We start from the raw sequence: 72,089 nt of genomic DNA, 5'->3' as shown, positions 1-72,089 counted from the left end.
GGAGTAGGTTTAATCTTGGTCATTAAATTCAATCCAATAATAATAATAATAATAATAATAATTACATCCTCACCTTTTTATTTAAAAAATTTATTCTCAATATATACAATGAAACAATTTATTTGGTCCAATATATATTAATAATGTAAATTAAATATTATTATCCTTAATTTTTAGTTGCTTTTTGTGATATTTACCCTCAATTTACCCCCAAATTCTTTTATATTAACTCTTTATCATCTACCATTACCTACCATCCAAAAAATCTCATTGTTTGTTCGACAGAAAAATTTCCCTTTTTCTACCGCCCCGCCGTGTGCGCAGCAACCTACATCTTACCACTTTGTTTCTGCGCGACATGTAGCCTCCGTTCCTGCCGACCGGAACTGTCGCGCTCCACCTCCTCGCGCCAACGCCCTCGCTGGAAGAACCTCCGTCACTCCTCACGCGGCCGAACATCCGTGATCTGCAACTGTCAGCATCGCCGACGTGAGTTGCAGCCCTGAACACCGCGCTCGCATCATCCGAGCGCTGTTGCCTGTGTCTTGTTGAATTACTCGAAGAATAAACATTCACAAAAACTGAGAAAGTGAACATCCAAAACCATACAAAAACGAACATCCAATGTGAACGTGTATAAATTATAACCAGCAATCATCGTTTACAACTAAGCACCTAAGAATAACCATACACGTTCACAGAGAAAGTGAACATCCGACGACAGGAAGCAGGCACAAACCAACTGTGTTGGAGGCACTAGACGTCCGGGTTGCTGCGGTGTTGCGAGCTCGGCTCACACAATATGCGCGTCCTCTCTACGTACGGTGGCCTGTACAGACGACGGCGCCAGTCGGAAGAGTGTCGGCGCGATGTCCGACGGCGACTGGTAACCGTGGCGGCACTGTACCGACTTTTGTTTCGAGGAGAGAGTGAGAGAAGAGTTTACACCGTATTGAGAGAGGGAGATAATCCTAATTTGATTCTGACAGAAATTATGATTTTATTCAAATTTTAAATAGAAAACTACTCAAAATTAATTAATTGCCATAACCACTCAAAATTAATTAATTGTCATAACTAACAGAAATCATAATTTAATTCAAATTTTAAATTAAAAACTACTCAAAATTAATTAATTGTCTCTAATTTAATTCCAATTTCAATTTAACTCTATTGTATATATTATATAAAACATACGTTAACTCCTCATACTTTTCGTTAATCTTTTTCTCTCCTATTCACTTTTAATTATGAATTTGAAAAGAAATAATGAATTGTATTAATTAAAGTTTTAAAAGTAACTTCATTTATTTACATAATTTCTTAGGAATGCCAATATTATTATTCAGCAAGTTTGTAAAGTGTAAACGTTGGATATTTAAATAATAAAAAAAATTATGAATTTTATGGTGTTTATAATTTAATATTTAATTTTTATTTAACTTATTTTTTATGATAAATTTTAAATATTTAATAATTATTTATTTTTATATTTTTAAAATTAAATATTAATTAGAGAAAAATACACAACGGAATATATATATATTTTACGACAAAAAAATTACAATAAAAGACTATGAAAGAAATCTACCAGAAAAAGCAAATTCATCAAAATTTAGTAAAAACAAAGTCGACTTTATATAGATCGTGCGACATTAAAAAAAAAAAAAATCATTGGTAAGATCATGTGAAAAAATCTAATAAAGAAGCAAGATCAGAGTACTCTATCCAAACAATTTAAGGACACTTGGAGAAAAAACTAATTAAATTGTGAAAAAGATCAATTGTATGTTAATGTAGTATTTCTTTTTAAACGAATACACGAGGTCAGATTAGAGGGTGCATACCTTCATAAAAAACGAAGTCTTGAAAGCAATTATGGGACAAATCGAGGCTAGTGAGTTCCTTAAAGCTCAGGAACAAGGACCAGTTTATGTGTGGAGATAAACAATCTCCATTTATATCATGCTTTCCTAGATTCTGTAGAGAGAGATTGAAGACACGGCCGGAGGAAGAATCACATGTAACTCGCTCCCAGTGACAGCAATCACTGTTTGGGTGATCCACCCAAGAAGGCAGCAAAGTTTCGTTATAATAAGCAGCCTTGAATTCAAGAAGCGACTTCTTCTCTTCTGGAAAGCAGCCATTAACGTTGCCAAACACTTCAACCAACACTATAGTAGTTACCACTAATACCAGCAATGGCATCTTCTTAGGCCAGTCCATCTCAAATAGCAATTAGAAGATAAACTATTTCAGTGCTTAATTCTCTATTTCTTGTGTTATGCGAAATTTAATGGCTACATATCTATGATTAGCCCGCTACACACGTCTATGCTGAGTCTAAGTCAATTCGATAAAGACGACAAAACGTAATGTCTTTGTTGTCCTTTCTTTCTTCGTAATTTAAACTGGCCTACTCGTGGAAATTGAATACTATTACTACGTACTTGCCGAATTTGTTTGTGGTTATAATTGTCATTGTGCCAAAAGCTAAAAAATGGCGTTTAATTTGTAAAAAAAAAAAAAATTAAGAATTAATATTTAATTCAAAAAGTATAATAATAAAATTGACCTTTGTTTAATAGTAATAATATTAGCTAGGTAATTAATTTTTTCGCTAATATCAATTATTTTTTTAAAATTATTTTATTTATTTTAAAATTTAGATCTTAAATCATAAATTTTTAACCTTAAATCTTAAATTATAAATTTAAATACTAAAATTGAATAATATTTACTAACTAAAAGTTAGTTCTTTATATTTATTTTTGAGTAATTGACATCTATATTATTTATGGTAAATTCTATTCAATCCTCTCTAAAACAAATGATAAGTTATTCCTTACGATATGTCTAATTATTATTACATAAAATTGATTAGCTTATCATGATTAATTTTAACTCTAAATTCAATTTAAATTTTAATAACATAACTAATTAACTATGATATAATTTTTTGTAAATTATAAAACTCCCTAGATAGTTTGATTAAATGTTAATATTTATCATTTTGGTTAATATTCATGAAATTATGCATTTAACTTTTTCTTTTCCCTTTAGATAATTGAGTTTAATGTCTGATGTTGTCTGATATATGAAAAAATTTATTATGACAGTTGTTACAGACAAAAAGAAAACGTAATTGACCCAACGATTAAGGCCATAACCGACTTCATGGGATAATGGCCAGGTGCCACAACGGATATGTTATCATATTCTGCAAGCGCTGAATCCTGGCAAACAATGCGCCATAATGAGCACTTAATACAGGAAAAACGGCAACCCTAAAGGGCTAGGAATAAAAGGACGAGAAACCATCAGATAAACACTAAAAACTTACTTACAACCTCACACTCTAGTGACTTTGGTATTGGAGTATCTTGCAGGTTGTCCCCCGGCCTGGTTCAACAGTTGACGAAGTTGGGATCTCCTACCTTCACCTCTTCAGATTGTAACCTCACTCCGAGCACAAACATTTGGCGCCGTCTGTGGAGATCCTGCTTTATCAACAATCATGGCCGAACAACGGATTCAATCTACTGTCAATCTAAAAACTCCACTGAAAAGCCAACACTAGGAAGATGGACATGAAACAGCACTCACGCCAAGTTGTGAAGAAGCCCCTTCGGGCTATGAAAATTGTGAACCCGTCAATCAGGAAGGTCGTCATTTCGCTGGCTTAGGTGATGACTATCACCATGCCATGCAAAAAACGCGACAAAGAGTTGGAACGATATCAACTTGAGCTTCAATGGCAATTGCCTGAACGCTCGTTATCTAGGCAGTCCCATTCTCAAAGTCGCCCTATTAGGGAACGGGATGAACCTCGCAATGGGAACCATGAACGCAATAGGGAGCATCGGCAAGATTCGCCTTCTCCCCCATATCATAAAGACGAGAGAGGGTCACCTTGTCGACACAGCGATTCTTGAGCGAGAGAGGAATCAAGATCCTCTCAGTCTAAAATGAGGAGGACTCCGCAAAGAAGTCCAACTCCTAAAAGGCCTAGAAAATTCCGAGAACACGTCATTATGGGTCAGACTCCATTTGCCTCCCACGTCTTACAAGTTCGATTGCCGAAACATTTCGATAAGCTTACTGAGTTGAAGTATGACAACAAAATGGATCCTAAGGAGCATATTGATGCCTTTAAAACGAGGATGAACCTAGAAGGAGTTGATGATGCCATCCGGTGTAAGGCTTTTTCGATAACCCGATCGAGACCCGCCATGGTATGGTTTAACACCTTACCCACCGGATCAATATCCTCCTTTGTGGACATTAAAGTTAAGTTTTTGGCTCACTTCATCACCAGGAGAACTCAAGCAAAACACATGATTTCACTTTTGGGAGTAGAACAATGGGTAGGGGAAAGCATTTGAGACTATCTAGATCGGTTCAACAAAGCACTTTTAGAGGTGAACACTTGAACCTCTGAAGTCGGGTGTCTATGCTTGATTGTTGGACAATTCGAAGGAGATTTTTGTAGACACTTGACCTCCAAGGATGTAAAATCCATGGAAGAAATCCATCAAATCGTGTTAGAATACATGTGAGATGAGGATGTGTCAAAGGTAGTCTCCACTAAAAGGAAAAACCCGGCACCATCTCCTCAAAAAGGAGGAAACTCGGGACATACTTTGAACTCAAAATATTCATTTTTCAAAATTGGAAAATCCACCTCATACACTCTCTTGGTAGCCTCCCTTGCTGAAGTTTATCAACAAGTTTCTCATAGAGGCATCTTGCCAAAAGCAAGGCAGATCCAATCAAGAGTCTCATTAAACAAATTCCAATATTGTGATTACCACAAATCCCATGATCACAAGACTGAAGATTGTAATGATCTGAAGGATGCCTTGGAACAAGCAATTCAAGATGAAAAGCTTCCTGAGTTCATCCAACACGTACGGCCGCCAAGACGGCATAATGAGAAAGAAGATCAGAAAACCAGAAACCCAAGGAGCTCCAGACCTCCAGAGAATATGGAAGAGACAGCACAGGTTGTGGTCAACGTAGTGGTTGGAAGTAATAAGTTGCTAAGATCTAACAATGCTGTGAAAAAGAGACGTCAAAGGTGCAACCTCGAAAGTTTTCAAGGTAACAAGCATCTTGGCAGTCTAGTTCACATAGGATGATTTTCAGGCCGTCACATCGAAAGAAGACAAGCCCCTCATTATAACGGCCAGATTAGGTAATGGTATTATGAAGAGGATCCTCATTAATACCGGCGCAGACTCAAATCTCCTTTTTTGGAACGCATTTGATGCTCTGGGGTTAAAGGATCAGCACCTAAAACCCCACCTCCCGGGAGTCGTTGGCCTGGGGGATCACCATATAAAGACGGATGGAGCTGTGAATCTTCTCGTTACCTTAGGGGAAGGCACGAACGTAAGGGCGGTGCAAGTTGAATTCGTTGTTCTCCAAGATTCTACAGCCTAGTGTTTGTCTCTGGAAAAAGGTGGTAGGGCACACTTCCCGGATTATATGCCTCCTGGAGATGCACAGCAAAGAGACAATATCCGGGTTAGCTACTGGATGAGTCAGGTTTGACTGTATAATCGACAGATGAGCTCATTGGCCATAGGGTAAGCATGCATCATTTGCATTTGTGTGTATTGTTTGGGTGTGTATCTTGTATTTGGCTTGTCTATTTGAATAATTGTATATATATGCTAAATGAACTAATTGTTGTAGCTGTTCTCTCTGTAACAACCCAGTTTTCGAGTATGCGAGATCTTTTCTGAAGACACGGAGTTCTCTGGAAGATCAGTGAAGGGAACACCTCTACTATATCATCAAGCATCTCAATCCACATCATAATTATGTCATCTTTAAGCCAGAACCTCTTTTGAGGCAAGCTCGACAACGCGGCCGCGGAGAACCTAGTTTTTGAACCGTATCGGTTAGGAGTTTTGATTCTGGTTTCCATAAATAGTCTCAATTTGACGAACCGGACCCGATTCATGAGAGAAAAGAAATAGTAATATGATATTATTATTATATTAATATTAGATATGCTTGAATAATATTATAATATTATTTGATCTGCTTTAGCTAAAAATAGGAGATCGGTTTAACTGGGTTCACAGTTTACTGGTGCAGCTTAGCACCAACACTCTTTGATGACCTTAGTAATGCTAATGCCTCATAATACATGTTCTATTCTCATATTAAAAATGTTACTAGTGTCATTTATGCTAGTAGCTCATAAAAGAATTTTTAGAGATGTTTTTACAAGTGTTCCGATACATCTAGTTTTAGTAGTTATACACCTGAGATATTTTAATATTATTTTAATCCACCTCCAAGCCAACCAATTACAACTCACCTTACACCCCCAAGACCTCCAAGGCTGTCTCATTTCTTCATTTTGGCTGAAAATTACAAGAGAGAAAAGAGATAAACTTTCATGACACTTAAATCTTCAAAGCTTGATTTCTTCTGAACTAAAACTCAAATCAAAACTCCGATTTCACCAAAATGATCCTCTATTCTTCCTCTACATAACCATGTAACTTATCAAGGTTGGAATCAAGGTTGAATTCGGTTTTCAAGGAAGCATGCTTAAAACATGTGTTTTCTTGATGTTCTTCCTTAGGAATCATACTTAACTTGACTTGTCGGCCAAGAAATGTTAATTTCAAGCAAGTTTAAGGTGAGAAATATCTTCCTAACATGCTGAATGAGATTCGTTCAGTTGAGGGTTGGTGGATTTAAAGTTGTTCTTGATGTGTTTTAGGAGGAAAAAGTGCAAAAAGAACATCTAAAAGCATAACCGGATTTGAGGCAGCAAATCAAGGTAGAGTTTGGTAAAATTAATCTTGATAAGTTGTGTTTGAGTTGTGTGATTATGATATGGTTTGGTTATGCTTGGAATTAATTGTTTATACGAGTGATTTTTGTTCAAATTTTGGTGAAAATTTGATGAAATTTTATGATATTCAACTTTAAATTTGTATTCTTCATGGCTGCTGGAAACCAAAACCCAAATCCTTAACTTAGGATTCAATTTTTGTTAAAATCAAGTATAAAAGATGGGGTTTTGGTGGCTGCTAATTTATTTTGAATTATGGTAAAAATCAGTTGTTGAAAAGATTGAAAAACGGGTGAAAACAAAGAAAGAATATAAAAATTTTACGAAGAATACTTTGAGTGTGGTGAACAACAATGAAGAACATATTTTTGATCCATAAAAGGGCAAGGAAGTAATTATTTTGGTGTTTGGAGGGTTATTTTGTAATTTTCAAAAGTTAGGGTGGTTAAAGTAGAAATATTAAAAGTTACAGGTGGTAAAAAGTGAATTTTAAAGGTTAAATTTAAAAAGGGATCATTTTCGAAAATTTAATAATAAAATAATAAATGATAATAAAATATTAAATAATAATATTTAATTATAAATAATAAAATAATGCAGAAAAGGCATTTTTTCGTAAAAGTTTTAGAAAGACAACTTTAAGTGCAGAATCTCATAATTACCTTCATAAAATACTTAGCGAGTGGTAATAACATATTAGTGAGGCAAAGACAAAGGAAAGATATAAGTTTGAAGAAAAAGTCTGTAAAGTTTTAATGACAGAAACTAACAAATACTAGTGAACGAACGAGGAGCAACATAGTTAGTTCTTGAGTTGCGCCTAGAGTCAGGTATTATATGAAAAGTTAAATTGTTTCAGTATAGACTTAATGAACCTATACTTGGGACAGGCTAACTATTCATACCAAAATTTACATAAGCTATAAAACACATACTTTAAAAAGAGAAACCAAAGCAGAGTAAAGAGACGAAGAGGAAATAGTTATATGATAAAGAGAATAGAGAACAAGCAGAGAGCCTGTTGAAAGGTCATTTGTTGCATTAAGGCAACTCCAGAGATATTTGTGGGTACATCTGCTGCATTGAGGCAGTCAGATAGATGGTGGTACGACGACTGAGAGGGCTTTCTTGGGATACTTAGCTATAATGCTATTCTGTAGGTCAGAGGACTCTTAATGAGGTATCAAGAAAAACACAACTAGTATATACTCCTGTAAGTCAAGGGACTCTTACAGTGAGTGTGTATGTGTGCTCCTGTAAGTCAAAGGACTCATATAGTGAGTGTGTTGGACAGACTAGCTCCGCCCTGCAAGTCAAATGACTCTTGCAGTAGGTTGCTAGTGCCGCCCTGCAAGTCAAAGGACTCTTGCGATGGGTATTGCCAACAGGGAAGCCTTACCTGGTCAGAAGACTTCGGGTAATGTCGGGAGCAGGTATGAAACCGACAAATGAGCTCATTACCAGCATTAGGGCTAGACATGCATCATATTTGGTTATGCATTTCCTCTTTTATGACTATTGTATGGATGTATGTTTTCTCTGTTTGTATTTGTGTTTTATTTTCTTGTATTCTTTTGTTTGTGTTCTGCTTTCTCTTTTCTCTATTTTCTTTATTTATCTGTATCTTCTATTTACTGCTTCTTTGTATTTTGCTATTTGTCTGCTAAACAACACAGAATTAATGAACGTAACTAATAACCCCGGCCCTACTAAGAACTCCCCAGTTCTTACCCCTTCTCTCTCCTTTTCCTCTTTAGATGGAAGAGTACTCTTCTATTCCGAGGGTTACCTGAAACTGTAGGTCGATCTCAGACGAGATCTTCTGTACTGGTCGGCGCGGTTGAGTCTGACTTGATGATGGTGGCCGGAGCTGCCGTGTCCGACTTGTTGGACTTGGTGGTGGTACTGATCCTTTGTCACCGGAGGGTGGTGGTACCTGCAAGGGACTCCGATGCTTAAGTTAGCAAGGGTATTAAGCAGGTTTTTTGTAGAATCAAAGTATGAGTTATACCTGGGTGCTCCAGTGTATTTATAATGGTGTAGAATGATCTGTCTCTGGGATAAGATAGTTATCTTATCTTATCTTTGAGTGAAGTTATCTTATCTTTAAGGGAACCGCCTTCATCTTTCTAGGCTTCGAGCTGCCTTTAGATTTGGGTCGTGTTCATCTTTTTTGGGCCTTATTGGGCCTCCGTAGCAGTTTGGCCAACCTCTTTCGTAAAGAAGTCGGGTAGTCCTGGTCTGAACAGATCGGTCGATTTGTCGTCGATCAGCCCGGGTCGTACAGCTTGACCTAGGGTATGACACCTTCCGTAGTCCATTGATGATCATTCTGCAAAAGGGTTCTGTTAGGATAGTCTACTGAGTCTAGAGCAAGATTCGTTTTCTGTTTATACGTATATACCGTCAGACCAGCCGACATCTACACCTCGTTTATCTATGAACTTTAGCGTAAGTCCTTCGTACGATGTTGCTGTTTTGTGGCCACTCAATGAATTACCAGAGAGATGCTCTTTGATGACATATGATCGTGCAGAGGAGTAGTAGACGATCTTTCACCTTTTGACAACTATCTACCTGATTTGAGTTTTGAAGACCTAGAACATACCTTTCCTCTTTTCAGTAGTTTAGAGGGACTAGGTGAGTATAGAGTCTAGGCTAGCCTAGGCGCTAGCTTAGGGACCTTTTGAACAGGTCAGGACTTGGGATGTTGTATATATATATATATATATATATATATATATATAGTTATTAATGAACCTATACTTGTGACATGTTAACTATTCATATCGAAATTTACATATGCTATAAAACACATACGTTAAAAAGAGAAACCAAAGCAGAGTAAAGAGACAAAGAGAAAAGAGTAATATGATAAAGAGAATAGAGAACAAGCAGAGAGGGCCTGTTGAAAGGTCATTTGTTGCATTAAGGCAATTCCAGAGATATTTGTAGGTATATCTACTGCATTGAGGCAGTCAGATAGATGGTAATACGACCACTGAGAGTGCTTTTTTGGGATATTAGCAATAATGCTATTCTCACCTCCTACAGATTTTCCTTTTCAGGACAAACGAAGATTGATGGTACCTTTATTGCTAGTACCACAAAATTATCCTTTAAAAGAAGTAATGGTAACTTGTAGTTTTTTTTTTTTCAAAAATTTTTCATGTCCTGGAAGCGGAATAAAAATGCATGGTTAAGAAAATTTGATATAAAAAAATAGACAAAAATTAGACACCAAGTAATAAACTGTGATTTAGATGTGATTTTTTTTCATTTCTAGCTGAAAAAGTTTTTGTTTTTTTTTACTTTGTTTGAAGATTTATTTATGTTTAGGCAAAAATTATACTTTTGTTTTGAGATTGAATTAAGAGAACAAAATTTCATCGTCAAAAAAGTTGGAAAGTAGGTCTTCTGGAGCGACAAACAAGAAAGCATAATCTTGCATGACAAAAATCTATGTACTGAGAATTATATATTAAGACCTATTATTGAAAAACTATGTTATCTCTGATATTTTGTTTTTGAATTATGACTTTTGATTTTTAGTGACCGTGTGTGAATTAAAAATTATGTTATGATGTTTGATTTATGATTATCATTTTTTATTATTACGAGATTTTAAAGTTTGAGTTCCAAAAATGGCATTTTAAATAGAAAAAAATTATCTTAATTCAGTTAAAATAGCGGCTTCACCAACCATTTTAAAAGAGTAAAAGAATGACATTTTAAGTGGTAAAAAATGGCAGTTTCAATCCTATTTTAAAAAGTTAAAAATTGTCATCATAATTAAGTAAAAATAGTGGTTAAATATGTCATTTTATTCAAGAAAAAAAAGGTCATTTCAACTGCCATTTTAAAAAGAGAAAGCGTCATTATATCTTTGTAAAAATGACAGTTAAAAACTATCATTTTAAGCAACAAAAAACTGCCGTTATTCAAATAAAAAATGACGGTTTTGAACCATTATTTTATAAAAAAACGTCATTATATTATAGTAAAAACAGCGATTCTAATTACCATTTTATGTGATTAAAGTGATAGTTAAAATCGTCATTTTAAATATAATAAAAATTGTCGTATTATTTTTGTTAATTGTGGCCGTTTTTATAAAAACGCCATAATAACTAAAATGGTGTTTAGGATAACGACGTTATTTTTAATAATAATAAAAGTTGAAACTGTTGTAATTACTTTAAAAAAAAGCCATTTTAACTAACTTTTTTTTTGTAATGCTAGTCCTTGAGGCAGACATGCATCGGGTGAAGACTCCCCGTTTTGTTTCTTTCTAATTTCTTTTTTTGTTTGTGTTTCTGGGCTGCTAAGCCTTGTTTACAATTAAAAAATGATGGAAAGTTTAAAATTAATCCCATCAAGTAATTTAGATTTTTTAAATAATAAAATTAAAAAATTTATATTTTTTCAAACATAATTTTTGAACTTTAATTTTTAAAATATGATTTCTGAACTATAAAAATTATCAAGTTCGCCTAACCCTCCACTTAAGTTTTTTAAAAGACGATATATCATTGTCTAGAAAATAGTATATAGATCTACAAACAATATATAGGAATACACAAAAATACACAAACAACAAACATGGTTTCTTTAAGGATTTTTTTAATTATAAATTAAAAAAATAAGCCATATTTAACAATGACAACCATTGTTATCGTCTCTAAAAATACATAAGTACATCGGAATAAGACATATTTAACAAAAAAATTAATTATAAATTAAAAAATAACTATTTCTCAAAAGTAATCCACTTCAAATATATCAGATTGAAAAGTTAACAATAGTAACCATTATTATCGTTTCCAGAATACATATGAGTACATAAAAGTACATAGGATAACAATCCACTTTAAATATGGCTTATTCCGGTGCACCTATATATTTTTAGAGACGATAACAAAGTTATCATTGTTAAAAATGACATAATTTTTTTAATTTATAATTAAAAAAAATCTTTGAAGAAGTCATGCTTATTGTCTGTGTATTTTTGTATATTCCTGTATACTGTTTGTAGATCTATATACTATTTTCTAGACAATGATATGAATTAAAAATGTGTTTTTCAAAAAACTTGAGTGGAGTTCGCCCAGGGATTAGGCGAACTCTATAAAATTTATAGAATTCGCCGGGGTCTGGCCAACTTGCTTAAATGCAAAAAAAAAAAAAATCGTATTTTGGACATTAAAGTCCAAAAATCATCTTTGGGAAATTATGAATTTTTTTATTTTATTATTGAAAAAATCCTCAAGAGATTTTTTCATTTATAAAATAAAATAATTAATTACTTCCCCAGAAAAAAATTTTCTAGCTTTATTTGACAAAGAAAATATGGATAGAGATAATGTGTCCACAGACACTGAATTAGTGTAATTTGTGTCCATCCTAACAGGAAGAAGATAGAGACATTAACAAAAGACACAACTTATTTTTTATTTTTTCTTTCATTATTCTTGTTAATTTTTCATAATTATATTTTTTGTCTCAAATTTTTTGAATTAAAAAAATAAAAATAAATTAAATTTTCATAATTTATTTTAGTTTATCACCAAACAGAATATAAAAATACAAAATGTTGTATTTCTATTTTTTATATTTTGTTCCCAATGTCTTATCTTATCATATTCTCAAAAACAAATAAGCCTTAAATACACATGTATAACATGTCTTTCATAACATCTTAATCGAGGATTTTTTTCATTTATAAAATAAAATAATTAATTATTTTTTCAGAAAAGATTTTCCAGCTTTATTTTCAAGAATACGATTTGTCCTACCTGTCGGTTGCTGGACTGTTCGGGTAAGGATGAGGGGGAGGCGTTTTGATCGTTGTGGCCGTGCGAGCGTTGGTGAACCGAGCTGTCAAGGTACCGATGTGTGAAGGAGGAGAAGGGGGGTGTCACCTGCAAAGACACTCCGACGCCCTAGTCAGTGAGTGTACGGGTGAGTATAAGGTCTAGTATGTGGCGTACCTTGGGGGAGGATAGGACCCTTCCCTTATATACCATGTCAGGTGTGGGTCCCAGGAGGGCAGAGCCCACCTTCCTCGAAGCTTCCTTGTACAGCTGTGGTGGCCAGCTGTCCCGGAAGGATGTGCGGGTCGGATATGGGTGTGCGATCCAACTGTTAAAGTCGGGTGGTGACCGGGTCGGGTAGGCCCAAGTTCTTTCTTGGGCCAGGCCGTAACAGTGCCCCCGACGCGTGAGCAACAGTCGTGTGGGCTGTTGGTGACGCGACATTTCTGACCTCATTCGTTGTCGCCAATTCGGCCGTCCGTGGAGGGGACGTGCCTCCTGCGCGCATGCCTGTTTGTTGCTGGGGCGATCCGTTACCACCTCATTTCTCGTGCAGAGCATTAAATGCTCATAATGGGTTTAAAACCCTTTGTGCAAAGACCAATATGCCCCTCGACTTTCGCGCTCCTTTTGGTGGTGGTTTTAAAACTGTTCTGCAACGCCTTTGGTGGTCATTTGGCGTTTGTCCATCCATTGTTGATTCTGCCACCTCCATCTTTCTCTGCTCTCAAGTTCCAGGGCGTCTTTACAGTCTTCCTTTTGGTTCTTTGCTACTAGTGTAGGTAATTGTGCTTTTTTATGTCCTCTTTCTCTGTTTTTGTGCATGCCGTTTATTTAGCCTTGCATGATGGTCGATTTTAGGCCCTAGGTAGGGGGGTTTGCCTCCTAGTGTAGCTTTTGTTTGGGTCTTGTCTTTTTTATCCAAATTTAGCGTTAGTTACCGAATAGAGCTTCTGCATTCACTCCGAGTAGCCGACACTGACTGGATGGTCCCCCCGTGTAGGTATGGCACGCATCGCCTCCCGGGCTTCCCTTTCTCCTGCGGCGTACGACCCCTACGCCTGGGTTGTATCCAATTTAAAGGACTCCCCTAATCAAATGGGCGAGGAAGAGCTCACCGAGTTCCGTCAACACGAGTACCTCTGCGGCGGAACCGACGAGGAGGCCAACTACGACGTTTTTGTGCCGGCTCCTAACGGCGTTTATACGAGATCAACTTTCGGTCTCCTCGGGTTGCCGACTGGATTTGGTTCTATAAATCCATGTTTACTCAGGTGGGGGTTCGTATTCCTTTCTCCGCCTTCCAGATGGCGCTTCTGGGCCGGGTTTCCGTGGCACCATCACAGTTGCATCCGAACAGTTAGGCTTCGATCCGCTGTTTCGAGATGGTATGTGAATATCTCGAGCTGCCGGTGCCTATGGATGTTTTCCTTTTCTTTTTCAACCTTACAAACCCTTCAAAGGAAGGGAAACATAAAAAGGGGTTCATGTCCTTCCGGTCTGCCCAAGGTCGGAGGATTTTCGGCTTATTCGAGGACTCCTACCACGGGTTTAAGGATAAGTATTTCAAGGTCCGCCCCGTCAAAGGCCGTCATCCTTTTTGGTTGTCGTTAGAAGGGGCACGCCTCATCCCGACTTATTGGAGCTTCGGGGCGGGGTCCAATGCCTTCATCAAAGTATCTTACAAGGGTATGTCTGCGGTGGATAGGAAGATTGCCGATGTGTTACTAGCTGTTTTTGGGAAGAATCACGTGAATCCTCACCTCCTCATGGGAGACTGGGAAGTCGGTCAGAACTATATTTGTGAGAAGTTTTAACTTGCTTTGCCTTTAGTTTCTTGCTTTTCCCTATATTTCATCGCGACTAAACAATTTTCTTTTCCTGTTGCAGTGGGAATGTCTGCCGAGATAATGGTCTCCCTAACTTGTTCCAAACCTTTCTATGTGCGAGTGATGATGAGGCGGCTAACCAGAAGTCGACCGCTCCTCCAGAGGAAAAGAGCAAAGCTACTTCCGAGCAAGGGGCTGTGGCCGATGAAGTAGGTACCTCGGCCCAGGCTGCCATAGCTCAAAGTGAGAAAGAAGTGCGTGTTTCCCCCTTCCGCGAAGTGGTCGGTACTGGGGGTTCGACGTCTGACCCGGTGGCCGATGATGAGGTGGAGGAGGTGCGCAGCCTCAAGAGGAAGAGGAGGATGTCCAGTAGTCCCGAGGGGGTTCTTACTGTGATGGAGAAAAATTTTGACGCCGGGAATTTTATAGATTCTCAGCTGATTCCTGGCACTGAAGAGCACTTTCATGAGTCATCTCTTGCTAGGCAAGCGAGGTGGATGTATCGTACCCTCTTGCGCAGCGCAGTGATAGCTCGGAAAGCCGAGTTCGAGGTGTCTGGGATGGAATCTCTTCGCAAGAGGTTGGAGTCTGCTGGAAAGGCCAATAATGAGCTCAAACGCGAAGTTGAAACTCTCCGGGAGCAGCTGACCCAATCTAATGAGAAGCTTGACGCTGCCAAGAAGAAAGCATCTGCTGCCGAGAAGAAGGCCTCTACTGCTGAGAAGAAATTGGAAGAGTCGGACGCCACGGTTTCCCGTCTTGTTGAGTGGGAGATGACTTTAGAGAGTTAGGTTGGTGTGGCCCAAGGGCGGGTGGCCGCGTTGGAGAAGGAAAAGCAAGCTGTCGAAGCTGAGCTCGCAGCGTTGAAGACAAAGTATAAAGACGTCGTCAAGCAGGGGAAGGGCGCGATCCTGGCAACCGAGGAGGCCCTTAAAGCTCAGGTCAAAATTGTTGCTCCTGATTTCGACATGTCGGCAATTGGAGTCTTCAAGGTGATCAAGGACGGCAAGATTGTTGACGTTCCTAAAAAATGAATCCTCTTGTTCTGTATGAAACTTTTGGTTGGCCGTTTTGTTTTGGCTTTGGTGAACAGTTATTTTATTGGGTTGTTTGCCCGTTTTATCATAATTAATACTTTTTTATTCGTCTGGTTGTGTTGTCATTCATATTCACCATTATTGGTTTGTAGTTGCCATTCGTTTTACCGTATTGGTGTATTCTGGCTAAGCCGGTTGAGCCAGGTCGTGGCTTTTTAGTGTAGCCGTTTGCTATTGTGGTAATTGATGGGCTTCCGGGGTGATCAGTCCCGGAGCCGCACATCGTTGTCGAGTTGTGAGGAATTCGCTTGCGTAGTGGGTTGTCTAGAAAAAGCAAACAAAACAAAAGAAACAAAATTTTGCACAAGTATATCTTATTCAGTAATTGCATAAGAGGCCCATAGACCATAACGAAAAGTACAATTCCATGAATTAAATACTTAGCTCGATTGGTCGGCATGTCGCCTCATGTGCTAGGAGTAGAATCTTCTCAAGTTGTTCGCGTTCCACGTTCTTGGGACTTCTTTGCCATCGAGCCTTTCTAACTTGAAAGCGCCTTTACCCATTTGACTCTATAGGGACCTTCCCAGTTTGCCGCCAGCTTGCCCACTCCCGGGGTCGATAAGCCGATGTCGTTACGCCTTAGGACGAGATCGTTTGGTTCAAACTCTCTTTTGAGCACTTTGGTGTTATAGCGTAGGGCCATTCTTTGCTTCAGCGCTGTTCGCGGACTCCACCTGTCCGTTTGTTTGGGGGTGCTCTACTGAGGAGAACTTCTGTCTTATACCCAGGCCGGTGAGGAACTCCGTGAACTTCTTGTCGGTAAACTGTGTGCCGTTGTCCGAGATAACGGTCTCCGGGATCCCGAACCGCGTTATCATCTGTCTCCACATGAATTTTCTGCAATTGGATGAGGATATGCTGGCCAACGGCTCGTCCTCTATCCATTTGGTGTAGTAGTCAATGGCGACTATGAGGTACTTGACTTGTCCAGGACCAACTGGGAAGGGCCCCAAGAGATCGACTCCCCATTGTGAGAATGGTCGGAAAGACGTTAACAGGCTTAGCTCGGAGGCCGGTGCCCTGTGGAAATTGGTGTTCTCTTGACACTTGGCGCATTTTCTGACGAATTCTTTAGAGTCTGCCATCATTGATGGCCAATAGTACCCAGCTCGGATTAACTTTCTTGCTAAGGCTTTGCCCCCTATGTGATGTCCATAGCAACCTTCATGGACTTCCCTGAGGACGTAGTTCGTCTAGTCGGGGTGCAGGCATTTCAGTAGGGGCTGGTTGAGTCCTTTCTTGAATAGCTGTCCCTGGATGATCACGTACTTGGCCGCTTCCCTTCTCAGTTTCGTGGCATCCTTTTTGTCGTCGGGAAGTTTGCCGTTTTCTAAGAAGCTGGTGATGGGGTCCAGCCATGAGAGGCCTAGCCTTGATAGGTGCAGAGTGACCGTCGGCTCCCTCATCATACCTTGGATGAGAGATCGGTTACCTTCTCCCAGTTTGGTGCTGGCCAGTTTCGATAGGAGATCTGCCCGTGTGTTCCTTTCTCTGGGCACGTGGTGGATCGTGACCTCTTCAAACTTTTGGCTCAAATCCTTGACTTTTTCCAAGTACTTATGTAATAATGAGTCTCTGGCTTGGTAGCTCCCGTTTACTTGGGAGGTGACGACTTGTGAATCGCTGCATATTTCCAACCTCGTTGCTCCGACTTCCATTGCTAGGGCTAAGCCCCCTATGAGGGCTTCATATTCTGCTTGGTTGTTCGAGACGGGAAATTCAAACCTGATCGACTGCTCGTATACGACCCCAGCTGGGCTTTCCAGAATGATCCCGGCGCCCCCGGACGTCTGGTTGGAGGCTCCGTCCACGTGGAGCTTCCACCGTGCGCTCGTTTCTTCGGTTGGATCTCCCGTTACCTCTACTAGAAAATCTGCCATCGCTTGTGCCTTGATTGCTTGCCGGGGTTCGTATCGTATGTCATATTGGGAAAGTTCAATGGACCAAGTCATCATCCTTCCCGCCAAATCGGGTTTTTGAAGTACTTGTCGGATTCCTTGGTCCGTTCTTATGACAACCTGGTAACCTTGGAAGTATTGTTTTAACCTTCGTGAAGAGGTCAAGAGTGCCAGAGCTAGCTTTTCCAGTTTGCTGTACCTTAGTTCTGCCCCTTGCAGGGCTCTGCTCACAAAATAGACTGGTTGTTGAGCCCTCCCATCTTCTCGTACTAGAACCGTGGCCAGGGCTTCTTCTGTTATGGCGAGGTATAGATATAATGGCTCCCCGGCCTTTGGCTTTCCGAGCACAGGGGGTGCCGCCAGGATTTCCTTGAAGTGTCTAAAGGTTTCCTTGCATGCGGGCGTCCATTCGAATGCTATCCCTTTCTTCATGAGGTTAAAGAAGGGCAGGGCCTTTGTTGCCGAAGCTTCGAGAAAATGGGATAACGAGGTCAGTCGTCCTGCCAATCTCTGGACGTCCTTGATACAACCCGGGCTCTTCATTTGGAGTATCGCTTGGCATTTCTCCGGGTTAGCTTCTACCCCTCTTTGGGTTATCATGAATCCTAGGAACTTTCCAGCTTCCATGGCGAAGGCACATTTGAGGGGATTGAGCCTCATGCCGTGTTGTCGGAGAGACACGAATACATTTGCCAGGTCATTCAGGAGGTCGTCGGGTCGCGTTGTTTTCGCGAGGATGTCGTCTACATAGACTTCCACTGTCTTGCCTATGAGGTCGTGGAATATCTTGTTCATCAGCCTTTGGTATGTTGCCCCTGCGTTTTTTAGGCCGAATGGCATCACCTTATAACAGAAGGTTCCCCCCGGCGTTATAAACGCTGTTTTGTCCTCGTCGGGACGGTGCATCGGTATCTGATTGTAGCCGGAGTAGGCGTCCATGAAGCTCAGATAACGGTAGCCCGCCGCAGCGTCGACGAGTGCGTCTATGTTAGGGAGGGGAAACAATCTTTAGGGCATGCCTTGTTAAGGTCGGAGTAGTCTACGCACATTCTCCATTTGCCGCTGTGCTTCTTTACTAAAACTACATTTGAGAGCCATGTCGAGTAGTCTAGTTCTCGTATGAAACCTGCTTCTAGGAGGCTGGCCGTCTGCCTGGCCACCTCCTCTGCCCTCTCCCACGACATCTTTCTCCTCCGTTGGGCTACTGGGCGCGCTTCCGACTTGACGGTCAGGTGGTGTGACATAATTTCGGGGTCTATGCCCGGCATGTCGGCCGGTGTCCAGGCAAACAAATCCCCATTGGCCCTGATCATTTCTACCAAGGGCTCCTTCAATTCATGTAGGAGATTCCTGTTGACGAACGTGAATTTTTCCTCCGTGACGCCGACCATGAACTTTTCCAGGTCCCCCTCTGGTTCCGGTCTGGGTTTGTCATCTACCCTGGTGTCTAGGTCAGCTAGGAACACCCCTGACGCCTCTTTGGATTTCTTCCTTAGGGAGAGGCTGGCGTTGTCGCAAGCGACTGTCGTCTCAAGTTCTCCTCTTATGGACCCTATAGATCCGTCATCGGTAACAAACTTCATGACTAGTAGCTTTGTGTTGATTATCGCTTCAACATCGTTAATCGTCTTCCTTCCCAAGATGTTGTTGTAGGCGGTGGAATCTCGGAGGACCACGAACTCGGCCATCGCCGATCTTCGGCCTTGAGCCTATCCCACTGAGACCGGCAGGGATATTACTCCATCAGGTTTGATGAAGTGGTCGCCCAACCCAATGACCCCGTGCTGGTGAGTCGACAGGTCGGCGTCCCTTAGCCCCAGTGCGTCAAACACGTTGCGGAACATAATGTTCGAGTCTACCCCCGTGTCGACAAGGATTCGTTTGACAAGACCGGTTCCGACTCTGGCCGTGATGACCATGGGTGGGTTTTCAGGGGCCTCGTCGAACCATTGGTCTTTGGGGCCGAAAGGGATGGAAGGGGCTTCTTAGAGCTTCGCACCAGCGAGGAGGAGACCGTCAAGACCTTAGCATCTTTCTTGTGCGCCGATCGCGACCTTGGCGCGGTGTTTTTGGCTGTCACTACGTTTATCACGGTGAGGCCGTGATCTCTGTCTTCTGGCTCTTGTCGCTGCTTTGCCGACCGGGTTTTGCCTTCTTCATCTTGGTCGCGATGACGCCTCCTTGGCTCCCTTATAAGATGGGAGAATTCTGTTAGTTTACCCTCCCTTATCGCTTGTTCTAGTGCATCTTTCATGTCAAAACAGTCCTGTGTTTGGTGACCATAGCCCTTGTGATAGTCACAATAGAAGTTCTTGTTTCCCCCCGTACGGTCCTTGAGTGGTCGGGGCTTCGACATGATTTCTTTCTCGGCAATTTGCTGATAAACTTCCATGATGGGAAGAGTGAGCGGAGTGTAGTTGGTGAATTTTCCAACCCGGGGGAATGGCCTGGGTGCCTTGCTCAACGCTCCTTCCCTGGCTTGTTCTTTTTGTCTTTCTCCATTACCTTGTTGCCTAGGTTGGTTGTAGCCGGAGTGCTGTTTATTGGCAGCCACGACTTGGCTGACCTCCTCGTCATTTATGTACTCCTTGGCTACCGTTTGGATCTCGTGCTTCGTCCAAACTGGTTTCGTGGTAAGGTGCTTTCGAAAGTCCTCGTTGAGGAGGCCGTTCGTCAGACAAAGGCTGGCCACCGAATCGGTTAGGCCGTCAATTTCCAAGCATTCGTTGTTGAACCGGTCCAGGTATTTTCTGGTCGGCTCTCCTGGTCTCTGGGTTATCCTCAGAAGGTTGATCGGGTGCTTTGCCTTTGCTATTCGTGTTGTGAATTGGACCCCTGCGGGAGGCCGTTAAACCATCTGATCGCGGATTCTGCCAGGGTCACCGGGAAGGCTCAGGATCTCACCTCGTCCCCTACTCCCTCCAGATTCATCCTAGCTTCGAAGGCTGTGAGGTGTTCCAGAGGGTCTTGGGTTCCATCGTACCTCATGTCCGTTGGTTTGTCGAAGTGCTTCGGCAACCAAACTTCGAGGATGGATCGATGGAATGGGGTGGCGCCCATTATCACGAGTCGCCGTGTCCTCTCGGACCCCTCTTCCCCATCTTCGCGATCTCGTCCCGTGTAGCACGTTTCCTTGCCTCGGGAGTAGATGATTGTGTCATTTCGTCTTCTCGGGATAGGTGACTCTTCTCGAGTGCTCTCTGCTTCCGTTCGGATGCAGAGGCGTGTCGTAGACGACTTCGGTGGAAATCTCTCTCTCGGCTTTCAGGAGATGGAGAGTAGCTAGGATCGGTGGTTCGTCGGTCATGCTCCTGGTCGGCCAGCTGCCGTTCCAGGTTCTGGACCCTGTGGCATAGCTCCTGCATTATTCTGGCGCTGTCGCCGCCAGTTCCTCCGAAGGGTCGCGTCCTTGTATGTGGTTCAGTGTGTTGTCGGGGGTACCTTCGCCGTCCTCTTGGCGAGGCGACGGAGGCTGCCCCCTCTGCACCGGCTCCTCGGCCTTGGTCTCTGGCACCCGGCATGACGTCTATTTAGGCATCCCCACAGACGGCGCCAATGTCCTACTTGTCGGTTGCTGGACTGTTCGGGTAAGGATGAGTGGGAGGCGCCTTGATCGTTGTGGCCGTGTGAGCGTTGGTGAACCAAGCTGTCGAGGTACCGATGTGTGAAGGAGCAGAAGGGGGGTGTCACCAGCAAAGACACTCCGACGCCCTAGTCAGTGAGTGTACGGGTGAGTATAAGGTGTAGTATGTGACGTACCTTGGGGGAGGGTAGGACCCTTCCCTTATATACCATGTCAGGTGTGGGTCCCAGGAGGGTAGAGCCTACCTTCCTCGAAGCTTCCTTGTACAGCTGTGGTTGCCAGCTGTCCCGAAAGGATGTGCGGGTCGGATATGGGTGCGCGATCCGACCGTTAAGGTCGGGTGGTGACCGGGTCGGGTAGGCCCAAGTTCTTTCTTGGGCCAGGCCATAACATGATTTTTTTGGGAATTAGAGCAAGTTCGCTGAACCCCCCGCCGAACTCTATGATGAGTTCAGAAATAAAAGCAGGCCTATTGGAGAGAAACATCAAGTAGTAACAATTTCTCTGTTTACTTTTTTCCTCACTATTAATATTGTCGCTACGATGTCAGGAAATCCGTTGTTATCTATTCATTACGATATTGAAATAGTGTATGATGAAGAAGGTTCAATTGTCTTTAGATCGGGCCAACCGATAATTACCTATATGACACCGGAAGTCAACAGTTTAACAGCTTTGAAGAATGTGATATTACATTCCGTCGGACAGCAAGAATCTAAAAGGGTGAAAAAAATTTACTACAGATATCCGACCGAGTTAGATGGCAGTTTGTTTTATAAAAGGTATATTACAGTTGTGTTGTCTTTGTCTCTGTTACTAGTATATTTATCAGACCATCATTGTGAGGGATATTTCTATTGTTTTGAATTAGGTACCGCTTACGCGACGACGAGGACGTACGGCTTATAAGGTCGTGACACAACCGATGGACCAATATTCATCGGTTGGAACTATACTTTTTTCTTGTTGACTTTGGTGACCGAGGATCATCTGCAGATACTATTGATGATAGTCCAACGAGTGGAGTTGTTAGACAAACTATCAAAAGGACAATGGTGGATCTAAATATGCCACCCGAGGGTAGTCAGGAGGGGTCTAATGTTGAAGTTCGTAACGTTGACTTAATAGATGAAGGGATTGAAAGTCATGATGGTTCTGCTATCAGAGATCCGATGATGGAGTAGTATGAAGTGAACCCCGATGATGGAGACGATGCTGACGAAAAACCACTTGAAATCCCTGATGATGTTGAGGAGGAAGAGGAGATGAACTACTATGGTGACATAAAGATTGCTCTAACACAGACTGTCATTTCTTGACCATATGACCAGCCAGATCATTTCACAAGGTTGAATCTCGATGCAATGACTTCGGATTGGTCGTTTACCCAAGGAGGTCCTAAAGACGACCCAAGCAACGAGTTTGAGGTTGGACAACAATTTGGGAACAAAGAAGAAGTCATGTTGGCAGTTAAGCAGTAAAGCATAAGGAGGGCTGCAGAGTACAAAATAGTAGAGAGTGACCATTGGAGGTACAATGCACGATGTATCCAGTTCGGACCAGGTTGTAATTGGTGCATACTCATATCATATCGCTGAAAGCAAGAAAGGTGGGAGGTTAGGAGATACACTGGTTCTCATACTTGCATGCAAACTTCGATGGGGTAAAGTCATCGTAGGTTGGATTCGAAAGTGATTGCACAACACATTTTCATGATGGTGAAGGCCGATCCAACAATCAGCATCAGGGTTCTACAAGGAGGCGTGGAGAATTACTTTGGTTACAAGGCGTCGTACAGAAAAGTTTGGCTTGCAAAACAGAGAGTCATTGCTAGAATATATGGTGATTGGGAGGAGTCATACAACGAGCTTCCTCAGTGGTTATTCGTTATGCAGATGTACTTGCCAGGTAAGATTTATTTCTGGTTTAGTTATTCGCTATTAAATAATTCATCCGTGTACAAAAAGCCGACTAATGTATGTCCATTTAGGTACTTAGGTGCAATTAATGACACAGTCCTGGCCTGCCTTCACCGACATTGTGATGTTTCATCGGGTCTTTTGGACGTTTTCACCGTATGTTGAGGCCTTCAAGCATTGCAAGCCACTTATCTCCATTGATGGCACCCACCTATATGGTAAATATGGTGGAACTTTGTTGATGGCCATAGCGTAAGACAACAATGCAAACATTTTGCCATTGCATTTGCAATTGTGGAGGGTGAGACAAAGGAGGCGTGGTCGTTCTTTCTTTCGTACTTACGGGCGTATATTACACCACAACCAGGGCTGTTATTGATTTCAGACAGACACAAGTCCATTGATGGAGCACTGAATGCCGAAGGGAGTTTATGGAAACCGCCTCATGCCTTCCAAGCGTTTTGTACAAGACACATTGCAGCCAACTTCATGACCCACTTTAGGAACAAATACTTGAAGAAGGTTCTTATTAATGCAGTGTACTCGAAGTCGCATCGTGAGTTTGCCCATTATTATGGCCGTCTGAGGGGCGAAAACGTAGCTATTACAAACTGGCTTGAAGAAATGCCACTGTCACAGTAGGTACAGTATGCTGATGAGGATCGTCAATTTAATTATATGACGACCAATATCTCTGAGTGCATTAATGCTATCATGAAGGGTTCCCACAATTTACCAATCATGGCTCTTGTTAAGTCAAGTTATTTTCGTTTGGGTGAACTTTTTGCAAGGAAGGGTTCAGAGGCACTGGCCCAACTTCAGGTCGGTGCCGAATTCTCACAGACATTGATGAAGGCCATAGAATTCAACTCGAAGCACGTGAACACTATGAATGTTTACCAGTTTGATTGATCGAGGACGAACTTCACGGTTGAAGAGTTAGCGGCAGTTCCGGGATCCAGGCAACAGAATTATCAGGTGTTGCTTGATGAGCACAAGTGTGATTGAGGGTATTTTCAGGCTCTTCGTATTCTTTGTCGTCACGTGCCTGCAGCTTGCTTTCATGCAAGACTTGATTGGAAGCTGTTTGTTCATTTTGTGTACCGCATGGAGTCGGTCTTCAATGTTTACAAATCAGAGTTTCGACCGATAGGACACGAGGATGACTAGCCATAGTATGAAGGTCTATATGATGATATATCAGCAGACGATGGTAGGCCCGAGCATCCTACATCTCATGCCAGCCACAAAACAGCTGCGGGAACCACTCGCCGCGATCGAATTTCCCATCCAACTTGTGCATGTCGTCAATGTTCAATGGCCTAGTGGGAATGTGCTGCAGGCCACCGAACTGACGTACTACACGGTCCACCTGATGCCACTCGACGATAGCGAAGCAAAGCAGTGGACATACAACCACCGCCGAGGCATCCGCCTCTGCTATCGCCGGTGGAACATGCCCAACCAGTTGCGGGTCAGCATATAGGGTCCACTCAACCTGTTCACGAAACACAGATGCACGACGAAATTCAGATAATTATATGCAACAGGCTGAAAAGTAACCTAAACATTAATTTCTTAAAATTAAACATTATTCACTTACATTCAGCATCCCAATCCCGTTCAGCGTATGCCTGTACTGCCTCAGCCTGCTCTCGCATGTGGCATTGTCTGGCCGGTACTAAACCCACCTACACAACCAACAACAATAATATTTTATCCTTTATTATTAATAAACAACTTAATAATGATATGAATAACATTGGTATGTTTTTGTAATACCTCTCGACCAGCGGAAAGCGACGAGCATCAAAGCCATTGGGCCGCACTAACGGAATATGGTGGTAGGCCCAAGAAAGCATCAAGCTGACGTATCCTCCCAAGTTACGCTGACCATGCTCCATGACCCGACACATCTGGCGGTACAGCCATGCCAGCACAGTCGAACCCCACGACAACCGGCCACACGCATCAAGGTCCTCCAGCAGGGAAAGCCACCTGATATGCACCCGAGAGTCAGATGCATCTGGGAAGAGGATACCCCTATCAACTGCATGATGTATCCTCTCGTGTACCTCATCAGGCGCTCCTTTGTGGCATCTTGCTCCAGCTCTCCACAAACCGTGTTGTGGAACCAAGTGAGCTTCATAGTCCACTTTGTCTGTGACTGTCTGTCCTCTCGGCCTGGAACAACACCCAGAATCTGCTCACATAGCTCCACAATGGTCCGTCCTTGATGATGCTGTTCCCACCCACCTATGTACCCACTCACAGGATCACCGTCAATCCTGAGTCCTAACTGATAAGCCACGTCCTGCAGGGTGATGGTTATCTCCCTGCACGATAGATGAAATGTATGGGACTCAGGCCTCCACCTCTCTATCAACGCCGAGGCAAGCGACCAGTCGTGCTCGAACTCGACCATATAGGCGACGTACTCAAACCCGGCACGTCTCAGATATGGCCTAATCTGCTCCAGCGGCCGTGTCATCAAATTCTGTTTGGTGTGCAAGATCCAAGGCGCTTACCAAACGAAAAAAATTAATTTCATAAGAAAAGGTACCGTGAAGAATTATAATAGCAAGTTTACTTTTAATTCAATACAATAAAATAAAAAGAAAAATTTAAAAAATCATACCACTCGATCAAGCCTCCTAGCAATGTGCTCAGCATGATCCAATCTATACATCTCATGCTCATAATCCAATAACTGCTGCTCCATCGAAATACAATCTAGTAAAACAAAATCACCCTAGATTACTAAAAAAATAAACTAACTGAAAAATAACTTATAATCGTACTAGTTTTAAGTTTACCTTATTTAACTGACGTCGTCATGTAACTAATTAATTTATAACTAACTGAACTCTAAATTTTATTGCTCAAGTATCATTCTTATTTAAGTTAACCTAATTATTATTCCACTGATTACCGTCTAATCCACAACGTAAGCTAATAACTCTGACTAAATTAACTAATAAGATACTTTCTTATATTCATTAACATGTTTATAGCCAATAAACAGTAGTTATACTAAAAAACGGTAACATAAAATAATCTACCTAACATAACAACACTTAAAAGTACGTCTAACTAACTAACTAACATACATGTAAACAGTAAATCTATTATTCTAACCAACAAATAATCTATACCTAACAATTTCATCTAACATGTAAACAGTAAATCAAATAATTCTAATTAAATAAAAAAAAGATTTTTAGTTACTAACCTGGAATTGAGAAAATCGCCCACGCTAAATTTTACGGATATTAAAGAGACAGAAAGGAGTAATAGAGAAAAAATTTAAAAGGAAGAATAGAACAGAAAAGGGACAAACCAAAATAGTCCCACCAATTTATATAATATGCCGAACTCATCATAGAGTTCGCCGGGAGTGCAGTGAACTTGCTCTAATTAAAAAAAAAAACTGTATTCTTGAAAATAAAGTTAAAAAATCTTTTCTAAAAAAATAATTAATTATTTTATTTTATAAATAAAAAAAATCCTCTTGACGAGATAGGTAATTATAATAACTAATGTAATTAAATATCTCCTTTCATTTGTTTTTAGGTAATTATAATAACTAATGTAATTAACTAAATATCTCCTTTCATTTGTTTTCACTTTTCAAAGAGAATAAGTATGTATGTATAATTATCCAATTTAAATCGGTCTCTAAAAATTTTAAAAGCGGTTATTTTAATTTTAAAAAAAAAATTAATACATAGATCAATTTCTAATATTTATCCTTATCAGACATATCAGTTTTCTTTTTATTTTATTTTTATTATATACCAACCTCTATTATTATTATTATCTTAGTTTTGTGTATGCAGAGGATGACACTAATATATTAATATATTTTTTTGTTAAAACGAGTAAGGTGATTAATGATACTTTAAAATTTAAATTAAAATATTTTTTTTAATACAAACATATTTTTTAAAATAGAACATCTTTAATTATATTAAATACAAAAATATCAAATAGTTTTAATTTTAAATTTTTTGTAGAATAATCTCTAATAATTTTATTGAATATTATTATTATTATTATTATTATTATTATTAAATATAAAAATATCAAATAATTTCTTTTGGCACTAATATGAGTAATTACTCTGCCGAAAAATGAAATGAAAATATCAAAAATATTTTTGTATATTAATTTTTTTTAGACTAAAATGTCCGGTTTTTAAAATTTTTTGAGACTCATTATTTGAGTAATTACTCTAATATATATATATATATATATATATATATATATATATATATATATATATATATATATATATATATATATATAAAGTATCGTTAATTTATTTACAGTTTAAAAATAATGATTGTAAGATAACAGTGAACATAAGATTAATTAAGAGTCTAAAATTTAGACAGCAAAAAATTAAGAGGGTACATTCTTCAACCAAATCAAGTACCTCAATTCTATTTATATACACTGATAAATTAATATGTACTGTTAATCTTTTCTTAATTTATATTATTATTAATATATAAAATAATAATTAAGAATAAATATTGTTTTAGTATCTGTGGTTTGGGATGAAAATGGAATTCGTTTTTAATGGTTTTTTTTAAATTGTCTTTAATATTAAAATTATTTTTAAAATCATCTTTTTATTCCCAAACCATTATTTTCAGACAAATTGCTCCCTATTAGCAATGTTATTTGACGGTGAACTGGGTGCACTAGTGACGTTTGGATGAGATTTGGGGAGTGAGAGTCGAGGGAGAGTGTTTTTTTAAGTTTTATTTTGTAGGGACAATTTGAGTCGAATATTTGAAAAGGATAATTTTAATATTAAATTTAACGTTAAACACAATTTTAAAAATAAAAACGTTAAAGAAGATTTTAATTTTCATCTTAAATTATAAAGACCAAAATAGTACTTATTACTAACAATTAATGTGAGATGAACCAAGATAATAAAATTTTAGACAAAATACGAAAGAGAGATAAAAAAGACAAATCCTAAGTATGAATTTCTTTTATATATACACTTCTTTGAATAAAAATAACTAAAAAGTCGAAATTTAGATTTTTTACACACTCAAATAAATTAAAATAAAAATAATACAGGATATATATTAGAATAAATCATTACATAAACATTTTTTATTATTTTACTTGACTGACGTGATTACAAAAATAGAAGCCAAACAAGGTCTGTTCCTCCTAAATGAAGTTACAACCAGAAAGGTTTCTTATTACTAACTGGCATATATATACCAAACATACTAGAGCAATTTTTTTCAAAAGTTTCTAGTAGAATAAATCATGAAGAAATGCACCAAAAACATTTAAGGTAACACTTTGGCAAATCAAGCAATGCTTACTCCTGTAAGGGATTAATCCAACGGATTGCCATAAATACTAAGATCACTGTGACATAGGATGCAGCAGTTGCATCTTTCTTTCCATCATCTATTGGAGTTATTGGAATGTGTTTATTATCATTATCCCAATAGAGATATGGATTTCCTTGGTAGCTGCTATTATCAAAGGTTTCAAATTGATTCTCATTAGGTACTCTACCTGATAGATTGTTGTATGACACATTGAAATGCGATAAACTGGTCAACTCTGACAACTGAATAGGGATTTGTCCACTCAAGTGGTTATTTGAAAGATCCAAACTCTCCATGCTTTGCATCTTGTGAAAGCTCTCTGGAATTAGCCCACTCAAACGGTTGTGAGATAAATTGAGTGCAATAAGGCCACTTAGATCTCCTAATTGATGAGGAATCTCCCCTGTCAATCGATTAGATGATAAATCTAATAATGAGATTAATTCGACTATATTACCATGAAATAAAAGGGGACGACCTTTAAATGTCACTTGTACATATGTATACCCCGCATACATGGCAAAGCCAAACATATCGTATTCTGAATTCAATGGAATTAGGCTTATGAAATCAATATTTGGGAAATTCAAAAATTGCATACGCCCAGCAAATCTGAGATTTTCTAAGCAAGAAGGAATGGACCCAGTCAAACTATTTTCTGAAAGGTCCAAAACCTGGAGATTTCTCAATTCACATATCTGGCTAGAGAGATTACCCTGTAGCTGATTCTTTCCCAGTAAAAGTAATGTCAATGACTCAGAATCATAGATGCTCTCTGGAATAGTTCCCATAAAGTTGTTGTCACTTAAATCAATGGCCAACAAGCGGCGACTATTCAATAATCCTTCAGGTATTGCGCCAGTAAGACGATTTCCAAACAAGTGAATTATTTTTGCCGAGGACATGTTCAAGCAAGAGGGCAATGCACCAGAGAAGTTATTTTGAGACAAATCTAGGAAAATAAAGTCATGTTGGCATTTTTCTTGTGTTACTATCGAACCTTCAAAGTTGTTCCTTGACGCACTCAAGGTATAAAGCCCGGGTTTTGCAATACAACTTAAAAGTGTCCCATTCAACTGGTTTTCTTCTATAAACAGATGTAACAACGAGGTGCATCCAATAACAATGTTCTCAGGCATGCTCCCAGAGATGCTATTGTTTCCCAGATTCAACACTGTCAAGTTAGACATCTCTCCAATCGAGGCCGGAATATGACCATCAAACATATTGCTTGAGACATCCAGATATTCTAGGTTTGGGAAGAAGAATCCTATGTTATTGGGGAGCTTTCCTTGGATATGGTTGCTTGATATGTCCAACACATGTAGTTGATCCATGCCATGTAAAATTGGACCACAGGGAAGTTTTATATTCCCAGTGAAGAAGTTACCATTCAGATACAGTGCTTTTAGTTTTGTGTAGTTCACAAGCATCCAATTAGGAAATTCACCAACCAGGTTGTTCTTTGATAGATCAAGAAATTTTAATCTATTCTGGGATGAAAGGAAAGAAGGTGTTCTGTATGTAGGTGAGTTGATTTTACAAGAGAAAAGGTTTAGCTGTTCCAACTGAAATGATGCATTCCAAGCAGGGTGTTCTGTTTGCACCTGAAAAGTCCTGGAATCCATATCTCCAAGTTGTAACACCTTAAGCTTTGTAAGGTTGGCCAAGATATTTAACGAGAATACACCTTCAAATTTGTTGCCATAAAGGGAAAGATGCTCCAGCGATACAAGACTAGCAATCAGAGTTGTTGAAATCTTCCCGCTTAAGGAGTTATCTGAGAAATCCAGAGTCCGAAGTGATGACATATTACTAAGACATATATCCAAAGTTCCTTCGAAATCATTGCCACCCAAATCCAGCACTTCAAGTTGCTTCAATCTACATATTCCTTCGTTTAAAAGTTGCAGTGTTTAACATTATTAGAACACACTTGCAACTCAAAGCTACATTAATCATCACAATGTATATAGTGAATTTTACCCAACTCACTCTTAAATAAAGAATAAGTTTTTTTTTTTTTTTTAACTGAAATAAAGAGTAAGTTATTCCTATGACATGTTTAATAACTATTAGATAAAATAAATTATGTCATCATAGTTAATATTAACTTTTAATTTAACGTGAGTATTGACAACTAAACTAATTAAATATAGTAAAACTTGTATTGTAAATTATAAGAGTTAGAAAAGAGATCTTATTTTATAATTTTTTATTTTTTTTTTAAATTATACGTATATATTAATTAGATCTAACAATACAAAAGTAAAAGATTAAAATACGAAAAAGAAAGACCAGAAGATCGAATCACAAATTTAAAATAAAAAAAAAGTAGATAGAGTGTTAATTGAGTAAGGGTGAATTATGTAGTTGTTAATGGAGTTGATATAAAAATTGTGTAATTTTGTAGATATGAAGTTCAAGTGATTTTATATATTATAATTAATTAGTTTGGTTGTCAAAACTCAAGTTAAATTAAGAGCTAATATTAATCATCTTAATGACATAATTTATTTTATACAATAACCATTAAATTTATCATAAAAGATAATTTACTCTATTTAAAAGAAAATTGTATAGAATTTATATATATATATATATATGCAATTATAGTATTTTATTAAAATAAAAATAATATTTTTTATTATTTATTAATATTTTTTAATTTAAAAATAAAATTAAAAATATTATTAAAATATAAAAAATATCATTTAAATTTTAATAAAAAATAATATTACATATTTAAAATTTTTTATTAATTAAATCTAATTAAATTAGTCTAATATGTCACCTATATATCCTAACATTTCAGTACATTATTTTGTTAATTACTAGTTTTCTACTGTAGACATGTGGAGAATGCAGGATTAACTGAATAGATTTTATATGATCATAACCATATTATTCCAATAACTTAGAATGTAAATAATAAAAAAAAAAAAATCTACACCTAGATTCATACCTTTGCTAGGAAAGAGTCCAACAAAATTATTAGCGGCAAAAATTAAATTCTTGAGGGACGTGAGACCAAACAAGAACTCTAGTACACCCTCGTTTAAGTTATTGTGGCTGAGATCAAACGTCTCCAGTGTTTCCAAAGTTGAGGTGCTTCTATTATCTTCAAAAGTTTAATCAAAACGTTATTTCGTCATCAATGAATGAACAACAATAATACAATATGAATTATAAAAAGGTTTAATTCATATATATTTAAAGTGTAAAGAATTATAATAGGATCCCGCTACCGAGACAATGAACTATTTGTACAATGTGTACAATGGGCTATTGAGTTATAAAATGAACATTCTCTATACTATTTAGAATAACCATCCGAGTAAAGGGATACTAAACATCTTTTCGAAAAATTAAACTAATTTTGGGGTTCACCAAAAATCAAACTCTTGACCTTTCGGATCTAGCGCTTTAATACCATATCATGATACCACTCATCCCAAAAGCTTCAGCTAACGAGAAAATGTAATACTAATGATTATATTTCTAATACTGCATAAACCTCTATTATACACATTGTATAAATATTTCATTGGCTCCTCATACTTTCCCATTATAATATTATTATCTAATAATTAAGTGTTTGCACTAATACAACTTTTGAAGTGTTAAGTAGTCAAAATAGTCCAGAAAAAAGATATGAGAGAAAATCAATTCGGTCTTCAAAAGAAGAAGTCTCAAATTAATTACTAAATGATATAATTATAAATTAAATTATTTTGTTTATTCGTTAGATAATATATATATATATATATATATATATATATATATATATATATATATATTATGTCACAAAATAAATGATTGTCGTGAAATGTAACTTACTAAACAGGTGACATTTTATAAATTTAATAAAATCAAATTTGTTATAGAAGGTATATGAGTAAGTCTAAAGTTGAAAAAAAATAAATCAAATTAATCGTTAAACAAATTTCTCTCTTTTTTTATATAATCTTAAAATTTTAATATTTTTTAGTCCTTTTAATTTTAATCACATTTATTATTTCATCTTGTGATGCAAAAATCTCTTTTACATAAAATATTAAAAAATATATTATTAAATTTATATTTTTTTTATGTCTCAAATTTAAATGGGTAATTTTGTCTAAGTTCTAAATATTTGTCTATAGAAATGGAAGTTTTTTTTTTCATTTTCTAATGATCTTTTTACTAAAAAGATTTATACAAACAAAAAAAAATATACAAGAGAATTTTTTTTTTTAATTAAACTGCCTTCTTTTAAACTAGAACAAAAGCATCAAAAAATTAAAGAAAAAGTCATCCTCCTAGCTATGCGAGTTTGTCCAATGAAGAAGAGCACAAAGAAAGAAAGAAATAGAATATTATTTTAGATGAGAGTGTACCTGGGTTCCAAATGAAGTCTCCAAAACAATTAAAGGACAAATTAAGGGTTCTCAATTCTTTAAAGGGTAGAAACAAGGAACTGTTTAAGCTTGGAGAACCATAACAATCAAATACTCCATAATGGTTCGGCATAGAACCATCTTTATACAAACCATGGAGAGAGAGATCGGTGACATGGTTTGAAGAGGGATCACAAGTGACGCGCTCCCATTCGCAGCAATTGCTGTTGGGTTCATCAACCCAAGAAGGCAGCAAAGAATCATCCGAATAAGAAGCCTTAAATTCAAGCAGCGATCTCTTCTCTTCTGGAAAGCACCCACTGCTGCTACCAAATATTTGAATCATCATCAATACTGTTGCTCCCATCAACGTCACCCATGGCTTCTTCCAACGACACTCCATATCCTCAAAATGCATGGAATTGTGGTATTAGTGTCTCTGTGTTGTTTTCTTTTTATAAGAAAAAAGTAAATATTAAGCTGTAGATTCAATTGCGCTTAGTGTTGGACAAAAGTTTTGAGCTACCATTGCACAACTAATCTTATAACCAACCTTCAATTAGAAAAAAATATTTAAAATTTAAATTTAACAAAAAATTTACTTTTTAATAATAAGTTTTATATGAACTTATTTAACAACGTATTATAGTATTGGTTGAAATTAATTACTATACTATTAGTTCCTAGTTTTACTCATATAATTTTCGCATTATTTATTGTTATTCAGAATTATTTAAAAAGTCATTAGCCCGCTACAGACGCTTCTATGGCCCGAGTCAAGTCAATTTGGCAAACTCTAGTCTTCAAGTTAACACTCTTTGATCGTTCCCCTTTCCTGGTAATTTCGATTATCTATTATATCAATTTGTGACTGATAACAACTTATTAATTTGGCGGAGAGTGCTCGGCGGTAGAAGAAAATTAAGTTTGGATGCAGTTGACTACATATTCTCCTAGTCAACATATATAGTAGTACAAAGGCACGCATGCATTTTGTTCGCTATCTTTTTGGAAATTTCTAAATTTCATATTTTATTGATAAATGATTTCTAGTGTTAGAAACAAGAGACTAAACTGGAGAAAGGATTTGTATATTATTGAGTGTATTCAAGTTGTCTACTCAAGTTGTCTGAAATGATACAATATGAAAGGGTATTTATAGGTACTAAGAGAATCGTAATAATAAAGACGTAATCTCCTATAATAAATATTCAGATATACTAAATAATATTAATTGATTCTAATTGATCCTAATTATATTCTAACATCCCCTCAAACTCAAGTGACAACTTGAGTTTGAAAACTGCATAAACTGATAAAACAGGTACAAAAGGAATTGCCGGAAGGAAGTACAGATGGGACTGCCGCTTGTCTGAAGGAAGCGCAGATGTAACTGCCGCTAGTCTGAAGGAAGCGCAGATGGAACTGCTGCTTGTCTGAAGGAAGCGCAGATGGAACTGTCACTATCTGAAGGAAGTACAAACGGAACTGCCGGAAAAAAACGTAGACGAAACTGCCACAAGGAAACACAGACAAAATGCAGACGAAACTGCCACGAGAAATTGCAGACAAAACTGCCACAAGAAAACACAGATGAAATTGCCACGAGAGAATGCAGACAGAATTGCCACCAGAGAACGCAGACGAAACTGTCATGAGAAAACGCAGACTTAATTGCCACAAGAGAACACAAACGAAATTGTCACGAGAGAACGCAAACGGAACTGCCACGAGAGAACGCAGACGGAACTGCCGAAAGAGAGCGAAAACTATATGATTTCTTCATGAGAATAGGTAAATAGCGGATGACAATAGTGTTTGATCATTTGACTCAAAAAAATACAAGACAGAAAAAACAGACTAGTCGGGGTGGTAAAAAAGCATACAAAAGGAAAAGAAGAATGTCATAGAAAAAAATGCAAAAATTACGGTAATTTCACCGCAATGAAAACAATTACCTCTTCAAGGAGGATACCATCACTGATACCATGTTAGAAACAAGAGACTAAACTCGAGGAAAGGATTTTTGCATTATTGAGTGTATTCAAGTTGTCTATTTAAGTTGTCTACTCAAGTTGTCTACTCAAATTGTTTGGAATGATACAATATGAAAGGGTATTTATAGGTACTAAGAGAATCGTAATAATAAAAACGTAATCTCTTATAATAAATATTCAGAATCAACTTTTCATTTCAGTGTTTGGTTGATATTTATATTATCAGGAATATTTTATTAGTTGTCTAAAATGCCCCTAGCAATTTAATTTCAAAACACTCCTATGGTTAAAGTGATATTTTCCATCAATTAAAATACATCAATACCTATTATAAATTTTTCTTAGCCATAAACAAAAGAAAAGAAAACAAAATCTACCGTATATAAAGAGGATTCGGAGATTTTTTTTGTATTTTATTATAATTATGTTAGATGTATATTAAAATCAGTTATCAAAAAAGAATATATATTAAATTTTTAAAATATATTAAAATAAATTAAATTATAAATGTATTTATATATAAATATATGATAGCTGATTTTAATATGTAAATAATATTTTGATTTTATTATTCTTATCATTTGAATGTCTATCAAGCCACCAGTTGATAAAGATTCCTCCTATATTATATTAGAGAAAAAAATCGAAATCAATAGAAAGATTAATAAAAAACAGAGAAAAAAAATGAAAAACACCACAAAATACAATAAAAGAGAGCAAATGAAACATGCTGTGAGAACAAGAGACAGGAGGAGAGAGGTTATCTCGCGAGAAAATAGAGCGAAGAATATAAGCGAAAAAATTATTAGAATTATTAAGATAATAATAGGTTTAAATAAGAATAAACTATTATTTTTGTTCACGTCAGAAAGTTAATAAATTTATACCAAAAAACGAAAATAATTTTGTTTTAGTGGACAAAATGATTTAAATTCTAAAAATTAATCGAAAATTTCTTAACTATATCCCTCTTCCTAACCCGATTTATCTTATCCAAAATTTCTAATCTTTTCTACTATCACTGTCCAAATCCTTTCCCATCCACCAATTCTTATCCCAGCTACCACAGCTGCTAGGTACCACTACCGTCATCTTACTTGATAGAAAAAAAGAAGGAGACGACTTAGTTCTTGTATGCAGTTATGAGCCAGATCTTCCAGTTGTGGTTGAGAAGGCGAAGAAGATGATGAAGAATTTGAATTCACATGCATAGGCCCTAGAAACCCTTCAGCCATCCCAAGCCTAGTTAAATCCTCTTCCTTAGCAAAGTATTCCTTCGTTGTAATATATCACCTGCATTTCTTGCATAAATAGCTTTTTCAAATCCCTTATTTATGAGTTCTCAGTAATATTTCCATGAGACCTCTACAGTCTTGCTATTGTTAGTATTGGCAGAGGGATTCCTTCGCACTTGCTTAACATCTTTTTCTGGGTATCTTTAATTTTTGATTCACTTGAATTTTCTCTTACAACTTGCTTAAATTGAGTCAACGAATCGTCTTCCCTCACCTCTAGTGTTGAAAAATAATATACTGTCAATAACGTTGCTTATTTTGCATCGATTTACAAGAACCACAACACTTGAACTAGCCGGCGGTGGTGTTGGCAGTGGAGATGGTAGGAGCTGGGATGAGGAAAAAGTGTAGGGGATTATATATTCAGTAAAAATAAAGTGAATAATTTTATATCATTAGATATAATCTAACACCATTAAAATTATTAGTGATGATTAATTGATAATTATAAATAAAAAAATTTACTGACTATCTCCTACAAATGATAGTAGTAAAATGGGATAAGAGAAGTTAAGAAGATAATTTAAAAATTTTAGATAATTTTTTAAAATTTAGATTATTTTACAATTAAAATTTATTTTTTGTTGGTACAAAATTATTTTTATTCTTTTTAAATAAAGTTATTAACATTCTAAATATTTACGGATAAAAAAATAATTTATCCTAAATATAAAAGTAAAACAGATCATTTATTTTTAATAAAATATTCTAGTAGAATGAAATTGAAAATTTTGCAAATTTATCTCCCACATAAGAATGGAAAAGAAATTATTGAGAATAAAATTAGAAGAATGTAACATTGTTTTTCTATTTTTTTATTATTTTTAAAAATATTAGCTTAAAAATATAATTCTAGACCAAATGCATTTTTAGAATTTTTTTTGGTTATTTTTTAATTTGGAAGACTAAAGATTAATTTTCGTAGATTGGAGTTTCATTATTTAAAAATTTATTATTGGCTAATATATTATTGGACGCAAAAAACGAATTTAAATTCTTAACAATTATTTAGGCAAATTAGTAAACAAACTATCTCATCAACTCACTAAATAATTAAATGCAATTTTAGAATTGATTTTATGAAATTGAGCACATATAAATAAGTTTTTTATTTTATTTATCACTCAAATCATAGAACATTTCTCTTGTTTTATTTAATACCCTCAGATTTATAAGTAAAAGGAACTAAAAGATCAATAGAGAGTGAAAAAAGTGGGCTGATTTTTTTTATATGATTTATTGGTGTGAGTTATGTTGTATTATGATCATTACGGGTAAATTACACTGTTATGACGGCGTTGATTTTGGAATGTTGGGGGGGGGGGGAAGAAATCGGATCCACCGATTTCAAGCAAATAGAGGAATGAACACAAATTGGTGGGTCCGATTTGTGTGAGGTTGATTTGCTTGAAATCGGACCCACCGATTTCTAGGTAGCCAATTTTCTAAACAAAGAGGGCAGTAATCAGACCCACCGATTTCTAGTGCCCGGAAATTTTTTTTAATTCGGGAGTGCACCGGTTGGACCCAGTGATTTGTGATGTGCACAAATTTCGATATGAACGCAGTCGGTCCCTCCGATTTGCCTGTAAGTGCATACATAAAATGAAAAAATATCACAGAAGTCCCATTCATTTCTTCGTAGCCGTCCCAGCTGTTCTTCCTCCTCTTCTCTCATTTTTCTTTCTCCCTCATTGTTGTAGAATAAATTTTAGGGATATTGAGATTAGTTAGGTACATATACTGTTATGGATGATAGAGTTGTGTTGAAGATTTATTATTACGGGCAGATTTTATTGCAAACATATGAGGGGGTTCAATTTGTATGTGAGAATCCATTAGATATTGTTATTCCGTTCACATTATCATTTGAGGAATTGAAAGGGGTGATTTGTGAGAAGATAGATTCTCAAATATTTAGGAGAGTATCGTGTATTTTGTACAGGTATCCGTTATCTGTGTTTGGTGGGTTCGTTCAATTTCAGACCAAGTACGTGACGGATGAAGCGAGTATGCATGAAATGTTTTCAATGTATATGGAAAATCGCCACCGAATATCGTGCATCGAGTTGTATATTGAGTTTGAGCAATCCGAAGTAGACCGTAACATTGAATTGGAAGATTGTAATAGTGAAAGCGAGGATGAATTTGAAAGTAACTATGAGATCGTTGGTCCAGGTGAAGATGAAGATGAAACTGGCGGTGCTATGAATGCAAATATGGCAGAAGTTGCAAATGCACTAGCAAACCCGCATCCGTTTCAGGAGCCTTCTTTCATGCGGTCGTTCGTTGGATTTGGAGGCTATGCACGCACCGGAGTTTCCGCAATATATGAATGCAGGTGCATAAAGCTAGATAGACATGTGAAACTCTGATGTAGCTGATAAATAAGTCAGATGCGTAATATATGTGGATAGTCATTTGTGACCATAGCATTTGATTTTTTTATTAATTGGTAGGTCTTTATTATGAATTATATTTAGTTGTTCTTTGCGTAGATAGAGTAGCGAAAAAAAAGACTATTATGATCTTATATAGTTCTAGTGTGTTTATTAATTGAGTTGTAGTAAGTAATTTATTACTGAGTACTAATAAAGGATTTATTTCTTTTGATGTATGCAGCCCTTCCTGTTGTGGCGGATGGTGAGTTCACAGTGGGATGGAATTCAGTTCAAGGGAGGCAGTAATCAAGGCAATGAAAGATTATACCATCCGAAGAGGTGTAGACTATCGGGTATATGAGTCGGAACCCACAACATTCTATGCCAAATGCACAAAATATAGCAATGGTTGTGACTGGTTGATCAGGGTAACCAAAATGCAGAAGAAGTACTGTTGGGAGATAAGGAGGTACAATGGAAGTCACAAGGTCAACTATTTCTTAAGACCATTCGAAGCTGGATTCCAAGACAGTTGCAGAAGCAATTAAGCCGTTGGTAGAAGTTGACCCATCTATAAAGGTGAAATCAATCATTGCTGAAGTCCAGTCAAAGTTTAACTACACCATCAGTTATCGCAAGGCTTGGTTAGCAAAGCAGCAGGCGGTGGAATCAATTTTCGGTGGTTGGGAAGCATCGTATGAAGCTTTGCCCATATGATTTGAGGCCATGTGTCACAAGGAGCCATCAGCAGTGGTTCACTTTGAAACAATGCCTGCTTACCAGGGGGATGATTTGGTTCCTGATATATGTGTACTGTATAGAGTCTTTTGGAGCTATTATCCTTGTATAAGGGCCTTCAGACACTGCAATTAAGCCAGTGGTGCAGGTGGACGGGACTCATCAACAGCATCGTCCTCATTCGCATCCTCATCCTCATCCTCATCCTCATTCTCATCCTCATCCTCACCCTCATCCGCATCCTCTGGATCGTTTACTAGGTAGTTATCAGTCTCATCACCAACTGCCATATTACTCTCATGAATCAGACTCATCGAAATACGTATAGGATTTTCACTCTGTATAATTCCTCCCACTCCTTCGGCACTTCTGTTCGAGTCAACAGACATTCTGGTACCGAAATTCTCAGAGGAAGTGCGAACCCGAGGCTTCGAATCCAATGACCTCCTACCTGGAGTAATACTACCCGGATGTGCTTGATGATCGGAGGGAATGTCAACATAACTACCTGAATATGAGTGGTGCGGCCCCGATGCCATGAAACCAAGTAGCTGACTGAATGAAGTATGCTCTCCATACTCATACTGTGGACCACCCCAATACTGTTGATGTACCGGGACAGACGATGAAAAATAATCAGACGGATGCGTGTCAGGAACATATGGTGTCCTATACTCAACCCCCTATTGTGGCGGTTCCAGTGGCGGCGGCGGTGGAGGTGCTGGTGCCGGTAGTGGTGGAGGACCTTCTGGATTCTCTTGGAATACAAGGTTCGACAATTACAAGTGGTCACCAAATGCCCCTCGGTACCAATGCATATAAATTTCCAATGGATAATGTAAAGGCACCAAGTCATCAGAGAGAATGTGACTATACCGATTGGTCAACTGCATCACCCAAGAAGAGTGGGTATTGGCCCAATCTTGATTCTTAGGCCCAGTTAGAACTTCGCCGTGTGATGCACCTAAATCCTGCTCTTGAGTAGGAACACCCTGTCTCAATCTAAATTGCCTCCTGACTCTATCAGATGCATGCCACTTGATGCATTCAAAAGATATAAGTGGCACTGTGGCACTCCAGATAACCAAATTATGACGGATGGCTAAAGGAATCACGTCTGGGTCAATGTCTCCAATGCCATAAGCCTGCCAAACAAACTGGACACATCGAACCATTCAGATGAGTACACAAAAATTAACTCACTTAACAAGCTACATACGGTACTAGTATTTTACAACATACCTATCCTTCTTGTAGATCATCTAACAACCTCCTGTAATTTTCAAGCGAAGTGTATCGGTAGCCATAGTTTTCACGGTCCCAGTCACACCACCTGCCGTCTGACAATCAATTAGTTAACTTATCTTGTCGAAAACAAAATACAATATATAGAATTTCTTTCAATGCATACTATTATTACAATTACCTGTTTGCAATTGGAAACACTCGGGGATTGCCGGGAATTGGCGCTAGAAATGGTAGCCGGATCCAAGCCCAAGTAAGCAACAATGTCAGTGGCCCGTCAATCTCCTTGTAGTCGACACGAGTTGCCCTACACAATGATCTATACAAGTGTGCCAGGCATACCGAACCCCAACTAAACTGTATGATTCCACCAAAATTACGGAGCGAAGTTAAAAATTTCCAATGCACTGCTGCACCTGACTTATCTCCAAACAGAATTGTCCCAAATAACAACATTATGTGACACTTTACATACATCTGAAGGTGAACATTATCATTTAACACTATACGATCTTTCAAACCCCTAAACCACGTTAATTTTATAAAGCTCCCTCTACAGTCCGTCTTCCTCAATGCAACTCCAAATTGGTGCAAGCACTCGCCTTCTAATGCCTCAAAACTACTCATTGTCGGTCCTGTTACTGGAAGACCATTTGTTGGCAGACCGAGAATTATCGCCACATCCTCCAAGGTCACGGCACACTCACCAATCGGAAAATGAAAAGTGTGAGTCTCAGGCCGCCATCTCTCAATCAGAGCATTAACCATTGCTGACTGACATTGGATAACTCCAATCTGAAAAACATAATAAAATCCAGTCTCACGTAACTGTGACTCAACAATTTCGTTGTATCAATCCGGTGGCTTATAATGATCACACATCAACATCCGTGAACCCTACAATATCAAATTTTCATTATAAGTACCAGCATAATATAACTATATTATCAAAAACACAATTATCCTAACATGTCCATTATAACTAACTCCCATCATAATTGCATTGAAGCATACACAGTAAATTATACAACAATCAATCCTTCAATCATATTCATTACCTTATAACAAAAAATAATTAACCTTAACTAACTAACCAAAATAATTTTATGACTGATAAATTATTTATTCGAAGCACAAATATTTTTTTTTCGTTCAGCCTCTATTATTATTATTATTATTATTATTATTATTATTATTATTATTATTATTATTATTATTATTATTATTATTATTAAACAGCATACTATTTTATTATTATTATTATTATTATTATTATTATTATTATAGCATACTAATTTTCTAATCTAAGTTTACTTATTATTAATTTATTGTCTAAATTTTACTGAATTAAAATTCAATTATTAGTCATCATAAAATAATTTATTAAATTTTTATTATTAATCATAATAATTTATTAAACTCAATTACTAATACTAATAAAATAATAACAACAACAATATATCAATATCTACTCTAATCTATTATGTACAGATCTCATTCTCCTTCCTCTTTCATTCATTCATTTTTTACATTTATTACATCACATTCATTCTTTCTTTTTTTTTATTTTAACCAATAATCATTAATAAAAATCCAACTCAACGGTAAAATTAATCATATCAGACATACACCATACATAATTAATTTCTATTTTAATTTCTATTTCTAACCACTTAACAATAAAAAATCATACACACATACATGATTAACTTTTACTTAGTGCCATTATAATATATATTACTAATAAAATCTACTATTATCACTATTATTATCATTAAATCAGATTATTAAAAAAATAAAAATTTACATAATCTAGATGCCTAAGATAATTAACAATATGAAACTCCGGTTGATTTACTTCTTTAACTTTTCTTCTTCTTGCATTTTCTTCAAATTTTTTTGAACCTTTGTTGTGGTCCAACAATGGTGAAAGAAAAAAAAGTGGTGGAGTTCAGAGAGAGGAAAGTGTGAGGTTCAGAGAGAGATAAACGAAGAGTGAAAGAGATATGTTGGAAGGGAGGATTACATTTTCATTGCTTTTAGAGATAGAGTCACGTGTGAGGTTCAGAGAAAGATAAACGAAGAGTGAAAAAAATATGTTGGAAGGGAGGATTACATTTTCATTGCTTTTGGAGATAGAGTCACGGGCCAACTAAGGAATCAGGTGCATGCGTGACACATGGCCTTGGTACTCAAATCGGTGGCACCGATTTGTGCCCCTTCTGCACGCTGAAATCGGTCCATCCGATTTTTGTCCATCAAATCGGTCCGTCCGATTTGTTTTATCCCGCCATCATATTTCGGTAAAACACTCTAAAGCCTCATATTGCTGTTATATTCCATCAGAACCTCCATATTAAAATTAAAAAACTCGAGAAAAAGTGATCTAACTATAATAATTTTATTCTTGAAATTGATTTTACAACATTTACGACTGGGTCCCGTTTTTGCTCGTTGTTACGGACACCACATGCTTTCCATATTTTCTATCGGAAACAAATCTTATAATACCACATTCTATTTCACACAACTCCTAAAAACATGGCATCTATGTAATCTACTTTTAAACATAAACAATCTAGTAGACTAGTCTTTCTTGTGTGTTGCTTTAGACTTAGTGCTTGCTTTAATTCACTATAAAGCAAATTCAAAACCTATTTATAATATATTCTCTAAAATATTTTTAATATAACATTTATTAAAATATACTCTATAGTATAAATAATCTATTTCTCCACGCATTGCGCGGGTCTCACTCTAGTTACCTTAAAAGTAAAAAATTAGAAATCATTTGATAATTAAATTTGTTAGAAATTATAATGTTGGACTAAAATGGTAAAAAATTTTTTTTTCTAAACGGTCCCTAATTCAAGTCATTAAGAAGCAAAATGAAGGCAATCTTGTTAAGCGGGTTCTACTCTTACATTTTCATGAAAGTAAAATAGATTAGCATAAACTTTTAAAGAGTCTTGATACATCTTCTAAGACTGATAAAATGACCAATGCCAAATTTATCGAAATTTGTTTATTTATGAAAAAAGATAGGGTCAGTTATTTGTTTGGTGGTTAGTACTTAGTATCAGGACTTCAGGAGTGTCACAGTCACTCAAATTGTTGTAATTGAGAAATAAATTTTCTTAGAAGGTGAAAAGTGTTGTCTTAATTTCTGACATTTAATAATAATCAGAAGTAGTAATAAACACGATTGAACTAACTCTCAGTCAACCAAAGCTACAAGGTTCTCAAAGAGAAATCTGTTAATTGTTTAACCACATTCATTCAGTAGTGTTACATGGCTGCAAGGAAACTCTGCACGCTGCAGTGTGTTCTGTTGTTGTCATGGTAACATAACTTCTCATCATAAATAAATTATTGAATTTTTCGCAACTATTGAACCCGCTTCCAAAATATTGGCTATAGAATAATACTTAAAAAAAAACAATTTTTTAATGTTAATCTGCTTAACCTTATGCATACCAAAATGCAAGAATTTTTCTCTCTAATTTTCTTGAATGTGTCTAACTTCTAACCATGGCTAATATGTGAAAATGGTTGCCCCAAACGTAGCTGAATGCCAACATGAATAACACTTGAGACAGCTTTCAAAACCTCTCTTTCTGCTTGTTTTGCTATTTCCATTGCATCTCTGTGAGTAACTCAACGTAGATTACTACAAGACACTCGTTCAAATTACATGTCAAACTCATCAAAGTTAGGAAATTAAAATTTTGCCTTGAAACATGTGCTGTGTTACGCCTCAACTGACATCTGAAAATACAAGTGATTCTAACTTCAAAACTCAACTCAAATTCCACAAACAATGGAATAGATTCAAATGTTACCTGTGGGAAATTCGATGAGATTATATCAGAAACAATTCCTTCAATGTTATTATCCTTAGCAGAAGCAATACTACCATGTTCCTTGTCTTCACTCCAAGAATCTTCTTGTTGATCTGTTGTGCTGGGAGAAAGACATGACATTGCAGGATCTACAAGAGAAATTTGATAATCTTATCAGCTAAGAAATTGATATTAAAATAAATAAATAAGATTCTTCCTTGGGCAAGTAAGAAATTTATGAAACTATGAAAATTGAATATTAAGACCTATGTGTATGAAGATTTCAGCCACAGTTGGATGGAACTTGTGAATTCATTTTCGGACATTTTCACCAATGTTATGTGCAGCACTAACAGTCTAACACTAAAAAAGGATCAACCCACAACCGGAAGCCAGCAAGTCAGTCCCGGAGATAGGATCATAATGCAATTAAATCAGGAATATCCAATGCATAATACGTGACATAACATACGATTGGGGAGAACAAACCTCAATATGTACATCAAGATATAGATATGAGCCAGCTCTCCTTCCTCTTAAGCGATGACACCCCTGCATACAAATTATTGAAAGAAAGTTTTGAAACAATAACCAGAAATGAATACAACCTTAGTCCATAAATTAATATGCAAAACAGAACTAGAGAGCACAGTGCATACAAAAAAATGGAAACAAGAATTTCATGTATTTATTCAAGTAAAAAGGATGACATTATTTGAGATATCACATGCAAAGTCCAAAGAGGAGAAGAAAAACCTTGAAGCCATCAACTTGCAATATTCTTGGTTTAATAGGATTCAAATGCTCGCTGGGATTGCAGCATCCACCAATCCCAAGATACTGATAATCAATCAGAAGGAACATGTTGATTAGATTAGAAGTTTGGACATAACTAAAATTGCATATAGATACTTGTGGAGAAGGACAATCTTTTACCAACTCCCTTCACAGTCACATAGCAAGCAATGATAAACTGAGGTGGAACATATAATTATGAACCTTACCTTTGGTAACCAGTTTCAGCCCCAGCTTTTAAAATCATGCCTGACACAAGCAGTCCTGCAAGGGGATCTAGAAACTTCACTCCAAGAATAGACCCTCCTAAAATGGAGATAGAAGTCCAGGGTCAGTGCCTGTAAGCAATTAAAAAGACATAAATCAAGTTTAGAGAAACAAATCCTGTGCAAAGAGGATATGTAAACAGAGGCATGACATCTACGGCCTTTCAGAAATTAGATCGAAATGTAATTTTAGTCCCTCAAAAGACAAATATATGCATACTTGTATAGCAGCTAAGATATTAACTTTATCAACTTGATCCCTCAAACTACAAATTCCAACTGATTTAGTCCCTTGACCTTATAAGTTATAATGATGTCATGATTATACTAATAGCTTCAACCCGTCATAACCGTCACTATTTTTAACCCAACAAGGCAACAACACACCCCTTAGTGCCTCGTAATCCGTGACATGTACTTAGCCAGTATCTTAACAGAATATACCAAATAACTAAAATGAATAACCTTTCAGAAACAAAGTTCCTTAGTCCTTACCAACTCCAATGAGAGCAACTACTCCATGCATTTACTTAATTGCTTTCATCAGTCCACTACCCTGCTTCTCACCAGCTCGTTTTGTTATCCAGTAAAGCCTAACAATTCACAAGCACCTATAAATACTGAGGTCTTGGTCTCTTGGAGAAGGAACAATATGTTACATCCCCAACATTTAAAATATAATACAGAATCTAATAGTGGACATAATCAAATCATACTTAAAATAGTTAACACACTGCAAAGTTAACATACTTAGAATAGGTGACTAGAATAGGAATTAGGAAAACAGGGCCTCTTCCTAACACATGTGCATGTTAAAATTAAATAATATCATTACACCTTCTTTAATACATATTGACAGAATTGTCATATTCAAAGCAAGGATAGGATGTTCCATGTCCATGACTATGCACATGTTCATGTGCCACTGCATGGCTAACCATTTCAGGGCCAGATGAGAACAATCCCTGCAGATTGATAAGAATGCAGTATTGAAAAGATGTCTTGCAATCTATTTCCAAAAAAGAGGAAAAAAAAAAGCTTATTCAGCATTTATTTGAATGATTTTGGTCATAGTAATAAGTGAAGCAACAAAGACAATGAAGTAAAAAATTATTCAACTATTGAAGTGTACCATCAAAATATCAACCGCATGGCATGCAAATATGCAATGCCACCTGCTGTTCCCAAAAGCATACAAGAGATTCCTAGAGCTCCCAAAGTCTCGAACTTTCCATGTCCTGAGATACAACAATGATAGAGAAATGTAATCTTAAAAGACATAAAAAACCACATGAAAGAATCAAGTCTTTGAATCTTTACTAAATAAATAAAGAGAAAGTTAGGAACAGCACTTTTATTGAAATCTGGCTAGCATTTAACTATCAAAAAAGAAAAATGAGTAATCCTACACCATTAAATGTCATTTCACATCATTGAAAATATTGATGATAGCTAATTGATGGCTAAACATCACAAATTCTGCTGACTCTAATAACACTCCTCATAAATAAATATCAACAGAAACCATGCACTACTCAGTAATCTAATCACAACAAAATATCAGGAAAAGAATTGCATTATGTGATACTCCTCTGTTCTTATAACCACGATCTTACATGTAACATACAATCGTATTCAAATGACCCCTACATTTAGTAATGAATAAAATGCCAACATTTAATGTCCATGCATATGGATAAGAAACAGTAACTTGAAGCATATAAGAGATAAAAGGAGTAACATGGAGATACAAATCAAGTGACCATATGGATGTTCTTTATCTCTAGGCGCCTTGGCAAGTCTAAAAGATAACAAAGCTATGCCACTCAGAACCTGCAGTGGAAAAATGACACAAGTTTTCAGGCGACCACAAAAGAATAACCACTGCACTCAAAAGAACAAGAGGTTCCACGCTAAGCCCACTTTGCTATGTTCAGTATGTTGTACGGGCTATTTTTGCCTCAGCCTACATGAAACCTCCAAAAATTACAAGAGCATCACATTTTATTGTTTCCGACAAGTTTCACTTATCAAAGTAAAATTCAATAACTATTAACCACTTTATCAAATCATATATAGACCAAACCCGAATTTGGCCTAGCTTAATTAAGTTTCTTTTAAAAAAATAGTTTAAATAACAAATGCTTATATTAAGAGTAGTTTATAAATAAATTATTTTGGGTTGATTTTTTAATTTTAAAAGTATTTATTTTAAAAGAAATATGATCAAAAACTTTTTATTATGAAAGAAGAATTTTTTTTTAACTTCTCTATAAACACTTAAATAATTTTTTAAAATACTACAATTTAATTTTAAAAATTATATCAAATATTAATACTATTATTTTTTATAAATAAAAGGTTCAAATAAATAGTTTTGGAGCTTCCCAAATTTCTCCCTTGGACAGTTCATTTAATACAGAACAAGAAGTAGAAGAGACTAATCTCACTAGCCAGAGAGTAATGTCAGAAATAACTCAACTTGAATTTCCAAATGTCATGACTAGAGGGTTTATTCATGTACCATGTACAATAATTTATTATTATTATTAGTAGTAGTAGTAGTAGTAATAGTAATAGTAGTAGTAGTAGTAGCCAGTGAAGGCTTTTCTAGTGGCTAACCCAATGTCGGCAGCGAGACCCAACCGGAAAATATTCTCCCCATCCTATCAATCTCAGAATTAATTGAACAAAAAGATAAGAAGAATGTAACATTTTTTTTCTTTTATTTTTTATTATTTTTAAAAATATTTGCTTAAAAATATAAAGGTTGAATCAAATGTAATTTAAAAAAAAAATTTACGCTATTTTTTATTTTGGAGGACTAAAGATTAATTATTATATACACAAGAACGAATTTAAATCTTTAATAATTATTAAAAAAATTAATAAACAAATTATCCGATGAACCCACTCAATTAATTAAATGCAATTATAGAATTGATTTTATGAAATTGAGCACATACAAAATAAGTTTTTTATTTTATTTATTATTCATAAGTCATATCATGTAAGATTTCTCTTGTTTTATTTAAAAACCCTCAGAATTATAAGTAAAAATCTATAAAAGGAAACTAAAAGATCAATAGAGAGAGTGGGAAAAGTGACCAATTATATTAATTTTAGAAAAAGTCTAGGAACCCACTAATTTTAGTGTTTTTTGACCAACACTTAACTATAAAAAAAAATGAATAATTTTTTATTATTAGATGTAATCTCACACTATTAAAAACACTAATAATGACTAATTAATGATTACAAAATACTAAAATTGTTGCCCCTAACATTCTTCCTAATTTTATTCTTGAAATTGATTTTACAACATTTACGACTGGGACCCCTTTTTGCTCGTTGTTAGGGACACCACATGCTTTCCATATTTTCTATTGGAAACAAATCTTATAATACCACATTCTATTCAACACAATTCTTAAACTGCGTTTGTTTATAGAGATAGAATACTGAGACATGGATACAAAGATATAAAATTGTATTTAGTAGAGGAGATATGGACAGAGACAGTGTGTCCAGGGATACTGAATTAGTGTATTTTCTGTCTATTCTAAGAGGAAGGACATTGAGACACTAACAAAAGACACAACTTATTTTTTATTTTTTCTTTTATTATTTTTATTAATTTTTCATAATTATATTTTTTTATTATTGTATTTTTTATCTCAAATTTTTTGAATAAAAAAATGAGAATAAATTAGATTTTTATAATTTGTTCTAGTTTATCACTAAATAGAATATAAGAACACAAAATTTTGTGTCTCTGTCCATCAGCATCTTGTCATATCATGTTCTTAATATCCTGTCCTGTTATCGAAAACAAACTCAGCCCTAAAAACATGGCATCTATGTAATCTACTTTTAAACATAAACAATCTAGTAGACTAGTCTTTCTTGTGTGTTGCTTTAGACTTAGTGCTTGCTTTAATTCACTATAAAGCAAATTCTAACTCACAATACACCCCTTAATTATTAATTGTTTATTATAATAGGAAGAGGAATAGCTAGGAGGGGTTGATCCTTATCCATACTCTGAAGTTTCCAGTCAAAAGAGTTTAGTAGTGATCCCAACATGACATGAATCATTCTCATAGCCAATGGAGAGCCAGGACAAATTCTTCTTCCACTTCCAAATGGTGTCAGCTGAAAATCTCTTCCTTTAACATCAATTTTAGATCCCAACAATCTCTCTGGCAAGAACGAATTGGCATTGTCCCACACATTAGGGTTCCTACCAATAGCCCATTCATTAATTAGGACCCTTGCATTCTTTGGGATCCTATAACCTGAGATCTCCACATCAACCTTAGCTTTTCTTGGGAGCAAGAGTGGAGCTGGAGGGTGTAATCGTAAACTCTCTTTTACGATTGCTTGTAAATATGGCAGTTTGGCAACATCGGACTCATCAATAGGGTTACCTCTTCCAATATTTTGTTCCAACTCTTGTTTGGCTTTGGACATAACCTCTGGATTGTGGAGTACTTCAGTCATTGCTCTTTCTAATCCATATGCTGTTGTATCTGTACCCGCTACAAGTAGATCCTACAATAATATACACCATATAACTTACTTGGTTAGACATGCATAGTTGATATGTAGTGACAAACAAACCTAGAAAGATGTTAGGATTTGGTTGAATTAGTCCCACATTGCTTAGGATAGCAAATGGAGTGGGTGGCCTAGGCTATAAATATGAGGCTAAGTTCTTCATTTGTTTTTGCACCAGTCAGAAACACTTTAAGCTTGTATCTGATTTTTCTTTTCCTCTGTACTCTTTGATTAGAGAGTGTTGTGAGGTGTAGTTAGATATTTGCTTTGAAAGAGTGTGGGTGTACTGGGGTGCCGGTGAGAGAAAGAAGTCTATGTGTTGTAACAATTTTCACATAGTGATATTCTCTGGTTGTCATTTGACAACGGCCGTGGTTTTTTCTCCGGTAATTGGAGTTTCCACGTTAAATTCTTGTGTTGTGATTGTGTCTATTTTATTTCTCTGTCAAAGGTGTTTTCTCAAGGGGGAATTGTGTCTTATTCCCAACAAGTGGTATCAGAGCTTCGGTTCGGTGGGATTTATTCTTAGTATGCTCTGTGGTTGCAGCCTAGTCTGACCTTCCACATCAGAAAAGAATTTTGTCCTGTGGCTTGAGGTTGATCTTTGGTTGCTGTTGTTGTTGCTGGAAGGCAGTGTGACTCTGTGAGAGTGCAATTTGGAAAAGGTTCTGGCTAAGGAAAGACTTGGTATTTAAGTGTGTCCATTGTGACCCACCTCTCTTTCCTGGGGACCCTTCCTAGTGCACGGTCTACAGTTGAGTTATAATATTCCAGTATACGGTTGCAACAATGTCAGGATATTCAAGTGCTGTGAAGCTTGAAATAGAGAAATTTGATGGAAGAATCAATTTTGGCTTGTGGCAAGTACAAGTCAATGATGTGTTGATACAATCAGGTTTGCACAAGGCGTTGAAGGAGAAGATCTCTGGTTGCTCTCTCTATGAGAGAAGATGATGTTCTCTAGAAGACAAGAAGTATCCTCATGGTATTACCGCACTGCCATGGATAAGGATGAGTTGTGGCAATCAGGTCCACAATTGCACACGGGCATTGGTTGGCGTTGAGATGCAAGGTGTGTGGCGGAGTTAGGTCGATGGCTGAAGAACTTCCAGGAAAAGCCAATTTGGAAGTTGCACCATGAATTTTCAGCAAGGTTTCGATCTGTACCAAGGCAAAATTCTTGGAGTGGTCTAATTCCAAGTGAGTATACTTTCATGGTGGAGTATGATAGTTCTATGAACTATGATTGTCGGTATAGACAATGGCAGCAAAGAATTGTCGGTGTTGACAATGGAAGCTGAAGATGTGTGACTATTTCAATCAAGGTGGAGATTGTTAGGATTTGGTTGAATTAGTCCCACATTGCTTAGGATAGCAAATGGAGTGGGTGGCCTAGGCTATAAATATGAGGCTAAGTTCTTCATTTGTTTTTGCACCAGTCAGAAACACTTTAAGCTTGTATCTGATTTTTCTTTTCCTCTGTACTCTTTGATTAGAGAGTGTTGTGAGGTGTAGTTAGATATTTGCTTTGAAAGAGTGTGGGTGTACTGGGGTGCCGGTGAGAGAAAGAAGTCTATGTGTTGTAACAATTTTCACATAGTGATATTCTCTGGTTGTCATTTGACAACGGCCGTGGTTTTTTCTCCGGTAATTGGAGTTTCCACGTTAAATTCTTGTGTTGTGATTGTGTCTATTTTATTTCTCTGTCAAAGGTGTTTAAATTCTTGGTTTTTGATTGTGTTGTGATTGTGTTAAATTCTTGTGATTGTGGAGTACTTCAGTCATTGCTCTTTCTAATCCATATGCTGTTGTATCTGTACCCGCTACAAGTAGATCCTACAATAATATACACCATATAACTTACTTGGTTAGACATGCATAGTTGATATGTAGTGACAAACAAACCTAGAAAGAAAATACAAGAGAGGAGAATAAACTTACAAGTAAAAAGTGTTTGATCTTTTTTCGGTCCATCCTCTGGCTATCCTGATGAGAAATATCAAGAAGTGCGTCCAACATGTCATTGTTCGTAACATAATGTCCCTCTTCTCTTAACTTCAATCTTTTCTCAATTAACTTGTCCAAGTTGTGAAAGAACTTGTTGAGATAATGAATAGTGTGCCTTTGGAGTCCTTGAGGGTCAAATACTTTTAGAAATGGAAAAATATCCACCACATTTGTAGCCCCGGTTAATTTTAAAAGAGTGGACACAATATCCTTGTACTCACCATTCTCCACTGATTCAACGAAATCCTCGGAGACAAAAGTATTAGACAAGAAATTTATGCACGCCCTAAAAGCCGCATGCCCAACATCAACAGCTTCGCCGGTTCGGCCATATTTTTGCATGTCGCCGAGAAGGTCTAGAAGCTTCTTACGCCTAAGACCTTGACTTAGATCAAGGACCTTGGTGGAGAATAATTGTTCATTGCATATTTTCCTTAGAGTAGTTTTGAGTTATGGATGACAATACTGCAAGTAGTGGCTAAGGATGGTGTGAGTGTGAGTGAGAGCCTCTTTGGCTTTGTATTTATAGTGGTTGCATTGTCCATAAATTTAACATACGTGATATAATAAAGATTTGACCCAATAGCTGCATGACTAAAACTCAAAATGAATTTTAAATATGTTCTCAAGATAGAAATACAATACACCTTCGTGATTATGATTTGTCCATACAATTACAAATGTCCATACTGATTATGAATTTTGATAACGTATACAAGATAAACGTTTGACGACATGGCTAAAACTCAAACTGAACTTTGCTATTTGAATTAAGACGTCTAAAACGTTTAGCAATTAAAATTTAACGCATATAATCGATTAAATTATGTTATTTTTGTTAAAATTAGGCCAAACAAATTAATTTGATCGAAAAAATAGTGAATAAAATCTTGAATTAGTCTAAATTAATATTTTTATAGAAAATGACTACAATATCCTTATTATAAAAAATGACTAAAATATTCTTATTATATATATTAATTTTGAAAATCCTACGTCCTTTACTTCTCTGCCATTATAGGGTTAGGATTTAGAGTTTTCAATATATATAATAAGAGTATTTTAGTCATTTTCTATAATAAGAGTATTGTAGTCATTTTCTATAAAAAATAATATTAATTTAGATCGGTTCAAGATTTGATTCACTATTTTTTCCGTTAAATTAATTTGTCTAACTTAATTTTGACAAAAATAACACGACTTAATCAATTATATGTGTTAAATTTTAATTAATAAAACATATCTTTAAAAAAAGACATTTTATACGTCTTTATCCGAGTGGCGCCTATTCGAATAACAATTAAATTGAATTAAAGTAGTCTTTTAATTTTTAAATTGATTAAATTAGTCTTGTTTAAAACTGTTAAGTTCTTCCGTCTGTTGATGAAGAGATGCATGCAACACGTGAGTCAGGAGAAATGTTTATTTGAAAATTGTAAATTCTAAATTAAGTAAAGAGTTTATATACAAATGCATGCACAATAATAACCGTACCATTTTAATTTTATGTGAGAATTGAATTTGGTTATTTTATAAAATTAGCCAAAAGGGCGATATTTTATTCATTCTAGAATTAATAGCAAGGACTTTTACTATATTACATAATATGAATAAATTATTATTTGTATTCATAAAAAATATAAATACTAATAAATGTATTCATATAAGAATAAAATAATAGTTGTATTTATGGAAGATAACTTCTGTATGCCAAGAATATCCTAAGAATATCCTAAAGGATCAATTGTGTAACTAACATGATATTCTTGGCATACAAAAGCCATCTTCCATGATTATAATTATTGTTTTATTCTTATATGGATATATTTGTCAGCATTTATATTTTTTATAGATACAAATAGTAACTTATTTTATATAATATATCTTGAAAGATAAATAAAAAATAAATGTTGACGAAGATAATATAATATGATCCACTTTTCTTATTCATTCACATTTTTATCATATTAATACATATAAATTAATCACTGTATCAAACCACACACTTCTTTTTCCAGCAACTTGTTTCCCCTTTTATCGAAAAAAATGGAAATACCTTTTTCTAAATCATTTGTATCTTTCTATTGACAACTATATGTATATGCTGTGTTCACAATTGTGTTTGAAGTATTTCATAATGCAATAAATTAAATTCCTACCTTTGGCCCAAAAAAAAATATCAGAATTTGATATTTAAATTCATCACTTTTTTTTTTAAAAAATAAATATGAAATTTTAGTAAGATAAAATATGTACAAATTTTATTATTCATGCTTCGAATTCAAAATAAAATTCATTTATGAGAAAATAGATTAGATAAAAAATCATGTAACGATGAAAGATGAAATAATATTTATTCCCTCTAGAAAATAAAATTCCTGTAATTTTCTCTAAATTGCACATTATACCTGTATCATTATTTCACCAACCCTATCATCGTTTTCTTGCCTCCAATCAACATCTATCATCCATTTCTCCTCAATGTATCAAATATTCTTTTTTCTGAAGCAATCAAATATTAAACCTTAAAAGAATTGATTCAGACAAAAAAAAAAGTATAGAAGAAGCAAATAACGAATAAGTTAAGAGGCACTTACAACTAATCAAGGAACCAATCTTTTCTACTTCTACAGTTTAGGGTTTATCGTTATTTTTTAATAATATCTGCCATTAGTTTTTGTCTATATAAATTATTAAGGTGATTACAGTATATCTTTAATTTATAAAATTAACGATTTAAAAGTTATTCTACAATTTTTTTTCTTAAACGAAGAGATTAAGTTGCAGATACAGATTCCCTAATTCGATAATTCAGATGTATCTAAATGGCGGACCACCCAGACTGTGGTCCCTTTCGTTAATTTTGATTCCCCAATAAGTCAATAAATTTAGAAGCATTATTTCCACCAATTTCTTTTATTTTTTAGGAAAAGAAAATAAACATATAATATCTAAAGAGAAAAAGAAAAACTTTAAAACGTGTTTTAAATGATAACAGAATTTTTTTAAAGAGAAAAATAAAACGGTACTAATTAATTCTTATATTTTTTCTATTTCATAATTAATATATATATTGATAAAAAAAATAAGGACGAAGAACGAAAGGATAGAAAAAGGACACAGATAAATTACAAAAAGAATAAGAAAAGACACAGCAAAAATACAAAAAATAGATCAAGAGATTTTCATACTAGATTTTTAAAAAATCTGTTCTTAGCAATCTATTAGATCACATGAAGAATTTTTTTTGCTAAATTTTTAAAAAATTTGTACTTGACAACTTAGATCAGATGATTAAAAATTGAAAGAACTACACTAAAAAATTACTTTATATTAAATCCTTCAAATATCTTCGTGTAACAAGTGAAGCAAATAAGAAAAACACGCATATTAGCACCCTTCAAATTTATTCATAAAAAGTTGTATAAATTATCTCACAAAAAGTATTTAAATAAATCCTTAACAGATTAGCCAAAAAATAAGATAACTTAAATCAAATTTAATCTTATTGGATTAAATCAAATTTATTTATATTTAAAATTTTAAAAAATACTACTAAATAAATCATAACTAAATCAAATCTTCTAACAAATCCTAACAATTTGACAAACTTAAAATAGAGATTATATAAATTCAAAAATAATTATTAATTTTGTCTTCTACTAAACTTGAAAACACACTATTAAGCCTCTTGATGTCCTGATTTAACACAATAAGTCTTATGAGTTGTCGTCATTTCAGTACCATCGCTTTTGAGACGAACTCTTGGTCTCATTGATGTCTAAGACCAGCATATATAGTATAATCCTTATAATATTCAGATCTTTAAATATGACAAGATTACAATTCTTCTTCTTATCTCTAAAATGACGAAAATGTTCTCCTGAACATGTATCATTCTCTTCTTTTTCAAAAAGATTTGTCATCAAATCTGCATATATATAAAAAAAAAATTAAATATACTAACCACAATTAGACCATAATACCTACCAAAAAAATATTCTTGCTGAAATTGTCCTTAATAATCCCAACACTTGAAACAGACCATCTTCTTTAGTAACAAGTGTTGTTTTTTTTAAACGATCGAAAAGCTCTTCTTCTCTCCAAGGAATCTAAACCCAATCTCTAAGTTCAAATACATGGTTTGATGGCTCTTCTTTACCAATTAAATTGTGGCTATGTCCTTCATATCTGCAAATTCAATCTTTTTAACCTTTCGTTCACCTTCTAAAGTAACACTATTACTCAAGGACAAAAATAATAATTCCAAAATACTCATAAACTTAAAAACATTTAGAAATTCACAAAGATAACACCCAGTAGAGTTATAAATATATATTAGAATTATGAGGATGCTTAATGTCTCGCATAGAATTATCCAAAATAGGCTTAATATGTAAGTAATGTTCATTCAAACAACTAATATAAGTTAGCACATAATAAACAAACTCTTTGAGAAATAACTTAGCAATGTGTGTGAAATCTTTAATATTGTGGATTGCAATTAGAAATATCATCATATTAAATCTATCCATTAAAAAAGTAATGATATATTTTCGTTTTTTATCTTAGGCAAACCAAATAGAAAATCCATAGAAATACCAATTCATGTATGAGTAGAAATAGACAAAGGAATGTACAACATATTCAAAAAGCTTGAGATTCAACTTTCTTACATGTAATAAAATCAAAATAAATTCCATCTATATTCCTACGTCTATGAGATCAACAAAAATAAATAATATATCTAAGATTTGTTTTATTCCACTATGACATTTGAAATCAATATTCTCACAAATAATAGATATAGAACAAAAATAAAATTTAAAAATTGTGATAAAATCATACTTTATAGACAACTCATTAGCAATCACATTCTCATTACCTTGTTCTACCACATAAAGAAAATAATCCAACAACTTAGTCCATTTTACATGCCTTTTGTTCAAGATTCTTTGAATTATTAAATGCAAAATATACAACACATTGTCATATGTTGAAAACTTGAGATATATTCCATGTAATTGCTCACCAGAAATTAGAATGAGTTATCTTTATTTTTTTCATTTATATTAATGCCTCCATAATTTATCAGCAAATCTGCAAAACTTTAAAAAGTTGACATAAAAATACTAAAAAAATTCATAATTAGATATATAAAAAATTAAAGACTCTTTAAAATTTAATGATACTAATGCACTTTTGTCTAAACTAGAACTTTTTAAATCTTTTTCACAAGTATGTTTATTACTCTCAGTTTCTTTTTCTCTCATTGACTCCTCTCTCTCATTATTCTCTTCTTTTCCCTCAAAACTCTCGCTTTCAATGAAACATTAATTATTTGCACTCAAACTGTAAGACCTATAATTTTCGAAAAATATCATTATGAGTTAATTTTAATTTATTTATTCATTAAAGACTTTATTTTTAAAAATTATTTTATTAGAAGTAATTAAATCAAATTTTGACAATTAAATTAAAAATTTTATCTAATTTTATAATTATTGAATAATTTTCTATATTTAAGTTATACAGTTTAAGAGTTGCAAAAGAATAAGAATTTTATAAAATTTAGTTAAATAATAGAGATTTTAGAATTTAATACTTTAATTTTATAAACAAAGAAAATAAATTATATTATATCTAATTTTAAATTAGAATACTTGATCAAAATCTAATTAGCAATTGATGATAAATTAATATTTTTTATATAATTTTAAGGAATTAAATAAAATTTTAAATTAATATTCTATGCCCCAATTTTATTAAAATTATCAAAATTTGATTAACCCAAATATCCCCAAATTTAACTCTAACCCTAATTTCACTCTAACCGTTACCCACACTCACACTCACCGCCACTCACCCTTGTTCCCCTAATCCAACCGTCATTCCTCTTGGTTTCTTCCTCAATACACAAACAAAACAAATCTAACGTTTAACCTAACTCAGAAAAGAAACAACCAAAGAAAGAAAAAGAGAAGGAAAATGGAAACAGGGGAAGCAGGGAAGGGAGAGTGAGATCCGAGAAAGCAAAGGCTGGGAACAGAGGAAGAGGAGAGGAAAGAGGGTCGCCGCGCTGTGCCGCTCCCTGCACTGGTTGCCATCGCCACCACCGAATAATCGCGCCGCCACGCCGTCATCACCGTCGGGCTGCTGTGCTGCCATCGATACGGTTCAAAGAGGAAGGAAGCGCTACGATGAGGAAGGGAGCAGAAGCCCGTCGCTCTAGCTGCAGGCCCGTCGTCCGTGTCTTGTCGCCGTACTGGAGTCGTCGCCGCCAATGCTGAGCACCGCTGCTACCACCTTTGAGGGAAGCCGCCACCATATCTGGGAAGAATGGAGTATGGGAGAGGAGGTTTTATTGATGTTGTGGCAGTGGAGGACGAGATGAGTGAGAGAGAGTGATGTATAGAGGAGAGACCATTCCTCTGCCGCCGCTGATTGCTGCCATCATTAATGGTGAGTCAGTTAAGCCCTAGCCATGAGAACCACCATCTCTGAACCCTTATTGCTCTATAAAATATCCTGTATTTGCCTCTGATGTTCTTGGCTATATTTTTTGTTGGGTTTGTCTCAATTGGAGTCACCGGTGAAGGCGTTGCCGCTGCTAGAAGCCAACGTCGGAGCTGCTGCTGGTTCTGATTCTATTATCCTGGTACTGGTCTGAACTTTCCCTTGGGGTTGATCCATTTACACGTTCTGTTTTGTCATTGCTATAGTTGTCATATTCTTGTTTTAATTCAATTTTAGTTTTTGCTTTGTCTTAGATTCCTAGGGTTGTTTCTGCCTTTGATCATGTTAGATTCAAAATTCTTATCCTGATGTAACCATCATCATCATCACGAAATTAACGTTGCCATCCCAATGGATGCAGTGTCCTTGATTTCATTGGAATTATCATTATTGCTGCAAATTTAAAATAAACGGATTTATCACGGTTAATTCCTACGGATTCGACTTTCCGAGGTAGGGACGCTTTTCTTAAACTTATTTTACTCTCCAGAGTTGTTATAAATCGATATTAATGCATAAAATACATTTCTTGTGATTTTGTAAGTCTTATGAATTGAATTGAGATGTTTTGGATGAATGAGATTATTAGTTCAGTTGATAGATTGATCGATTGAGAAAGTTGGATATTCTGATTAGTTGATTGATGTTGTTAAAGTGGTTTTCCTTAAATTATTGGAAGAGATTTACTATTGGTATTTAGTTTAATTTTGGAAATGGTTTGATTTTAGAAAAGATTTAATGTTGAAATTTGATTTGATATTGAATCTGATTTGATTTCGGAATCTAATTTTAAAACAAACTTGGAAAGGACTCAATTTTTTTGAAAACGGTTTGTTTATTGAGAATAATTTACTATTTTGGAAATAGTTCGAACAGGGTTTGGGGAATGGTTCGATTTGAAACTATTTGAGAAGGCCGAGAATCCTTAATTATTGATTGATGCTGTTGAATGAAGTTGGTTTAAATTGTTACTTATAGGATTGGTCGATTGAATTCTGGATTTTGTAATTTCTTTGGGTTGAGTATTGTTGTTGTGATAATGGTTATTGGAAGTGTTTTGAAAGATTGACAGACATTTGGTTTGGTTTGGTTGAGACCCAAAAAGGGTGGCAGAGTCCGAGTTTTAGAGGAGATGTTGTCGAAATTTTATAAAATTAGAAGTTTTGTTTGAAATAATTATTTTAAAAGATTTAGTTTTAAACATTATATGGTTTAAGATTAATTTATTTATCAAGAAAGAATTATGTTTTGAATTGGAATTGTTGATGAATGGAATGAAAAGAAGGATGAGGAGGATTTTCTTTGAAATATGGTTTTTGAATGAACTTGGAAATGAGATTTGGATTGATGAATGATTATGATATTGAGAATTTTGAGAATATTGAGATATCGATTAAGAATGTTGAGATATGATCTTTGAATTATTCATATGGCTTATGAATTTGAACTATCTGAGAAACGAGGTTCCCTGGAAAAAGTACCATGGCTTGTCACCACGTGTACCAGGTTGAAAACTCGATACTCTGTTGACCCTACGACGTAAGTGTGACCGGACATTATATAAATTCCTGGGAATGTAACCCCCCATTGAGCAATATTGATTATTTGAGAAAAAGCTATGCATAGACTCTTGGGGATGCACGTCGAGGGACAGTCTAAGTATTTTCAGACTTGTCGAGTTGGCTGGATAACCGACAGATGAGCCTCATCAGCCATAGGACAGGCATGCATCATATGCATTTGTATGTTTTGTTTGGGTTTGAACTTGTTTTGGTTTGCCTAATTGCTAAATTGTTCTTAACTGCTACTTGAACTATTTGCTGTAACTGCTACCTAAACCTGTGTTTGTCTTGGCGTGCTACATTTGAGAATGAACTTTGGTGCTGAATTAATGATTGTGTTGTTTTGATTGAGATTTTCTTATAAGAAAGGAAAGGTTTTGGATTTCTGAAAGATTAAACATTGTTTCTTTGAAAAGGTTTTGAACGATTACCTGTTGGTTTTTAAAAGATTCATAAGGCAATGATAATCACTGAGCTTGAAAATAATTTTCTTATTAAATATTTTCTTATGACAACTTTGAAGCTCCATGGTGAGACCGTGTGGTTAGGTTCTCACCCCCCTACAGTTTTACCTTTTCAGGAACCGGATGAAACATTATAAAGAGTTATATTGCGTTTGGTTTATATGTTGTTGTATTAATTAGATTATTTTCTTCTCTCGTCTTTGTTATTATAAGTTTGTAAGAGGGAATAAGAGTTGTATGTTTTATATGTATATTATATTATGAGATATTATATAAGAAGTCTTGTATATGAATCTATGCCTGCTTGTATTTTTCTTAAGATAAAGTATTTATTTCCGTTTTTTAAAGAAATTAGCGATACGGTGTTGAGTCACAAGCTCCTATTTTAATATTTAGTATATAAAGTAGTCATAATACTTCTTGTTATCAGAGTGGCGCAGTCGGAAGCATGACATTCTGGTAGTGAGGGTATTACACAAACACTCTCTTTCTCAGTTTCTTTTCTCTTTTGTTTTTCAAATTACTCACGTCCCAAGGACCTATTTGATAGATTCTACACATTTATATCCTCCATGTACACATCTCAATCTACAGCATACTCAAAAAATTCTTCTATCACTGGCTTTGAAGGAGAATTAAAGATAGGTTTAGAAGAACTCTTCTTCTTATGTCGATCTATAATATTCTTCTTGAAAACAGTAACTTTGAATTTTGTCTTATCCTCAAACTTTGCTCTTTTAGAATCCCATATAGAATTGGAGTTCGAAGAAAACTAAGTTGCCATAAATTGATGCTGCTTTTCTACTTTAATGGCCAAATAGACTAAATTCTCCATTGTTGCATAATGGTAAAGTTCGGTCGTATATGCAATTTTTTTGTCTAATCCAATCAAAAATCATCCGATAAGAATCTTAGGACTCCTTTTAATATTAGCCTTATCCGTTAAATACAAAAACTCCCTGTGGTACTCCTTCATTGATTGTGAACCTTTTTTTAACTTATGAAATTTTTTAAAAAATTCATTGCGGTATAATGATAGCACAAACCGATTTCTCATGATATGATGATGGCACAAACCCGTTTTTCATGATTTTCTTCATCTTCTCCTAACTACAAATTGGTCTTTCTTGTACCCTCTTCTAAATCTTCCTAACTCATTCCACCATATACGAGCATTGTTGAAAATTTTGGCTTCTACCAATTGAAACTTCTTTTCCTCTAAAAATTAAAGGATGCAACATGCGAAAATTGACTCTACATTTCTTTTGCATTCGAAATAAGCTTCAACGTCAATGTTTCCTTTAAAAGCTAAAATTTGAATCTTGAAAATCTTTTTTGCATATGAGATTCCTTCATAATCACTATCACAATCCTCAATCCTCATTGTTTCTAATTTGGAAACATGAAAAAAGATAAAATAGATCTCACAACACTCTTCTCATGTGTATTACTCGGATTAGTACACTCGTATTTGCACTCAATTTGTGGCTTTTTTTCCTCTTTTAATCTCACCAATCTTACTTTTTTTTTCACTCTTAAATTGTTTTAAATAAGTTGCACTTCAGAAATCAAGAAAAAGAAAGACAAAACTAAGATAACCTTAATACTAGGAACTTTTAACTTGACAAGAAAGAAAAAAAATCAGATTATATGACAAAAGATACAAAACAAAGACAAATACCTTTTTAGAATTTTAGAGACACTAGAATAATTTACAATCCCAATTGATATCACAGAGTAATTTGAAACAAATATGAAAATTTGGATATGTAAAAATTGAAATCAAGCAACCTTGTTAATTTAATGACATTTTTCTTCTCTCTGTTTTTTTTCTTTCTGCACTTCAAGAACATTACTTCTTCTATTTTTTTTGGTGCTTTTTTTATTTTTTTTTTATAGATTCAATAAAGTAAAATTACAGAAATAAAAGATAAAACAAGGAAATTAGACGAAGATTTTTTTAAATTTTTTTATACGTGACTCTAAAGTAAAATTTCAGAAATAGAAAATAAAATAAAGAGACTAAATAAGAACCCTAGAACGTGTAGATAAATAAGAATTTACTTGGATAGAACAAAAGGATAAGAAAAGACACCGACAAAATACGAAAGGGATAAGAAAAGGCACAATGAAAACACAAAAGATAGATAAAGGAGTTTTTCTACTAAATCTCTAAGAAACCTGTTCTTAGCAACCTAGGTTACAAGAAGGGTTTCTCTACTAGATCTTCAAAGAACCTGCCCTTGACAACCTAGATCAGAAGGATGAAAATTGAAAAAACTTACACTAAAAAATTACCTTAGGTTGGATTCTTCAAATTTCTTCATGCAACAAGCAAAAAAAATCACTCACCTCACTTAATCACACAATAAAAAAATGTGCATATTAGCACCCATAAAATTTATTCATCAAAAGTTGTGTAAATTATCTCACAAAAAGTGTTTAAATAGATGCCTAACAGATTAGCATAAAAGATAATATAAGATAATTTAATTTAAATCTTCTAAAAATAAAATAACTTCATTTAAATCAAATTTGATCTTGTTGGATTAGATCAATTGATTTAAATTTAAAACTCCTAAAAGTACAACTAAACAAATCAAAACTAAATCAAATCTTCTAACAAACCTTGACAACAAAATAAACTAAAATAGAGACTACATAAATTCGAAAATAATTATTAAATTTGTGTTTTCCATTGGACTTGAAAAACACATTGTTGGGTCTCTTGTTGTCCTAACTTAGCTCAATGGTCCTTATGAGTTGTCATTATTTCAGCACCACTATTTTTAGACGAACTCTTGGTCTCCTTATGTCCAAGACCGACATAGTAAAATTCTTCTAGTATTCCACTACAAAATTTCTGCTTGTTTATGGAAATTTTTTGTGGAAGTTTTAGAAAACATCCATAACATATTTTATTTATGACAAAATATAAAACCCCCATTGATTAATGCTAGTTTAAATTCCTAAGCCCAATCGCCCAAACAAATAACCAGTCGCTAACCTACTCTGATTAAACCTAAACAAATTTAACTCCAAACAAAAACTTGTCCAAAAAAGTTAGAAGAGGAAGAAGAATGAGAATGAAACCCTAGATTTACTCATCACCACCGTATTCATCTCTTCGCCATTGCCACCATCAAGCTCGTCGTAGCGTCTAAGATAAGAGGAAAAGTACCTTCGTCACTGCTGCCATTCATCATCACTGCTGCCATTCATGCCCTCGTCGTTGTTGCCACCAAGCTTCTACATTAATGCACTGTCTCCTTCATCTACATGCAATAAATTTAATTTTGAGATCAGAGAAAGAGTAAGTTCATAGCCACCGCTAGTGCCGCCATCAAACTTATCCGTAAATGCGTTTGGTTTTCTCCGCAATCACCTAAGGTCAATTTCTATTTGTTCATTTTTCTTTTTCATTGTTATTTATTTAACTCACTTTAGATATTCTTTTGTTTTTCTCTACATAGTGTGGTTAGAATTTGATACGAAGAGATATCACGGCGGTGGTAGTGCGACGGTGGTGGAGCAGAGAATAGTTCCTCAGAAGAAACAGCAGGTAAAGAAGAGTCGACAGGTTAAAATACACTTTAATTGTTTGATTTGATCCTAGTTGTGTGCATGTTTAAGTGTTTTTCTTTGTATAAAAAAATAAAAAAAGCTTTGATGGAAGTTGTAGTAATAACATCTTTAATTGTTTTTGTTTTGTTGCACATGAGTAACTTTACAAAAGAAGAGATTCTTTGCAAAAAGTGAGAAACATCATTTGAATTCTGAAATAGTAATCATAGCAAAACCTAAATACGTGTATTAGTTATAGATCTATAAGCTAGCTATATATATAACTAGGTACCTTCTATTTATGCTTATGTATACATACTTAGTTAAAGCCCTTCTTCTTCCGCTTGTAACATACTCTAATGCTCTATGATTACACGCTTACATTGTAGTTGTTGTTGTTGTTGTTGTTGTTAATCTATTTTCTCTCTTTGTTTATGCAGTTAGAGAAATCCTACTGCTAGGAGGTGCTTTATTAAGAAGAGTAGAGATAAAGAACAGAAAATGTTGCTAAGAAGAAAAAGTTAGTGTTATTTGTATGAATTAAAGCATTGGTCTATTGCTAATATTATAATGAGAAAACATCAAGTTGGTAAGTATGATTTTGCAATTTGCAATTCATCTGTTCTTGTATATATGAATCTTAGCTTAATTAGCTTCAATATAAACTTAGTTGAACTCAATTTCTAGAAAGTAAAAACCAAAGTGAAATTAAACTAACCAAGTTTCATGGAACAAAAGAAAACTCATCGGATTGTTGTAGTTTCAGTTCCTGTTCTACGCCATCAGCTTCAAATTACTGAACTCTACAAGCGACTCATTCAACTCCACCCAAACCTTCATGTCACCTTCATCCTCTCAATCATATCCTCACTTCCCAAATCCTCAAAAATTGTTCTTGATGCTCTTTCTTCAATTCCCTCAACATAGACACTATTGTTCTAAGATCTTCCACTAGTGAACTTGCAACAACCCACTCCCCCACCAGCCATGTTATTCCCATTCTCCATGTCTCTCTCACTTCCATCTATCCACCAAGAATTGACCTCACTCACTACCACATCATCAAAGAAGATAGTTGTAAGAACCGGAGTTTTCATGTAAAATCGTTTTAATAATTTTAGTGCCTGGAATAGATTCAAAATTTAGAGGTTTTAATTTGAAAATATAGAGATGAAATTTGGTTTCAATGAATTTTTCTGAGTCAGAAAATGTATTTTCTGCAAAAAACCAAGAAAAACTACGAATCGACAACCGAACCAGTTTAAGTATGTCCATTACTATATTTTGACAAAAATAGGATTTTAAAAATTAATTTATTGTTTTAAAAAGACAAAAATAATTTAGAATTGAAAACCGGATACTAATCTTAAAGGTTTTGGCCCAAAGTAGGCCAAATGGACTAAAATCGTTAACGAGTTGGACCGGACCCAAATTGGGTCCAAGCCCAACATTTAAAAGGAAGTTATGAGGTCATTTGGTCTCATTTTTCAGAAAATAAAGAGAGAGGGACAGTGAGAAGAGAGAAGAGAAGGGATTTGGGGTTTTACTATTCACCATCACCTTCATTTGCTTGTAACTTGAGCTACAGACCTCCGATTGATGAGCCGTTTGCGGCCACGTGAAGCTCTTGACGAGCTCTTCCTTTCTATATAAAGAAATCTGGTAAGAAATTGTGTCTCACTCTCCAGTTTCTAGCCCTAGATTTCTGCATTTTTGGGTTATAGTTTTGAGTAGATTTTTGTGGTTTTACTTGTTTAGGTGATCTCTAGTAGTGGGTAATTATTGGATTATACCCCTAATCTCGTTGGGTAAGGTAAGGTTTCACTAAACCCTTGCGTTTAATTGTTTTGTGTATCTTAGGTTTTGATTTTGGTATATATATGATGTTAGTGTGAGTTTTGGTGGCTTGTTGGTGAAATTGGAAGCTTGTTGGACTCCAATCTTGGTGCGGTGTGCTTTTTGAGGGAGCGACCAAGGTATAGTTTCGGTCTCCTCTATGTAATATGTAATATTCATTGACTCTTAGGCTAGTTGACCTTAAGATAGGTTGAAATGTGTGATTGTATGATTAATTGTATATAGATGTATGTTGGATGATGATTATTGATGAGTTGTGTTGGTGGGTGTTGAGATTGAAAGACGGGTATTGATGATCATTTTATATTGTTGGTTGTTATTGATTATGGTGGTTGATGATGATGGGTGAAAATTATTGGTGTTGATGAGTATTAATGGTGATTGATTATATTGATGACTCAAGAAGATTGTGAAAATTCATGGTAATATGTAAATGTATAATGTTTATGATGGATTAGAATGATGAATATGTGACCTATTATTTGATGAATAGACGGTTGGTGATAATGGAGATTATGATGATGTTGTTGAATTCCGATGTTGAATAGTGGGGTTATGTTGAAGTTGATTATGTTGGATTCTTTATGTAGAAATTGTGTAAATTGTTGATGATTGATAATCTTGATTAAAGATTATGGTTTTGTGTTGAATTATGGTGAAAATGTTATGTGAATTAGGTTGGATTTAGACTTGTTGAATGGTTTAGGAGGTTGTGTGATTGAGAAAATGGTTGAAGCAATGCTTGGTATAAATTTTGGGTTGCTTTGGTATGGTTGAAAAGTGTTTGGGTTGGTTTTTGGATTGAGAGTTGGTTAAATTTGAGTTTTTAGTATTTTTGGTAAAAGTAGATTTTTGGTGAACTTTGATGGATCATAACTCGAGCCTCAGTTTTCAAATTCTGTTGAAATTTGCTTTAAATTAAAGTTCATTGAAAACTCTTTAAATTGATATAAAGTTTGTAAGAATTGGAATATTGTAGAGTAAGTTATGATCAATCAAAGATGGGTGCCAAAATCTGAAATTATGCATAGTTGCATAATTTTGTGATTTCTGGTATGTGCGCACGCACATCCCTGCAAAATTTTAAACCTGTGCACACGCACAGACCTGTGCGTACACACACGCAGAAGAAGGCAATCTGGTAAGAGCGCTGGCACAGCCTGTGCTCGCACATACCCAATGAACGTTTACAACCTGTGCACATGCACACGTTGGGAAGGTCAATCTATTGGGGGCACTAGCACGCCCTGTGCAAGTGAACATAATTGTGAAAATTGGTACCTGTGCGTACACACACCCCTATGCGTACGCACACTTTTTAAGAATTCCTTTGGGCATGCGCACGCACACCCCTGTGCCTACGCACACGCCCTGTTTCTCAAACTTAAACTTTGTTTTCAACTATTTCACCTTTCCAACAAGCTTGTAAACTTCTGTAACACCTATTTAAGACTTTTTGGCTTGTTTTTGGATGTTAAACGTGGAGAAGGTCTTAGGCGGTTTTATTTGTGTGTTACTTTGAAAGGTTAGCAAACGGGGGTTTAGGTTTCTGGTGTATTAAGGATGAGTTGGTAGGGAGAGAAGAAAGAGTAGTGATCTTGGTGATTCCTGACAACGAGTTGAGAAACTAATGAATTAACGAGTTAGGAATGGAAATTATGAATGATTATGGTTGACGGGATGAGTATGAGTGGATGTGTGCTATGGGGAGTGGCCTCTGATTTTGAATACGTGATTACGATATGCATTGTTATCCATCGTAGGGGCTGTGGCATTCTCCCGCCTACGTTCAGAGGTGAGAGTTGAAGTTGGGCTTCTCACTCATACTTATCGCTTAAGAGGAAGGTGGTAGGGCACACTCCCTTGGAATGTTTCCCTCTGAAAGGAGAAGGTGATAGGGCACTCTTCCCTCAGAATTATTCCTCCTGAGAATGCAATTTTTCTCTGATTGCAAGGTGGTAGGGCACTAACCCACAGAATCATGCGGCAACCATGGGAAGGTGGTAGGGCACGCTCCCTCGGAATGTTTCCATCTGAAAGGAGAAGGTGGTAGGGCACTCATCCCTCGGAATTATTCATTCTTATGCGCAATAGAGAGAATAATCCGGGAGTTGTCGACCAGATTTTCTGTCAGGTTTGGCATTATAACCGACATGTGATATCATAGCCAATAGGACAGACATTCATCATGTGCATCTTCTATATGTTTGCTTGCTTTGATTACTTGAGTTTGCCTAATTGTATAATATGCCTACTTGCTTCTTGAATTACTTGTTATATATATGAATACTACCTGTGTTTTCCTTGCTTGCATTATCTGTGTTTGTTTGGTGCTGAGGAGGTTAGGTAGGCAGCGGCAATGGGATCGCACGGAGGGCAGGCTGGTGAAGGCTGTGGGACAGCGGTGACTAGTTTTAGTTAGAAATCTCCTAAGATTAGATACCTTGTTTATTATTCATGGTTTAAGTTATTTAGTTCGTTAAGTTTGGATATCTGTTTGGTATGAAGCTCTAGGATTGCCTCTGGCGTCCCGGGGTCTTACATCTTATATTATTGGGCATTGTTTCCATACTGAGAACCTCCGGTTCTCATTCCATACGTTGTTGTTTTTCAGATGCAGGTCGCAACCCACCGCAGTGAGTTGGGTGATGGTAGCAAAGCAGAGGATCTTATTCTATTTTGTTGTCATTTTGGTTATTTTTGACTTGTACTCTCACTTTTGTTTTTACCTTGCCTAGAGACTTACTTTGAGAGAAAAACTTGTATAAGCCGTTTTAAACTTCCAGATTTCTGTATGGTCTGTATATGGCTAACAGGCTTAAATTCCGCGAGACGTGGCTAGATTCTTATGCTATTATACTCTTATATTTTGTTATATTATATCTATATCTTATGCGTTAAGTTGGTAGCTTCGTGAGTACGTTTTGAGCTTTTCAAATCCTATTTTTGAGTTTATTTTCTTCACTGAGCTTCTAGAATTATTATTCCTTCTATATATATTTATGTATAAGCTTTAGAATTATCGTAACCTTTGATTAACCTTTGCCTTACGACATGAGATAAGGCTTAGGGTAATTAGGGTGTTACAGTAGTTGCTTTGATTGCAGATTATTTTGCCTATCAAGTCTTAACATTCGCCAAGAAACTCAACATCTTATCATCATACATATTCATACTTATCGCAGCCTCGCTTCTACAACTCTGCTTCAACTCCTCAATCTATAACTATGGTTTACTTAATCTATAATCCTAACTTGCTCTTTTTTAGAGCTTGAAACGAAGATAATTTTGCTCAACATTTTCAAAGAAAAGCAGAAGAAAAGCATAGAAGCTGGTACAATTCCATGTTTCTACAAGAAGGCATGTGAAATCATTACTTTTTCATACTTTGTTCTAGTATAATAGTATTTTTTGTTGTTGAATTTAAAATTTATATATAATACTCATATCCTGGTATGTAGAGTAGCTCTTACATGTTGTATCTCATCATAGAATCATGGTCAACTTAGAGATTTGTGTTGTATATGTCCCTGTGTTGCCATCAGGAAAATTTGTATTGGCCTCTATTTCTCTCTATTTTTTTGCAGTTTGTTTTGTTGGAGTATTGATAGGTTATGAATTTAGATACTCATTTTAATGATATTGGGACTATTTACGTAGGTTGCTTCACTTTTCCGTGACCATGAAGATCTTCTTGAAGAGTTTACTCATTTTCTTCTTGATAAGAGCTCTGCAATGCCTACTATTATACTAATCGATGTTGACAAGGTAATCTTTCAGCTTATTTGTTTGTCCCTTTGATTTTTAGTTAATTATTAAGTAGGTAATATTTCCCTTTATCTATGACAGAAAGAAAGTACCATGGCTTCTCATGATGACTCTGGTGCTGAACCATTTCATGATGAAGATGAAAAGTTTGACCTGTGCCCTATATCATCAACTTGTGAAGATATCATTGAAAAGTGAGTTTGTTAACTTTGATTACGAATGTATGTTTTAATTTTAAAAATTTCTTTTACCTTGCCAAACATATGCTTTGAACTTCTTCTATGCAATGTTTTAAATATTTAAAATCATAGACTCCAATTTCTTATAACCACAGGTATGTGTAGTCAAGTCGTTGCTTTCCTTGAAAAAGTCAAGGAGAAATTACCCAAAAATTTTTGAAGTGTCTACTTTTCTACAGCAGGGAAATAATTACCCGACAAGAAGTGCAGTCATTTGAAAACTTATGTGCCTTCATGCAGAAACCTGAAGAAGGATCAATCAGTCATAGAGTATAGCGATTGACAAAGTACAGGTTTCTGAAGGAATCATTTTCTGGCTAACCTATTCATTGGTTATATCTACTTAAACTTGTGATACTTTTCTCAATTGGTGACATTCTCCTTGTTTACTGAACAGAAACAATTAGATCTTTTACTGAATGCTAATGATTTGAATTCAAAAATATTTGTTTTTCTTTTGTTTGTTTGTACCTTGAATCTATCTTATGCCTAATTATTGCTACCTATCATTATGGCTATTTTGGTTTCACTTACACAAGCAAGAATAAATATGAGTGAACTCGATGAGGACTCTGATGATTTCCTTCAGTCACATGTATGGATTCTTATTGTTATTGAGTTTCCTAGTTAGTGTTCTCTTTATGTGCTTAACATGAAGATGAGAAGCAATGAGTTTAGACAATTTCTTATATAAGATGATTAGGTTAACCTTGAATGTCATTTACTATTCTCTACAAGAAATGGAGGCATATATACGAGGTCTTATCCCCAACTTGGCACAAATGTATTGTCGTATTGCTGCACACAAATTTTTCTTTTTTTGTGATCCTTATAGACGAGGTTTGTATGTCTGACTGACATTTTCCTGATATATTTTCAACTAATTGCTAATTTTTTTTACCTAGTAGTATTTTAGAGCTCTTATATAATGTATTTTCCTTAAACAGGAAAAGCTTGCATCAAGGAAGTGTTACTTAATAATTGTCTCCAAGAACTAATGGAGCTTCACCAGGTAGATTGCATGAGAAGTTCTTAGTTTCTATTTCTGTTAGAACCAAACCACTTAATGTTCATATTTCATATTCTTTATTTCTCTATCTTGCTGTTTCATTTCACTGTACCATCTGGTGCACATTTTTTTTTATATGTTCACCCTCATGATTGGTTCACCCTTATAATAAAATTTTTGAGCTGTAATTTGGTTAATTCTGATAGGCTTTGATTCGAAGCTTTGACTATGCTTTTATCTATTTCAGGAAAGTGAAGAAGTTCAAACACATAACAAGCTGAAAATTAGTTCTCTTTGACTTCTGCTCAACGTATTTGTGGTGCTTTATTGAAATTGTTGTTTTATTTTACTTTTTAAAGAAAAACAGTAATAGTTATATAGAACAATAATATATGTAATTATGTTTGGAACTATTGACATTGAGAATTTTTTTTATATATAGAGTTATGTCTTATATTGAGGAATTGTGTCATAAAATATTTAGTTTTTAAATTTTGATATTAAAAAATAAATTTTTAATTTGAGAATATGTTAGTGAGATGAAATTAATGAATGATTTAAAATAAAAAATAAATAAATAATTACAGGGTATCTAGAGATTTAAAAATCTCACAAAATAGTTAATTTTTGTTAAATTAAAAAATCAATTTGTGGGAGTTTTAAACTAGCACAAAAGTGATTTAAAATCGCCACAAAAGTCTAATATAAAATCCCCACTAAACACACACAAAATTCCCAGAAAAGATCTCGTGGCACCTCAAATTTTGGAGGTTTTAGAAACCCTAAAAAACCATTTGGTGGGGTTATAAACCTCCACAAATAAGAGAAAAAACTACCACAAAGAAATAAAATTTTGTAGTGTTCGAATTAACAAAAGAACAAGTAGAATTAGCATCGGATTTTTTAGACTATACTGCAACAATATTTTTCAAATTCATAAACACCCTTATTAAGCTTCCCTTTGAAAAGAACTTCCTTGGTTCTCTAAGATTTCACAAAGTAACCATGAGGGTGAAGTTCAAAGAAATAATCATCATCACAAGTAAATTTATGAATACTGATTAAGTTTCTTGAAATTTTAGGAGAGAACAATAGTTTATTAAGAATGAATTTTTCCTGAGTTCAAGATTAATGATATAAGAATGACCAATAGAGGAGATAGTGCTACCTGTGTCGTTACCTATCATTATCTAATCAGGGTCTTGATACTCATTTAGTTGAATTAAGTTGGTAGAATCTGGAGTTATATGGTGACTAGCACTAGTATCAGGTAA

At 35.4% G+C, this 72,089-nt stretch overlaps 5 protein-coding genes and 1 pseudogene across 6 annotated transcripts in view; all 6 read right to left on the bottom strand.

Moving 5' to 3' along the window:
- The window catches only part of LOC112703547 (uncharacterized), a 5,130-nt gene extending 2,775 nt beyond the window's left edge, over window positions 1–2,355 (bottom strand). Inside the window, exon 1 of the mRNA XM_025755033.3 lies at window positions 1,848–2,355. Within this exon, the coding sequence (XP_025610818.1) occupies window positions 1,848–2,226 (379 nt within the window). The 5' untranslated portion in view covers window positions 2,227–2,355. The remainder of the gene's footprint in view (window positions 1–1,847) is intronic.
- Window positions 2,356–18,443: 16,088 nt separating this feature from the next.
- LOC140174414 (uncharacterized) lies at window positions 18,444–19,148 on the bottom strand. Its single transcript, XM_072198866.1, has one exon. The coding sequence runs from the start codon at window positions 19,146–19,148 to the stop codon at window positions 18,444–18,446; it is 705 nt and encodes a 234-aa protein (XP_072054967.1).
- An 8,935-nt stretch (window positions 19,149–28,083) lies between these two features.
- On the bottom strand, window positions 28,084–33,541 carry LOC112701640 (receptor-like protein 9a). The gene is made up of 3 exons (XM_072199705.1): window positions 32,711–33,541; window positions 31,297–31,452; window positions 28,084–30,225 (listed from the first exon to the last, which is right to left on the bottom strand). The coding sequence occupies exons 1-3, from the start codon at window positions 33,126–33,128 to the stop codon at window positions 28,316–28,318; spliced, it is 2,484 nt and encodes an 827-aa protein (XP_072055806.1). The 5' UTR covers window positions 33,129–33,541; the 3' UTR covers window positions 28,084–28,315.
- A 6,822-nt stretch (window positions 33,542–40,363) lies between these two features.
- Window positions 40,364–41,134, bottom strand: LOC112701639 (serine/threonine-protein phosphatase 7 long form homolog). The gene is made up of 2 exons (XM_025752377.1): window positions 40,548–41,134; window positions 40,364–40,454 (listed from the first exon to the last, which is right to left on the bottom strand). The coding sequence occupies exons 1-2, from the start codon at window positions 41,132–41,134 to the stop codon at window positions 40,364–40,366; spliced, it is 678 nt and encodes a 225-aa protein (XP_025608162.1).
- Window positions 41,135–43,700: 2,566 nt separating this feature from the next.
- On the bottom strand, window positions 43,701–46,017 carry LOC112701638 (metal tolerance protein 2-like; annotated as a pseudogene).
- A 3,165-nt stretch (window positions 46,018–49,182) lies between these two features.
- LOC112701637 (7-ethoxycoumarin O-deethylase-like) lies at window positions 49,183–52,326 on the bottom strand. 2 transcript variants are annotated; one of them, XM_025752376.2, is made up of 2 exons: window positions 51,771–52,326; window positions 49,183–49,823 (listed from the first exon to the last, which is right to left on the bottom strand). In XM_025752376.2, exons 1-2 carry the CDS (start codon window positions 52,176–52,178, stop codon window positions 49,254–49,256), a joined length of 978 nt encoding a protein of 325 aa, XP_025608161.2. In that variant the 5' UTR covers window positions 52,179–52,326; the 3' UTR covers window positions 49,183–49,253. The 2 variants fall into 2 exon arrangements, 1 of the variants encoding a protein (XP_025608161.2); XR_011864170.1 differs by having other exon boundaries at window positions 49,683–51,665; window positions 51,771–51,907.
- Between the last annotated feature and the right edge of the window lie 19,763 nt (window positions 52,327–72,089).

Source organism: Arachis hypogaea, chromosome 7 (genome assembly GCF_003086295.3).
Source record: "Arachis hypogaea cultivar Tifrunner chromosome 7, arahy.Tifrunner.gnm2.J5K5, whole genome shotgun sequence".
Classification (NCBI taxonomy): Eukaryota; Viridiplantae; Streptophyta; class Magnoliopsida; order Fabales; family Fabaceae; genus Arachis; species Arachis hypogaea.
The sequence above is the reverse complement of the archived record's forward strand: the minus strand, read 5'-3'. Positions and strand labels throughout refer to the sequence as shown.

Bases quoted from the DNA above. Each gene is read 5' to 3' on its own strand.
- LOC140174414 (XM_072198866.1), bottom strand. From the start codon at position 19,148: ATGGCCGAGTTCGTGGTCCTCCGAGATTCCACCGCCTACAACAACATC.
- LOC112701640 (XM_072199705.1), bottom strand. From the start codon at position 33,128: ATGCATTTTGAGGATATGGAGTGTCGTTGGAAGAAGCCATGGGTGACG. The intron at 31,453-32,710 runs GTACACTCTCAT...AAACTTTTGAAG, and splicing joins AGACTTCATTTGGAACCCAG to ATAATAGAAGCACCTCAACT. The intron at 30,226-31,296 runs GTATGAATCTAG...TTTTAAACGAAG, and splicing joins TGGACTCTTTCCTAGCAAAG to GAATATGTAGATTGAAGCAA.
- LOC112701639 (XM_025752377.1), bottom strand. From the start codon at position 41,134: ATGGTTAATGCTCTGATTGAGAGATGGCGGCCTGAGACTCACACTTTT. The intron at 40,455-40,547 runs GTAATTGTAATA...GTCAGACGGCAG, and splicing joins GTGTTTCCAATTGCAAACAG to GTGGTGTGACTGGGACCGTG.
- LOC112701637 (XM_025752376.2), bottom strand. From the start codon at position 52,178: ATGCAAAAATATGGCCGAACCGGCGAAGCTGTTGATGTTGGGCATGCG. The intron at 49,824-51,770 runs GTAAGTTTATTC...ATATTATTGTAG, and splicing joins AGATCAAACACTTTTTACTT to GATCTACTTGTAGCGGGTAC.